This window comes from Anarhichas minor, unplaced genomic scaffold (genome assembly GCF_050575085.1).
Source record: "Anarhichas minor isolate MPS153535 unplaced genomic scaffold, ASM5057508v1 ptg000007l, whole genome shotgun sequence".
NCBI lineage: Eukaryota > Metazoa > Chordata > Actinopteri > Perciformes > Anarhichadidae > Anarhichas > Anarhichas minor.
The window spans coordinates 3,453,762-3,507,300 of NW_027466453.1; the positions used below are offsets into that span (position 1 = coordinate 3,453,762).

Below are 53,539 nucleotides of genomic sequence, written 5' to 3' on the forward strand. Positions count from 1 at the left end.
GGAGCCAATGGAACCCCATCATCTGCAAAAGACTGGGATGCAATTCTGAGGTCCCCAAACCGGACAGCCTCTCTGGTCCTAAGGTTGCCACCACGACAGCCACCAATGACCCTCCAACCACAGCTCCTAGCATCCTAACATGGCCCACTTGGATTGCATGTCCCCAGCCTCCCCCGGGATTCACGAGAAATTCCTCCGGAGGTGGTGCCTCAGCCAGACGTTCCCAATTCACCCTCACGTGCTTGGGTTTACCTGGTCTGTTGGGCAGCCTCCCCACTATCTGATCCAATTCACCACCAGGTGATGATCAGTGGACAGCTTTGCTCCTCTCTTCACCCAAGTGTCCAAGGCATGGGCCTGCAGTTCTGACAATTCCACTACAAAGTTGATCATTGATCTTTGGCCGAGGGTGTTCTGGTACCAAGTACACTTATAAACCACCCAGACATGGTGTTTGTTATGGTCTATCCATGACTAGCACATTAATCCGTCAACATAGCACCACTGGGGTTCAGATCAGGCAGGCATTCCTCCCAATTATCCTCCTCCAGGTTTCTCCATTGTTACTCATGTGAGCATTGAAGTCCTCTAGCAGAGCTACAGAGTCTGCAGTTGGCACCGTTTCCAGAATGCCACCCAGAGTCTCCAAGAAGGTTGAATACTCCAAACTTCTAACTGTTGTTCGTGCATAAGCAAACAACATCGTCCTGTCAATTTAAACCTTCTTATAGTCTATGACTTAAACACGGATTGGTTGTTTACAATGTAACATTATCAGAGATCGGCGACTAGAAAAGCATAAATGATGTCCTGATCGCATATTTTACTGAACATTGGCGGATATCAATCGTCAGTAAAACTTTATTTCACACTGTGCAATTAATCTGCGGTTCACATGCGCGCCGAAACCGCGAGGAGGGATTTGCGAGGATCGATAGTGGTCCGTTACACCACTAGTCAAGACAGTCAGGGACTTAAAGAGGTCTCAGCTTGACCATATTCGTGAAGCAGAAAAGCCCTGAGCATTGATTACACTACATTTTTACACGGAAACCTACCTTCATCTGAAATGCTGTCATGTACGGTCGAGTATAAGTCTAGATTGGCCTCCGTCAGTTCAAGAAGGATGTCTTCATCAAAAGTTCAGCTGCATCAGGAAGCACCAATTTGTTTTAGACTAGGAAGATAAGCATGACAAGAGATAAAAGACACCTGAAGCAGATGTTTAACTGCATATAATGAATGACTGCAGTGGTGTGATGTTGCACTAGGGCCATTACCAACGTTAGAATGTACGAGACAAAACCGTTGCTTTCATAAGCAAGTCGAAGACTAAAAGCAGCAGCAGCCGTCAATTTACCTACTAATGTTTCTAGCTGCAATGGCTGCAAACTGTTTTCCAAGTTTGACAACACTTTCATTTGAAGCCGAACAACCAATTTGGAAACTGTCTCGGTAAAGGCCTTTTTTTTTTTTTTAACAAAATAAAATGCTTTTTTAAGACTTTCCAAGACGGACCATCACGGACCATCACTCTTTAATAGCAGAGAGATATATCAAAGATATATATGTTCATAAACTGTGTTTTCTATAAGCTATGCTTTCTAATACGGAAACTTAAAAGGTCCGGAGTAAGACTGTGGAAGAATAAACACAAAGCATGTGGAAGATGAATAGGAAACGGAGGAGCAAGACTCTTGCGTGAGGAGGAGAAAAAACTTGAAAACTATAAAACTGAAGACTTCACAACTTGCTACTGGGCAGATGACAGCATGTGACCCCCATAGAGTAGAAAGCAAAGAGAGAGAGAGAGATTCATAGAATGAGACATATTGAGAGAGAGAGAGAGAGAGAGAGAGAGAGAGAGAGAGAGAGAGAGAGAGAGAGAGAGAGAGACATGGAGAAAAAAACACATCAATTAAAACAAGTCATAAACAGTTGGGGGTCACTTTATATTTGCTTGTTAAACTTGACCCATGCGGTGCGAAAACACATAGGCGCTTAGTTTCGAAGTGCAACTGAGATACTGCAGACCTTTGTGTGTGTGTGTGTGAGTGTGTGAGTGTGTGTGTGTGTGTGTGTGCGTGTGTGTGTGTGTGTGTGTGTGTGTGTGTGTGTGTGTGTGTGTGCGTGTTGGCATCATCCACTAATGCAACAGAGTCAGACCGATATAGTCTCGTCGTCCGCCGGCAATGTTTGCGAGTCAGGCAAGTGGACGTGTGAGAATATGTGATGTCATTGCTTTACTCCTTTTTTTCATTTGTTGATTTTGATAAATTATTTTATGTATTTTTCAGTGTATTTTTATTATTTCAACAGTTTTTTTTCCCGTTTCATCTATTGTAGTTTTATCATAGTTGTCGTGCTTTGTTCAGCCTCACTGTTGAGCTTTCTGTTTATTATTATCTTGCTTTTGCTGCTTTGTCTGTCAAAGCACTTTGTAAACTCTGTTTTTAAAAGGTGCTGTATAAATAAAGTAGTGCTGGGCAAGTTAATGCGTTAATTTCGCGTTAACGCATTCATTAATTAACGCCGACAATTATTTTATCGCGGTTAACGCATTTTTTAAATTTATTATAATTTTTTTTTTTTTTTATTGAAAGACAAGAGACAATACATATCAATAACAACAATAGGATGATAAGAACAGTGGGATAAAAGCCAGCAAACATCCTATAGTCAGACTGTCTCATGTTTATCGTTTTGTATTGGAGATATGATGTCCCTTCAGGGTTGCCCTAGAGAAAAGGCGACTTCCGCTTCTGGTCGAGGGGGGGGCAGAAATAAAGAGAGAAGCTGCACCAGCTGTTGCTCTCCCTGGAGACTACTGGACATCGCTGCAGTAAAGTCAGCAGACACTCAGATCTCCGTGGTCAACTCAGCAGACACTTACATGTTAGTGCACCTATATGCTGAAATTCACGGTAAACGCATTTAAACGGCACAGATCGGGAGCGAGCGAAGGACTTTGAAAGTTAGCGGAAACATTAACGTGAGACAACATCCGGTTTCTTCAGACGAACATCCGGTTTTCAGAATAAGATGCCAACAAAGTATGAATTATATTCACATGAAGTATAAAACATGCTACCTGCATCTCGTGAACCAAATGTTATTGCCCTTTTGTTCATATAGCAGTACTTTTAAAATAAAAGTGCGCAATGCACTACTTTTGAATTCATTATTGAACTTTGCCATAACAATGCGATTAATCGCAAAAAATCCATGCGATTAATCGCGATTAAATATTTTAATCATTGCCCAGCACTAAAATAAAGTTATTATTATTATTAATATATTGCCTGCTTACTTCTGTTAAAGGATAGGCGTGTAAGATTTAGTGACATGGCCGGAGGCAGCGAGAGGAAAGTAACGTCAGCTCCAACTCTTTCACATTATAAACTTCCCTTCCGCCACTGAGTTCAGCTCATAGCAGCTGATGTCATCACCTCGTCTCACCTCCCCCCCCTCTCCAAGCCTGGCTGTGAATGCCAACGAGACGGAGGTGTAAAGCTGTCACCTCAGCTCACCTTCCGAGTGCTCGGTCCAACTATCCGGGGTGTTATGCAACGATCGGGCACTCGTTTTCTCTATACATGCTTGAGCAGAAGGGGGAAGAAACACAAAATACATAACACATGAAAAGCCACAAATCCACCTGGTTGGTCTTTGGAACTGTATTGCTGTTAGTCACATGAATATAAGGTACTGTTCGTTAAAAACCCAACACAATGGCTTTGGTGAAAACCGTTTCTCTCCCCCCTGAGGAGAACCAGTCAACAAGTCGCTACAAGTCCCTGTTTGCCCTCTCCATCTGTCTCCCTGTGATGTTCAGATACATTCCTCTCTGACACCTGGAAGCTGAGGGCTCAGCACAGGAAGGTAAGGGCCTAAACAAACATGGAAGGTGTCCCGGTGGATCTGTGGCTTAGGGCCCACGCCCTGCACACTTGTGGGTACGGTGGAGCGCGACATGAGAACGTGGACGATCTCCACTGAAAGTCACGATTTTTCTTCAGTCCTGTTTATGGAGAAAAGAACCACACACACACACACACACACCTGGGAGATGACTTTGTATAAAGGGCAGTTGCTCAAACTGCGGCCCGTATGCATTTTGTTGAAACCATCCAAGGTCCATTTCAATACTTCACTCTCAATGGTGTAAAACAACGAGAAGAACTCCCACACAATGTCTTGCTTACTGCAGGAAATACTTAAAGAGCAATTGACGTAATATGTCGCGCGACCATTATAGTGAAATACTTGACATAATAACGCGTATAACCAGCAGGAAAGTGTGGGTGTCAAACGCAGTACTTGAAACATAAGGTTGTTTTCCGTAAGGTTGTTCTCCGTAACGTTGTTTTCCGTAACCTTATTTTCCGTAACTTTGTTTTACGTAACGTTGTTTTACGTAACGTCGTTTTACGTAACGTCGTTCTATGCAGCATTGTTTTCCGTCGCATTGTTTTTACGTAACCTTGTTAAGCTTGTAACATATATTTACATAAGACTACATTGTTAACATTGTTCGCAAGAAGTGTCCTTCTCTATGCTATAATTCCTCATCACGCCCTCTTTTTGTTGGCTAACCTGTGGGTTTGGTTGGTTGAGAGCCTGGAGAGCAGCTTGTTTGTTGCACACACCACACACACACACACACACGTCTCTCCTCCCCTCTCCAACTGTGTGCCACATGAAAGCAGTGTACACCCGTCTCTCTCTGTGTTATTAGTATCCAGAGACTCCAGAGTGTCTGCTCCACTGTCACCTCCCACAACCTCCTTTACACGCACTCTGTATGTGTGTGTGTGTGTGTGTGTGTCTATAATATATAGATGGGTGCAACCTGTATCTATTGTCTGACTCACTCTGACGGGCAGACCAGCAAAGCCCCGTCAGCACACTTTGAACACCTTTGTGTGTGTGTGTGTGTACTGCACACGCAACTACACGCTGAAAATAATACACTAGTAGCTGATTCAAACATAGGCATTTTTATTTTTTAACTGAAAAAAAAGCTCCTAAGGCACAAACTGCTGTGCCAACTTTGCTCTATAGTTGACACTATAAATAAAAAAACCTGAGTACAGCACATGTTTTAAAATAGAAAATAGAAACAACTTGTTTTTTTTATGTTTTAGCACCAACTCGCCGTCGCTTTTGCTCTTGATTGTTTTTTATAAGCGGTCAAAGCCTTCTTAGGGTTTTATCCATGACCATCACTTTACTTATCATGAAGTAGAGCACTGCTCAGCCTGTGAAAACTACTGTATGATGGCCTCTGTGGCTCTGGAGGAGCTTTGTCAAATTACCCTGATGATGTCATAGTGATGTCATCAGGGTCAACTTGGTTGAGGGTTGGAGATTTCAAATCTGAAAACAGAAAGCCTGCGTTTCACAGGACACATGGAGTTTGAAGGATTCGGGCGTTTATCAAGCAAGGGGGGGGGTCTAATGAAAGACGCTACATTACGTTGCATTATGGGAGATGTAGGATGCAGCATTTTCGGAGCTTGACTCATATGAAGGGATAAAGGTCGGGATATCTCGGCCGACGGGGCTTCAGTTTTACTCGTTCTTTTTCAAAATGGGAAATGCAAAGTGAGACACTGAACATAAATCAATCAAACATAAATTACGGGCAGATTCCAATAATCCGCCATGATAAGCTGCACAGGCGGTAGAATTCTCATTCTGTCTTCTGCGTTTGGCTGATATCAATGTTATATTTGAAAAGGTGATCAGCCTTTCAGTGTTGTCCGCCTTCAACATGATCTGTACATGTAAAGCCCAACATATCTTGAAGTTTGCCGTGCTGTTGGGGCGGGCTTTCATTTGCTGCAAAGTCTGGAAGATGTCTGTAGTATTCCGTTTTAGAGGGAGAATTCTATGTCAGAGGTCCCTTTCCAGAAGAGGAAATGAACGAAAGACTTGTTATGGCATAAATATGGTCATATTTAAAATATGAATATTGTATTATCAGCAATTTCAAATAACTAAATCTGTCTCAGCACGGAAAAGGATACAGCAGTCACCCGCTAATCTCCAGAAGTTCATATGAGTTCCTAAACTTCAAAGCTGAGGAAAACAGGGCAACTGAGGCCAACATGTGTGTGACAACACGTGTGTCTGATGATCACTGTCGGATGTTTCTGTTCCCAAAGAGCGCTCCGAATCATCCCCCCCAAAAAAACTAAACCCCACAGGTGTTCGAGCGCAGGGCTCCGGTCAAACTGTGGCGCAGAGCCCGTGTTTCAGCGTCAGTAGACAGCTCCCAGACTCTGTGCGGCCGACGGCGCCGTCGGTGGTGTGTGGTGCGTCGGGCCCGACTGTTGCAGACCTAATTGTGCACCCTGCTGCTGGTACCAGTTCTGGTGCGTGTAGTCTCCCATGCAGGTGGGCGAGGGATCCACGGGAGGCTGATAGGGTCCCTGCCCTCTGGTGGTGGGATCCACCAATGCGCTACTCTTGATGCTGCTGCCGCTGCTTGTGTTGTTGTTGCTGCTGCTGCCGTCGTCGTCGTTGTTGTTGTTGTTGTTGGTATTGCCGTTGTTGTTTTCCCACACAGCTGGCGATGGAGGAGAGTTGCAGGCCATGGAATCGCTGGCATCCGGACTTTGCTCGAGAGGCATTTCCCCGAGCGGAAACTCTCCGTTCTTGTAGAGCTTCTTGAACTTGGAGCGACGGTTCTGGAACCAAATTTTGACCTGGAGGAACGAGCATCAAATAGTGAGACAACTTCAAGCAGTTAAAGAACAAACGCGAAGCAATATTAATTGAAATGCCAATATTTACTGGTGTGTTAGCGCCAGTTTGGTCTCCACCAACTCCTTAAGGTGAAATATCTGCCACTCTAGCGGCTTACTGTCCAACTATGATTCGTTTCTGCTAAAAACAGCTGCCTGTCGAGGCTGGATATGAGATGGTGAAACAGATGAGTCGGAAATGAACGAAAGCAAAAGAGTTGCAAATCATAAAAACAGTTCTCTGTGAGTTGAGCTTTGAAAGCCGCATAGTCATTTGATCCATTTTGAATGGCGAAAAATCGATTAGAGCAGCTTTAAAGCCACATTATCAATATGTTTAGCTTCTCTTTAAGCATCTTTAACTTCTTTTTTGGCTAAGAGCTCATTGCTTTGGTTTCAGCAGGCAGCTGTTTTTAGTGCAAAAGCTCTGGTAAACCCACTGTACTAACCGCCCAGCGCCAAACGGCAGATTGCAGCTAGCTGGTGGCAACATGGCGGAGCATTTATCCGCTAAACTCACAGATATTTATCTCAGGAGGTGGAAGAGCGTGAATAATGGATTTACATTCAGCAGGATGATGTCGATTTAGCTTGTTCCTGTACCACCAAGTACGGCAGCAATCTGTTCTGTTGGCTTGCTTTATTGAATTGATATCCACGACCAGGTGCAATATTAATCCATGTTGTTGCCCTACTTGTTTTCTGATAAGTTCCTTCATTTAAACTGCTTCTCAATTGGATCTACTTAAGAGTTGTTGCCACAAAAATAAACTTCCTTTCAAAAAGGTTTGTTCATAACAATAATAATTAATAATTAATGCTTTTCACTAGTGATAAACCAGCGTTCATGCAACACAAGGCATTATCTAAGAACCGTTTCTTGCCAGCAGAGTTCATGTTAGGCTAGAGTATGACAGCTCCTTTAAATGAGATATCACGGTACGAGAGCTTATGCAATGCTGTCATTTGTATAAATTGTTTATACGAATGACAGCATTACAATAGCTCTCCATGAGGGCAACAGATCCAATGACATGGCAATCTGATGTTTTAAGTTGTGTTGTGTTTTCTTCGAGCTTGTGTCTGCAGCCCGAGCAATAATCCTGAAGAATGATTTACAGCAGCCGTGATAACACAACCCGCACCGCAGGTCTGAGGGATGATTCATGCGGCGGTAAATCATTGAGGCCGCAAAAGTATGACTGCGTAAACAAGACCGACACAACAGAAACAACGCACAAGGCTGCCTCGGATCACTGTCGGACAAATGTATTCATATTTTTTAGATATCATATTAATATTATCTCAATTTCATTCTTTGTTTCATTCATTCGTTTCTTAGTAGCCGGCATTTATTGTATATAAAAAGTAACTGCACACTTAAACGTGTTTTGTTAAGATATAAACTAAATGATATAACTGTACTTTGATGGAACACATCCATGCTGGTGTTAATATTGACATTTTCCACCACATTTATAAAAATCGGCATCTACTTTCAGCCTGTATTTTGCTCGGCCAATTCGGAGTACGAGCTGACCGTTTGACCCCCTCCCTCCCTCCTTACTTTTTCAGTAACCACAGTACAATCATAGCATTACAATCGCACACCTGTTCTCTCCTCTCTGTGAGCCTGCCGGCTAGAAGCTAACGGTGCAAACATCGGCAACAGTGCTGACAAAGCTAACGGCGTTAACCTCGGGAGGAACCGGGTAGGACGGGTAGGTGCTACGCTTCCGCACTGACACCGTCGATCGGGGCAGCGTTGTCAGCTGTAACCGCCGCACCAACGCAGTGCAGAGCGGTGGTCGTGAGCTAGCCAGCGGCGCACACTGTCGCGCACTAACATGTACTAGCGGCCGGCCCGGCTTTGTAAACGGAGCTACATCTTCACATAAAATAATTGTTATTTGATGCTGTATTGATGCTCTGAATAGCGTAAAGAGAATCTTTAAGTATGTTCCATTATTCTGCAGTCAAACTCGATCTTGAAAATGATATCTTAGCATAAGCTATAGCTTGTAAGATACTGCATTGCTCATAATCTTGGGACCTTTCCACCGCGTCTTCAACCTTCTTTATACATTCACCAAGAAACCGTTCACAGTGCACAGACTTCAACTATGTCAGCCACTTCAACTTCAACTAAACTTTCTGTTTTCAACTATTTCTTACTTTCACTTACTCACTTTGACTTACTTCACTTTTTAGCTGTCAACATTTCAAGTGCTATCAATCCTTACAGATCACCTGACGACTATTCTCAATGCACGTAAACTACGGCTTCAACTTCAACAGGAATTTGAAATTGCTTCGAGTTGATAAGTTCAACTGACATTTAATTTGCTTTCATCTTTCACGCTTCTAGTGACGGTTCAGCTACTTTCATTGCTTACTAGCGATCTGACAACTAAACTTGAAATTGAAACTGCTTTCGGCTCACACACTTTTGAGGGCTTCAACTTACTCCACAACTAACATTCGAAATCTCACATGCAAAAAAACTCATTTGAACTTGTTTGCAGTGTTGACGCCTGTGAGATATCACGCTTTCTTTTTCTCTTGGGGGCCTCACCTGTGTCTGTGTGAGGCCCATCTGTGCGGCCAGCTCGGCCCGCTCCGGCAGGGCCAGGTACTGAGCCGTCTGGAATCTCCTCTGCAGCACTGCCAGCTGGTAGCTTGAGTAGATGGTCCGGGGCTTGCGCACCTTTTTGGGCTTCCCGTTGACCATCCGAACCTCCACGTCGGGTTCCTCTTTCACTGTGGAAAGGAAACAGTAAGAAGCCGTGTAAAACTCGTGCGACTACCCTGCAGGGAGCTTTCCGTGCGTTTGTGGAATCTTAACATCAAAACATCACGATGCTGTCAACTTCCTCTGTAACAACCTGCAAGAGAAGTCCTTTTCTCCAAACAATGAAATGAACTCGCATGGCAGTTTATGTAGAAGAAGTTGTAGCACAAAAATAGCCACGGCCTCTGCAACCCCGAAATTTCAAAGAAATTCCGGCAGCCCTCTGAACTTGTAATTTTGGTCTGAGTGTCTCCCACAGCCGGGGAGGGAGACAGAGATTTATAGGTGCTTTTATGTAGCCCGGAGGCAATGCTTGTATACATCTCTCCCCGTTTCTGCTGTTATTCTCGTAACCAACTTCTCTTTTTTTCCCCTCTTGTAGATTTACAGACAACCTTACTCAAAAAAAACATTTGTTTGCATTTGATCGACACGTTTATTTTTTTATCAACTTAAAATGAGAAACAACACTTTTTTTTTAATCTGTATTCAACATTTTTGAATCGGTTTTGTTTCACAATCCTCTCCAGGGTGCGGTTATCCCTATTGCTTGTACACTTTTTTCTACCACATCTTTTCCTTCCCTTCGCCTCTCTATTAATGTGCTTTTACAATGACCTTTTGTGTCTTGCCCTCCTTGTGCAAGGTGTCAATGGTCGTCTTTTGGACAACTGTCAAGTCAGCAGTCTTCCCCATGATTGTGTAGCCTACAGAACTAGACTGAGAGACCATTTAAAGGCCTTTGCAGGTGTTTAGTTAATTAGCTGATTAGAGTGTGGCACCAGGTCTCTTCAATATTGAACCTTTTCACAATATTCAAATTTTCTGAGATACTGAATTTGGGATTTTCCTTAGTTGTCAGTTATAATCATCAAAATTAAAAGAAATAAACATTTGAAATATATCAGTCTGTGTGTAATGAATGAATATAATAGACAAGTTTCACTTTTTGAATGGAATTATTGAAATAAATCAACTTTTTGATGATATTCTAATTATATGACCAGCACCTGTAATACTATGACATTTTTCTGATATACTATACTCTGATTTTCTTTAATTTTTCTCGACATACTATACTTTATATACTCTACAAAACCTTTTTATGACTCTTTTCAACATACTATACCATAACTTTTTTCCGTTATACTATACTTTGACATTGTTTAGGATACTACACTGTGTCTTTCTTCCACATACCATACCATACTTTGACATGGTATAGTGTGCCAGTATTTATTACTAATGACCATACATGTATTCATATTCAGTAGAGATTTTTCTTTATTGTATTAGTTAAGGTTACCATTCTGGATACTGAGGTAATGTATTCATGGTCTCGCTGGATTTTAGCAACCTTAAGGCGATTAACAAACATACTTATAATTGGTGTTTTAATGGCTGATTCCAGTGTTTTTACACTAAATATATTTAAATTGGAATGCTATTGGACCAAAATAATTCATAAAGGAATTCATATCCAGGAATTTGAGGATTTCAGAAAGTATCGTTACTAGAGTAATGAATGTATCATTTGAGGGGGCTTTGACCTCAGTATTCTGAGGTCTGGCTACACCCCTGTGCTATTTATTGTATTCATAGTTTTTTCTCCCATCTATTTATCATCATTTATTAATTTACTCACATTTAACCAATTCTCTTCTTTGGAACAAGTATTTATCGGGGCTTTTTTGTTGTTGTTGTTGATCAATCGGGAATTTCTGTTTATCTACGAATTGAATTTGTCACTTTTTCTTTTTTGGTGTATTTGTTTGTTACGTATTTGCGTGGGCGTGGCCACAGCCAATGGCACGATAAGGAGCCTGCGCTTGTCGGATGATTCAAAGGCCAAGGCTGACTGACATGCCGTGACACCTGAGGTGCGTGGCTGAGGGCCAAAGTCCCCTGGGGCCGTTTCCAGGAGTCAACTCCCAACTGGAATGTCAAAAAAACAGCACACCAGCCCGTCGAGTTAGTTTTCCCCATCTGTGGTTCTTCCCCGGCTTTGAAGTTCAAACTGTTCCTCTTTAGTGCTGTTGTGATATTAGTTTATTTATGCGAGCGTAAACTGTTTAGGTTACCTATTGAGGGCACAATGTGTTAATTAATCTCTTCTTCATTCTGAATGTGGAGGTGTGGTTGGGAAAAGTCCCCGGCTAGAACTAGGCCATGGCTTCCATCCAAAGACCCTTTGGCTGATCTTCCTATCCAAACTCTAAATCTGAAGGAAGTTCAAAGAGCAGATGAGCTTAGATTGACTGTGAATGATAATGAGACACAAAACAAGTCCAACTCAGAGCTCTGTTCTTTTTTTTTTACCTCCATACAAACATAAAATCCTCCTGAAGGCTGAACCATTATCTCGGCAGAAATTATCTCCCGTTTCCTTTTTTCACCCATGGGCCACTTTCTTCTGTAATTTACTCTGAAACTGTGAGCCACACATGTAATATATGTATATATATATATATATATATATATATATATATACATATATATATATACATATATATATATGTATATATATACATGGCAAACTTGAGTGCAATGGCGAGGTTTAAGGGGGAACCATCCGGGGTAAATAAAACCAGAAGCTGCTCCTCTTAATGTATGAGTTCTTCCTCCAGCCTAATGAAAATAAAGGCTCTACTTTGAACCTGGTGGCAGTAAGAACTACATCTAATACCCACAGATGTAGTGTTTGTGGAACCCTAAGTACCATTTATTTTGAAATGATTTGACATATAGTTCTGAAAAAATACAATATAGCTGAAAAAAAATACAACTTCTTATAAGATATATGTAACATATATGTATTTTTTTTTAAAGGAAAACACTGACATTGTGTATGTCCCCGGTCTCCCATATTTACATAATAACAGAAGCACACTGTAATTCTGACTCCACTGATCATTTTATGGAGATCTAGAGGCTCAAGATTAAGACAGCATATTCCCAATGCTCCAAAAATATATATAAAAAGCAATGAAGATGGTTTAAGTCACAGTGGAAACCTTTTCTCCGTGCGTCAAGACTCGTGCGTAATTATTGGGTTTATGTTGGCTAGACGTGAGCTCTTGCCATGCATCAGCCTCAGGGGGGAAGGGGGGGGGGGGGGGGGGGGTTGACGTTTTTTGGACAAAGATGGAGATGGTGTTCTTTGAATCGACCCGGCGTTAACAGCCAACACAGCGATCCGTTTGGTTTGTTGTTGTTTGTTTTTAACTCACCGTCCTGCAGCGCTGCCTGCGCCTCCCTGCTGAACGCGCCGTGCTCTCTGTACGCCGAATGGAGGTACGGGTATTCTGCCTTGCCGACCGGGTAGGCGCCGCCGGCAGCCACCCCGTGTAAGTTGTAGTGGTGGTGGTGGTGGTGGTACGCGTACGGGTTCACGTGTTGCGCCGGGTACGGCTGCTGCTGCTGCTGCTGCTGCGCCGGGTAGAAATCCTGCGCGCCGTGGAGCACGCTCTGGCCGCTGTAGAAGCCCATGTCCGTGGATGAGGACTCCGGCAGGGTCGGGGAATCCTTGGTGGCCGAGATTGAGCTCCCAGCTATGATGGGGAGGGACGGCTTCTTCTCCTCGAAGACAGGTGAGGATTGCCCGTTCATTTTTATTTATTTATTTTATTTTATTATAAATGCGCGTGAGTTGTCGCTCTCTTAAATAAAGGAGCGCTCAGATGTCCTCTCAGTCCGGAGCTGGCGTTTCCCAAACTCCCCTTGACGCAGCAGCCCGGGCTGTCCACCGTGGCGGCGCCCAACCCAACTAGAGCTCCTAATTACAGGGCGCGCCGAGCCGAGCCGAGCAGGACAGAGAGGGGGGGTGTGGATGTTTCCTTCTCATTGGCTCTCGCCCGCCCTCTGCCTCGAGGGCCAAAGACGGCGCAGACTGTCGCCTGTCTGGCTACGGATCTTTCTCCCCGCAGAAACCTCCAGCAAAGCGCTCTCTCTCTCTCTCTCTCTCTCTCTCTCTCTCTCTCTGCATGTCCTGGAAGCTACCTCGAGGACTTTTAACAGCGACAGTCAGCAGCAGAGCAGTTAAAAGAGTTAACCAAAAGCGCGCGTAATGGTGTTGCGATAAGTAGTGTTTACGCATCAGCTTTGCGGCGCTGCCTCCCATTCACATGCAGATACAGAGACAAGTGCTGCTGTCGACCCACGTTGGGAGTTGTTTACAGTTAATCAAGACTTACTTAAAAAAAACGTCTTTGCACGTGTTGACTCAGGCCCCCGGGGAAAACAAACAGTCGCCATGAAAACAGCCTACAATAAACTGTAGGTGCATATCAGGACACCGCAGCACGGAATGGTGACTACGCTACGGTCGTGAATGTCAAAGTAGAAATGAGTCATTTTCATGTTTCATCTAAATTTGCACTTTTCAATGATCTATTTGATAAGAGACACATTGTTGTTGCACACTAGAAATAATAACTGCAACAAGTGGTTAAAGGTCCCTGAAGTTAGTTTCCTTCAGTAAAGTGACATGTTCTTATCTCTCCACCAGATGTCGCCGTTGAGGCTTTAAATGAGGTGCATTAAAGGGGCTGATATCAAAAAGGAATTTGAAAATATATCTAATCGAAATAAAAAAACTAAAGAATAAGTCTTCCACTGTGTTTTTGTTATGCATTCATTATTTTGTCCAAAGCAGTGGTGCCCCAAATGTGTTCATTTCTAAAGTAGATGAAAAAAACAACTGATTATGTAAAAGAAGATATTGTTTCAAAAAAGAAATCATATACTTGAGGAGCGGCAGATGGATTAAATTAAGAATTCCAATACGTTGTTTCCGTGGCCGAGGAAAGTTCAGTCAGAATCTGTGAACATGAGCTGCTCTCAAAGCCAGAAACCAGAGAGGGAAGTCTGGAACTTGTGATGTCATCGGGTATAAAGTGTGGAGCTGCTCCAAAGACAAAGAATGATGAAAGATGTTGAATTTTTTTTTTTTTCTTAATTCTATTGTAGCGTTCTCAGTTGAGAAACAAAAAATGTTCCCCTGGGTGCTCTCAGCGTCACCTGTAATATGGATATCATATATTATACTATATTTATGGAGCTCCGCACTTTATACTCGATGACATCACATGTTTGAGTTTCAGCACTGTTGCCTTTGGAAGAGTTGAAGTAAAATTTGTGTTTGGACTGTTTTATTGTATTGGAACATGCAGAAATTCAGAAAATTGGACATAGTTCCCCTTTAAATAATTATTTTTCCATCACTTTTAGGGAACTATTGAGACTCGTTTGCTTGCTAACTATTTCCCATGCGCTCTCTATCACACCGTACTGATCAGGTGATGCAGACTCACTATGGAGATTATTTGTTTTCTTTTTCAAATCAAATTGTTATTGAAGTTTTTCCTGAATTAGTCGTGCTGCTCCACAATCTTCTGTTTTGAAACCGCTGGTTTAAAGTGTCGTATAGCTGGAAATACATCTGAAGCACATTGCTTCAGGGAAAACACCTGAAAGCATTTTCATTTCCAGGAACATAAAAACTCGCAGGTTTACATTTTTTATTGTTATTAGCATTTGTCTTTCTCATGTCACATATGGTAAACCCTCGAGTCCTTGCAAAAATGAAGTTCCCAGAAAAAGCTTGATTTTCTTCAGCGAAACCCACTTCTTCTTCTTCTTCTTCTTCTTCTGAAAGGACCGACGTCGCGTCTGAGAACGCAGAGTTCCCTCTCCGGTCGCATCAAAAGCACTTTGTGTGACGGGCCGAGCTCTCAGTATTCTGTTCTTACGCATTGTAAAAATTAAAAAAAAAACAGAGGACATGTGTGACTTTATCAGGCCTTGGATGAACAGAGGTGCTTGGCAATGTTATCTACAAACAGGAAGTGGGCGAGTGCAGGAGGCGGAGGGGGAAAAGGGGGGAGACCCCGCTGTGTCGATGAATGTCCTCTCCTTTGTGGCGTGGTCCCGTGTGGACGGGAGAGAAAATTCCCTGTGGGGTCCACGAATCCCAGAATGCCTCATGAGTGGGTGGTGGTGGTGGTGGGCGGGGCAAAGGTCATCGTACATAGGACTGGGGGGGAGGGGGGGGTTCTGATGGCCACTGGTTTTTCAAAACCGTTCTCCAGGTGAGCTGTGGGCCGTCAGCGAAGTTCAAACATTCAGTTCCAGGGCCAAGCAACCCTAACCCCGGTTACACTCTCTTCATATATAATACATGCGTGTACAAGTACTGTATGTTTATTGTTATTTTACAAGATTCCCTGATGGCCAGCGCAGAGAGGAACAAAAAATAAAAATAAAATACAAATAAGGGGAGGGGGGGGGCAAATTTGTCATACAGTAGCAGCCGGAGGTGGGAGAAGAGCAGAGAGCGGCACAGTGCCTGAATTTGTCCACGTCGGGTCGGATCAACCCCGGTCTGATTGGAAGGGAAGAGAGACAGGAGACGGGGGGGGGGGGGGGCAGAGAGGCGAGGGGTTCATCAGGGGGGGGGGGGGGTCGTCTTCGGTTTGGTCGGCTGGTTTCATTTGAAGTGTTCGTACTCTCCTCGTCCTCTCCGTCCCTCATCCCTCCCGGGCCGCCGTGAGCGAGCAACCGGAGGTCCTGATTGGCCCGCGCCGCTCCTGACGGGAGGACCGGCGGTTTCGCTCTCAGATCTGCACAATAATATGAAAATAATCTTCAGACGTCCTGGTAGGGGGATTTTATTTTCATTATCAAAACATTAGTACTCAAACTGTGTTCTAGATAAATAACAAGGTTGAAACTGAGAAGTTTGGACTTACTTCTCTTTTACTTTAAAAAGAAGAGTGAAGTGCTGAATTCCACTTGGATTTCATTTTATTCCATTGAAGTTTAATTTTTGCTGGTTTTACTAGTATTGTTAATAAAACCAGTTCACACAGATGTGGTTTAAGTGAGAACGAATTGTATTGGTAATTTTCATGGAAATTGTTGACAATAAGAAGAAACATCACCAGCCGTATCCATTGAATTCATTTTTTTTTTTTAACAAGAAACTAAATTAATATTTTGATAGTTTTGGCAAATACACCCAAATGTTAGTATATCTTGTTCTAATGATTAAATTAAAGAGAAACCGCAAATAAGTCTCATCTTACTGAAAAATAAATCACCTCACTATGTAATCCATTACGTTGCACATCACGCATCCCCCCCCCCCACGTCATCAGTGCTACTGGCGCTGACCTTATGTTAGCTTCTTGGCTTTGTTGTAGAGCGAGTCCACCACTTTGCTCATGTTCTGGATGGTCTCCAGGGCCGCCTCGTACGTCTTGTCCACCGCTGGCTCGTCGAACACGATCAGCACACCTTCGCCTTGGTCCAAAATACCTTGTCAGGTGAGGGTGGTGGTGGGGGGGGGGGGGGGTAACAGAAAGAGAATGACAGTAAAAACACTGGCCGTCGATTACAGGCGCACTCACTGATTTAGTTCAGTTGATTTGAGCAGGTAAAAAAAAAAAAAAAGCATTGTGAACCAACACGCAGTAGCTGCAACATAAAGATGCAGGAAACAACAGCAAAAACCCGACGAGGAAATATGAACTCATATTTAGCTACCGAGCGTGTGGTGCATACATGGAAGAGCTGCAGACACATACCGTGAAACTTCTCATCCAGGATCATCTGTGATAGTTTCCTCTCCACGTCTCCCTGCAAAGAAAACACGCAATCCCACTGTGGGTATTTTTTATTGTCAAAAAACCCAAAGGAGCACTTACAACAGCCAACTGTTGAACTATAATAACATATATATAATATAATAATAAGTCTACAAAGGAAACATTGATGAAGATGAGCGAAAACCGTACATTGGATAGTTTGACGAGGGAGGAAATGTGTGCCATCTGTCGGAGAAAAGAAGCATAATGAATAAAGACACTCAAATTAGTGTACTGAAAGTATATTCATATTATTAGTGTGCTTAATATTTACTGAGTATATTTAGTCTGAATGAACCATTGTGGAATATTATGCGAGTTTCACTACCAACACCAACACGTTGATTATTTCTTGGCCTGTCACAATAATTACTGTATTGACTTATCATACGATATATGGACATGACCTCAATAATTTTTACGTTACCTACTTATCGTACGATATATGGACATGACCTCGATAATTTTTACGTTACCTACTTATCGTACGATATATGGACATGACCGCGATCTTTTTTACGTTACCTACTTATCGTACGATATATGGACATGACCTCGATCTTTTTTACGTTACCTACTTATCGTACGATATATGGACATGACCGCGATCTTTTTTACGTTACCTACTTATCGTACGATATATGGACATGACCGCGATCTTTTTTACGTTACCTATCTTATCGTACGATATATGGACATGACCGCGATAATTTTTACGTTACCTACTTATCGTACGACATATGGACATGACCTCGATCATTTTTACTTTGCCTACTTATCGTACGATATATGGACATGACCTCGATCATTTTTACGTTGCCTACTTATCGTACGATATATGGACATGACCTCGATCATTTTTACTTTGCCTACTTATCGTACGATATATGGACATGACCTCGATCATTTTTACTTTGCCTACTTATCGTACGATATATGGACATGACCTCGATCATTTTTACATTACCTAACCAACATGATGATTTTTGTTAACAGTGAACTTTTATTTATTGTTTTGGAGGTGTGGTTTAGTTTTATTTATTTAGGATATTTAAATAGTCTTCACACTCAATTTACAATGTCTGAATATCTTTAAGAATTAAAAGTTCACTACTCTTTGAAAGGGTGTACTTGTATTATTATGCTATTAAATTATCATCAGTGGCATAAACAATAATATTGTCTATTGCAATTATTTCTGGGGCAATATATCGTCCATCTAAAGTAGATATTGTGACAGGCCTAATTATTTCTTACGATTCCTAACTTTGTCCAGTCATTCCCGTTTTTCTACAAAAACATTTTCTTTATTTAATAATTTTATTCAGATTGAATTCTAGGGCACTGAACAAATGCTCCATATATCCTGGATACGGTTCTGTATCTGCCTGAACTAGCTGCGGTTGAACAAGGACAGATGTTGAGAGGATTACCTGGACCCTGGAGAAAGGTTCGATGACCCTGATGAGGTTCTGCTCCAGCAGGTTGTCGTACAGCGTGGTCAGATGGGTGCTGATGATGGGGTCATCCCTCAGCTCCACTTTGTACTCTGTTAGTGCCTTGGAGAAAGTGGGATAAATGGACAGTTGAATCACGAAAAAGGCCAAACATGCAGAAAGGCAGACAGTACAAACAGCAGTCTCATTAATAATGTTGTTATGGAAGATATAAATAGTTAACAGCTGCAAAAAAAGTCTGCATACAGCATGAAAACTCGAGACACAAACCTTTTCAAAGTCTGCCAGCGACCGGTTCTTGCTGGCTTGTGCCACACATTTCAGCGAGTCTGTCTGTAGAAACAGAATACAAACAAAAGGTTATAGGCACAAACATTATAAATATGTAAATACAGTATATCCAGCAACGGCCATCCATCTAATCTAGTTAAATCTAACTTTCAATGACTGTTTCACTAAGCCCTGCCCCCTTTAGTCACTGTTGCTACACCTGTAGAGCTTTCTGTTCTCTGATGACTCAGTATGCAGTTAACACAGTTCACGATTTGAGTCATTTTGGAAACGTACATGGGTTTAGACAAAGGTAGACAAGGCAGCATCTCATTTCTAGAGGGCAACCATTGATTTTGCCCGCTGAAACTATAATTGTGCCTGGCAGATGTCCTCAGCTGTAGCCAGTTAGCTAATTAAGTTGTTAGCCCGCTGGTTCAAAACACCATCTCCGGCTTTTTAGTATTTCCAGTAGACTCGTTTTAAAACCCTAACCCTGTAAATAAAAGGGCGTCGATATTGTGATATTGTGCAAAAAGGATAAAACTGCATGTCCCAGCAGGCTTTTTTTCCCCCTCTAACAAACTGTAACACCACACATTAACATATTTTATTAATGACGTGGTACTGGCCTTGGACATAACGTCTGGTTAAGCTGAAGCTAGTTAGTGCTAACACGCTAACGTTTGCGGCTCACTTTAGAGCAGACAATAATACTGTTATTTATTTAGCTAGGAAGGTGTCAAGATCTCTTCTTCCAGAGAGTCAAGCAGCAAGCAAGTTTTACATAAAATAATATTTCACATGCTTGGACAATTTTGATACATAAAAGCGGCACAAAGGAAACAGTAAAGGAAGCGAGTCGTACCGGCGACATCCATAACACACATTCCGCCTGAGTCGGCGGTTATGTAAATCAGCAACATGTTTGCCTCAGGGCAGTTTGCAAATGACCTTTAAAAAGGCATTCAAAGAAGGGAGCACCTCTAGGGTTAGGATATGTAGCAGCTCATCCCATTCACAGGGTGCAGTGAAAGAGAAAGCAGCTTTAACAAGCTCTGAATGCACCCTGGGGACATTCAAAAGAATCCCATCTGAAGAGCAATCTAGTGCTATAGTTGCTGGTAAAACCGGACAAAAAGCCGGAGATTTAAGTGGTAAGTTCGCCAAACAATGTCTTGGCAATAGCACATTCGCGCCTGTGTTTGATTTCGGTTTTGGAAAGACACCACCCTCCACACGTTGGGCAACTGTCTTTCAGGGGAGGTTTTTTTTTTTTTTATTATTACAAATGGTTTGAGTTAGAATTGAAGTTCTTAGGAATGTTAAAATGCTACCTGTCTGCCAGCGTGCCGCAGAGCTAGCTTGCCACTGATGAGGGACTGGACATCCTCTGGCCTGAAACAGAAACAATACGCATCAGACCTGAGAGCCATTCTGGGTTATTAACACGTAGAGTCACACGTCTTACATTGAATCTTTTACACGCCGACATTCTATGAATAACGGCTGCAAACTGCTTGGATGTGACCCCGATAGTGAGAGTTGATCAGTGTGCCACTTACAAGTTGAGCATGATTTTGCAGAGCAGCATGTATTTGAGGGCTGTGATGGCTCGGGGGCTGTCGATGGAGTCGTAGCCCTCGAAGGCCTCGTAGAAGTAGGAGTAAGCCGTCTTCCAGTCCTTCTCCTCGGCTGCGTGAATGATCCCTGGAAACATCCAAACACACACATGTCACACGTCAGGTTAGGTGCAACAGCAATGTTTTCAGAAATACATCCAGAGCTGCCTGCAGCCGAGCAAACAGATCCCTCACAGCGGTGTCAGTCCTGCCTTGTACCTGACTGCATGTCTAAAGCCGCTTGCAGCTTCGGCGGGCAGTAGATGGCGTTGGCGGTCGTCCTGGCGGAGGTGAGGGCGGCGCGGGCCTTGGGCAGGTTGCTCAGCCCGTGGTACGTCTTGCTCTCCAGCAGCTGCACCTCCACCAGCAGGGCCTTATCGTCCATCTTCTTCAGCTCCTGCAGCAGCTGGGTGCCTGCGGACGGCAAGTTAGGAGTCAACGCGATGCTTTTCAGTGCGTTCACTTCGTTTTTGGTTTCCAAAAGTGACAGATTTTCCCCCTGAAATGATGAGAACTAAAAAGCATGTCAAGCAAACATCCTCCAATCCCCTTTTTCTAATAAGTTTCATACGCAAGGTTTCTGTTAATTCTCAAGAAACTGAAAAACAATAACTGCAGGAGACTCGACACTCACCAAGTTGTAGTGCCTCCTGGTAGCACTTTGTGTCGAAGTAGAGTGAGATGAGACGAGCCTGAGGAGAGACAAAAAAATATAAAATGTCAGGGCCCGGTTGGACAACTTGTCTGTTTATGGGTCAGCCCATAAATAACAAATGCATGAAAAGAAATATGCAGCACAACGCTATACGTGCTATATGTTGTTGACCTGAAAACGAACGTTGCACACGCAGGTAGGGTTGTTATGTTTCAAGGAACTGTTAAAAAATTGCCAAAGCGACACATTTTATTAACATAGAGTTCGGCCTTCATTCAAAAACTGCAGTGCTCGTACTCATCTTTGTCACTATACAACCGATAGCTGATAGTTTAAAATAGCAAACATAGCAAATAATGCTTCAAGACTTCCTTTAGGACATAAGTGAGATAACATTAAACATGTTGGCTCGCACTTAGATAGTCTGGATCGCTTTTTTCGTGAATCTACATGTTTGGGGTAACCGATTACACCCGCTGAGGTGGCAACAGTATCCCAAATACTGTCGTGTCAGATAAAGCAACCGAGGGATTCTTCCAACATTTCCCTCTGACCAGACGATTGGATACAGAGAAGGTGGGAACGTCCATTGGAAAGTTCACGGCTTTTGTTTTGGTGATGTTGGAAAGTACCGCTTGTCTCCGATGTTCTGCCAGTTTGGCATCAGCATCTGGCTCTGGACAGCTAGCTAAACCCAAACACTGCATAACCGACCTCTTCGCTAGGCCACACCGTCACTAACTGCACTGCTTGAAGAAATAATCACATTTTAGGAATAAACTAAAAGGTGATTTCAGAGAGAAGCAAACAGAAGGGTCGACAATCTGTGTTTTAAGGGTATATCCAGGATGTTAAGCAACAAAAACAGGTTAAAAAGATAAAGATAGAAGCTAAAGCTACAGATCACAGTATAAAAGTCAACCGCCACATCACCTGGTGATCGAGACAGAAGACAATGAAATGTAGGAACAACAATGTTCCTGTAAAGCTGGTAGGTCTTTATCCACTGTTACAATCACTTAAAAGCTAAAGCAGCATGTGTAGAGATTCCGTCTTCAGTAGCTAGCGTAGCATAGAAGTGCTAATTAATGCAGTGTTTCCCCCACCATTGTATTAGGTTTACACAACGTTTAACCAGGACGAGCTCTAAATCCACTAAATCAGATCGAACATCAAGAATATCTGAAACACTGCATGAGAGTCTATGGAGCAGAGCCAGATAGTTGGAGGAACCCTGGTCGGAGCTGGCCGATGCTACACTATGATTGGCCAGTCTGCGTTCCAGGGGCGGGACTTGGTGAAGGGCCAATTGGAGAGATAAAGAAGAGTCTTCCAGTTACTCAGCTAGTGTTTATGAGTTGTTGTTTTCTTACATAGATAACTAAACCAGACAGCCGCCAAACAAGTCGATCATAATCTTGAGCCTGTCTGTTTGGGTTGCCGGACAAAAGGGGCGACAATGCAACCACAGACCCACAAATCCGGGCATCTTGTCGCAGCTATCTGGAGCCATATCTTGCGTAAGAAAGGCTTGTTTTCTCTCGCCCAAACCAAAGCAGAGCTCGAGAGGCTGAGCAAACCGCTGGGTGTGAACAAGCCCCGCGACACCATCACCACCACCAAAAGTCTCACCTCCAGCGCCTGTCTGAGGAAGGTCCTCTTCTCCACCTTGGCCCACTCTATGCACTCCAGGCAGAGCTCGACCTCCTGGCCCGTGGCGGCCTCCATGTCCAGGAACAGGTCCAGCAGGGAGCGGACCAGCCGGGCTGCCTTGGCCTTGGAGATGGAGTTGAGGAAGGGGCGCACATATTTCAGCAGACCCCCAAGCTCTGAGCGAGAGAGAGTGGGAGGAAAAGAAAGAGCATGAATGAATAGAAAATGGTCCATCAGGGATTGTATCTAACCCTAGACTTAACGTATTCCTCACATATATCGTCGTATTTCTGCACACAGAACGGACAAATAGCCTACCACGAGGAGACATTTGCTGAATTTGACAAAGTGTGCATTTGATAAGAATCGCTGACTGCACCTTTTAAGTGTCTTGCTGCTCAGCATCATCAGATCAAAGACAACAAACACAAGTCACAAATTGCTAAAATGTCAAGTGATGCTTGACACATTTTGTCAGTCTTTTCTTGACAGCCAATGAATCAAAATATCAAGATGTGTTTGTAAATCCATCCAATTTGGACCAAAAAAATATCAACACCTCAACAACTTTAGAGTCAGGAGTCTCACCCATGTGGTAGGAAGACTGTAGTGCTTACAGCACGACATAACTAAAGCTGTGTGTGTGTGTGCCCACATCAGGCAGATCATGAGCGTCATGTTCCCTTACCTGCAGCCTGTCCCGTCTTGGCCAGCAGGCCGCCCAGCTCCAGGATGCTCTGCTCTTTAACGCGCACCGCCTCCTCATCGCTCTCCTGGATGTCCCGCTTCACTACAAAACACACACACACGTACGATTACGATGATGATGATGTAATCGGATACGTATTGACATGAATCACAGTGATCTATGAGTCTCTAGAGACAAGCTTTGAGTCATTTTACATCATGGATAAGTTGAGTGGCAGCCAGCCAAGTGGCTAGCGAAGCTGTTAAATATTAGAGCTGTCATACTAAACAAACGATAATGACAGCTACATAACTAGGCTTTAATAGTCAACATATAGCATCACACGGTACATAAGCACACACTAAAGTCTGTGACAGAGTAGGCGGTGTTAACAGAGTCAACTCAGCTCCACATCAATTCCCATGTCGGCCTGACATCTGACAAGACGAGTAACAGCTGCTAACGACGCTGGCTGCATGCCAACGTCCGCGAGCCCGCTGTCAATAGTGAATGTCAAATGAATGAGTCGGGGCAGCTAGCGTTAGCTCGTCAGATAAGCTAGGCGGTGTGTCGCTAGCCAGCTGCTGCTGCTGACTCACTGTGCAAGCAACGAGAGAAAGGAGGCGGCCACCGCTGGGCTAGCTAACTAGGCGTAGCTTAGCTGCTAGCCGGCTAACAGCAAAAAGCTGACTAACTCAGCTGCTCCACGCGTGATGGATGGGTGTATAGCGTCCGTGTTTTAGCGTGTGCTTATGTCCTTCCTGGTGTCGCGTGGTGCCAATTATATTTACCTATAGAATGTAAGATATCGATAGAGGCATTCCGGTCTGTTCCAAGAAGAGACTGTGCTCTCTGAAACTCAGCCACTGCCGCGGCTGCCATCTTTCCTCTGCCTGCCTGCCTTAGCTCCGAGGTGGGCTCTGCCTAGCTGTTTTCCGGTCAGGACCGTTCACACGGTCGGGACAATGCCGCCCTCTAGCGGTGATGGAGGAGTTCTGCATGCCAAGAAATGCGGGCACTTCCAAAGAAAAGCTATTGAGACTACTGAACTGTCTGGTTTACCAGTGATGATACATTACTGTATATGTCATTTATAGCTTATATGTAAAATAAATGTTTTATTGGACGTTACTGAATCGATCAGTGAGGAATTTGAAGGGTTTCCACGATTAATCCGGCAGTTATTTCCACTCAGGTTGTAACCGTGCAAAGATTTTCACCGTCCAATAACTGCCTGAGAAAATACCACGGTTCCACGGTATTTTTAATAACATTTGAATGACTAAAAATTGAATTTCAAACCCGATTTGAAAAATAGCATGTAACAATGATGTTAGCAAACAGTGATGTAACCCTTGTCCTCAATATGAGTTGCATTTCAGACAATTACAGCCTACTATGCTTGATATTGACATGCAGAGTATCAAATCAAGCCCAAGTAGCCATAAACATGTGCTGGTAACACCATTTGATCCAACAGAAAGTGTGGATGCATTATTGATGGTGGATTTTGTAGCTGCAGATGACTGTACCTCCAATCCCCTAGTATTTGTGTAAATTTCACTCAGTTGAGCCAAAGTAAATACAGGGAAATGTTACACCAAACTGATATAAATACATATGTTTGGTTTTTTTTGTCTCTATTTTAGTGTGCACTGCAATAAAGGCTTTGTTTTGGAGCTGGACAGTTGAATCACGGTCACATTGGTGGTTACTGTGACTAGGAGACAAACTGAAAATGGTGGAGTCACAGGCCAGACTCCAGAAAATGGGCAGGATACAGTAAGACAGAACATAAACACATTAAATATAAAAATAGTCTTTATTTCACAAAACAGAGAGAGAACAAAACGATAAAAAAAAAATCAAATATCATGAGTTAAGTCACTCATAACAGCTTTCACAGGACGATGGAGAGGTAGTCACAAACCTGAAAGCAGAGAAAATGACAGTTAAGTTGTGACTGAAAAGAATCCATCGGACACAAGTGATACTGCTCTTATTGTTGTTATTTTACCATGAGGGGAAACTGGGTCAGTCATGTAGCAGAGAACATATGAGGACAACATGCCAGTATACACGCAATAATAAAAAGGAAACAAAAACAGTTGTTTTTTTGGTGTTCACTTCCTGAAACTTAAGACTGTGTCCTACCTTGCAGCTGATCATCAGGTTGGGAGAGCAGTCCGTGTCCAGAGCTCCAGAGAAAACCGGGTTGTGGAGACAGTCCTCCATGTGCTCCGACACCCTGGACTCCAGGAGACTCCTCAGGACGTCGGGGGTGACGTTCTCTTTCTGAAGGCGTAGAACGTTAAAAGCAAAGCCGTTACTTAAGTCACTCGAACCCCGAGCTTTCTCTTCCTTTCTTTACAGGCTCTTAGCAAAGTCGCCACATCTCGAGCCAGGCATCAAATTATATTTTGCCAATATGTTGGTGCTACTCAAAAAAACACAACACTTTTTTTGCGTCTTCAGATGTTCGATACAAATATCTGCGCGTGACTGAATATAGAATCACGTTTATGGGACTTTTTGACTTAGTAATGTTATCGTACTCCTGTTTGGAGGATGAACCTGCTTTAAGCTTTAAAACCACTGATGTAATTGCAAAAGTGTAATGTTTATGAATTAAAAGTATGCCGAATTAGCTATTAGCAGCTCCTTTCTGCGCCGCATCCATGGATGTACAGACAGCCGTCACTGGATTACTTTTATAACGAAGGAAACTAGCCGATTCTTGGGCAACTTCTGTCATATATATACTGTATGTCTGTGTGTGTGTTCTGATTTGGCCGAGTTGTGCAACAAACAGACCGTAGTGTTAATGTACAGTCCACAGGGGCAGGAGATGAAATGGCTGTTGATGTTCAAGTTGTTCCTGTAAGACAAAAGAAACATGCAACTCATAAAATATGTCTCGTTATCAACCGACTCATGGTATAAGCCAGCAGTGACAGATTCCGATATGTTTGCCTGTACAACTTATGGAATAACTTAGTGCATCTGAAAATAGATTTTTTTTAAATAATCAAGACATGCTGTCTGTGACTGGTTTAAATTGTGTTTGTGCAACTTGAGATTTGTAGTTGAAAACGAGGAGAAACCCCATTTCTAAGACTCACGTGTGACATATGGGGCAAATAATATACGCGTCCTCCATCCCCTCCACAACAGACGATATGTACTGCTGCTCAAACTGCAGGTTCCTCTCGTACTCTTCAATAATAGACATTTCTGGGGCACAAAGAAAAGAACACGCAGAGTCAACAGCTTCTCTCTTTTTACAGTGCGTCGGCAGAAATATCTCAACCCAGCCACCAGTGTGTTGTCACTTTGATCTGTGGGATTTCCATCTGTTTGAATATCTACAGTCAGGTAAAAAAATAAATAAATACATGTATTACCATGAGACACCAGCTCCTGTTGGATTTCTTCCAGTACTGCCAGTTCATCGTACTCCTTCATGACACTAAACATCTGCTCGTAAAAGAAAAGACAGCAGACTTCCACTTGATGATCAAACTTGATGAATTCATGTGAAGAGAGACTTATTATGAAATGTTATTTTTATTAAAAGGGTGCAGTGCAGTCTACAAAGGGTAGAGGTTAGCCCTCTCTGGACAGCTAAGAGTAACACAGGAGTATAGTACACCTCGTTAGGGAGAGGAAAAGACTAACCGACCTCTGCCATGCCCTCTGGCCCCCACAGCGAGGGCAGTCTCCGGTCCTCGGACTGCAGGGCGGTCCACTCCTCCTCCATCACCTCCTGGACGATGATGGAGGCCCCGGAGCCGCTCCGCTGCGGGCCGTCTCCCGTCTGGCGATATCTCTCCAGCAGCCTCGACCGGCTGTTCTTTAGCCTGTCTACACAGCGCTGCGAAACACGTAATAAGAAGAAAACAGAAGGGTGTTAAACTGACAAGAACCAGCGGCGCCCCAACATGCTAGCTGGCTAGCTAACTGTCAAGTTAGCATTAGCTTGCTGTATTTCTCACCTTGCGGTACGTTTCCTTCCATGGCGAAGTAGTTCCTTTATAAAGTGAGCGGTGTCTGTGTAAAGCGTCCATCTTTACTGCTACTGGCGAGTGTAAAGTGACATAAATAAATAAAAATACTTGTTGCAAATAAACTGGCTAAAACTGAGGGACACTTCTAAACCAAAACATCTCAGCTTTTTAACCACGTGACCCGGAACATGACATGCGCTGCCTCGGCTTGCATGATGGGTCTTGTAGTTCTATGCTGTTGAAAAATAGTTCCCACCAAAGTAGGAAGGAGTTAGAGACAGTTCAGGATTTCAGAAAATCTCCCCTGCCTTAAACGTGAAAATAGTCTTTTGCTTTTTCTGTGTAAATTTCATTTCTTCAAATGATGTAAATGATGTTTCAAAGCCTTATAGTGTAGAAATAATTAATAATAATCCTAATAAACTCTTTATTTTTGTGTTGGCCTAAAAGTGGTCAAACATCGAGTCTAAAACTAATGGAATCAGTGTGTAGATAATAATTAATCAAATGTAAAATCGTCTCTCTGCGTGAAATAATGTAGCTGAGTGGTGATGTTAAAGACAGTAGAGGTGTTAACAGTACTGTATATATCTGACAAAATGTATATATATATATATATATGCACCAACACCACTACCTCTGCCAACATTGCATCCATGCAACTATTGGTTTAATACAAAAATTTGGGACATACTAAACAAATCTCACTATCTCACAGGCCTACTATTTTTAGCGTACCAAATAGCATGTTGTATTTTTTTTCAGACGCAGCTCCACACTTTATACTTCATGACATCACGAGTTCCAGACTTCCTTCTCTGGTTTCTAGGCTTTGAGAGAGAGTAGCTCGTGTTCACAGTTACTGACTAAACTTTCCTCGGTCCCGGAAATAACATTGGAATTCTTCACGTAGGAGTTTAACCGGTTGACACGACCACTGAAAACAGGGAGCCGCTCGCTCGCACCTGACGCTGCTGCTCCAGGCCGTCTTGATGTGTGCGTGCAGCGACGTCACACGGAGGAGGAGTCAGACGCGCCTCAACTGTGCGCTCGCTCGGGATCCTCGCAGACGAGCGCGTGCCATCACCTCGGAGCACATGACGGGACTTTAAACCAACGGAAAAAAGGCTCGAAAGCTCGGTCCCCCAGATGTTCTGAAGCGGTGAATGCATGTTGATATTCCTGCGAGGGACCCGCTGAGCTGCTAACAGGTGTCGGTGCGCGCGCGCGAACCGCACGAGGAGAGATAGAGAGCGAACATGTCCAATGGGAAAGACGCAAATGCTGCAGAAAAGTGAGTACGGGCAACTGACACGGTGAAAAAAAGTTACTCTTTCTCTAAAATATTTCATATCTTTAACCTTTTCTTCGCCACCAGGTTGGAATTCTGTGGAAAAAGAAAAAAGAAAATAAACCTGCGCAGGAAATAATCGACTGTAATATTAAATTCACCAGGAAACGCTAAATTTAGTCGTCGTTTCCGTGTCTTCTTCTGACGTAATGTTGTCACGAAATAGTCCCAACTCAAGACCGAGTAAACAACTCTTGGTAAACAGAACAGCTGACTGAAGACACTTCATTTGGGCCAGAATATTTAATATTATATTAATGAGAATATTTAGGGCATGCCACAGGTGCTGCAGTGTGATGATGCTCATATTGCTTCATGTGTTTTGTGGAAAAAACCTAACTTAAACTTTGAATGCGTTTTGCACACACACAGCTACGTTCCCATGTTTGTGTTTTGTGCTGCAGCTCCTCGCAGATGACTCTGAAAGAGTGCCTGGATGAGTGCATGGAGGCCCTGGACCTCTTCCTCAACAACCACTTCAATGAGAGCCTGGAGATGCTGCGGCCGAGGTAACAGAATTTACCCACGAGTCACGTTTGGCTCCACTGGAGGGCTTTGAACCGCGCTGTCTTGAGGTTCCTGTATACTGTTGTTTTGGGGGGGGTTAGCACATTCACGGTGGCCCGTTTCAGTATGATGTCAGCAGTATTTGGGCTCGGTACTGAGGAAGCTCTCGTAGCCTGCGCTTCCTGTCAGCCGAGACGCACAAGGGTGGCCCCCGTTCAGGCCTCTTCGGTTCTCCAGGATATGAGATGTTTGCTGAAGCTGACGCCCAAAGGTCTAACTGATCCGACAGCCAACAGAACGGCAAAAATAAACAGTGTGCACAAGATGTGACTGGGAATGGCAGCAGAGGGGAGATAGGAAGCATAAAGAGTGGCGCGTATATTTCCTCTTATCTTTTTCTTAACAGGAAAATACAGAAGGTCGCTCAGGAGCCGGCCTCTCGCCTCTTGTTTGCTTACAGTGTGATGTGTATTGATTACTGCCACTCCGTCTCCCCCTGTGTAGGGTGAAGGAGAGCATGTACCACGCTCTGATCTACGCCACGGTGCTGGAAATGCAGGCCATGATGACTTTCCAGCCTGATGACATCACCAATGCGGGAAATACCATGAAGAGTGCCCAGGAGGTCTGCCAGAGGTCAGGACGGTCACGTGGATGTGTTTTGACGGAGTATCATTTTATGCTCTAAAAGTGCTGCTACCTTTTGTCATCCCTCAGTCTGTGAGCCATAAGAGGCAAATTTAACACCAAAGTTCATTTACATGGCCCGATTTGACTGCGTTTGCATGAGAGGAGCCATTATAGCCTAGCGGCTGCTAAGATAGCAGAGCTCGACACATGTTGTGATTAGCGGATGATCGCTGTCAGCAGATATGTGGTTCGTGGGAAATAGCAACACAATTCATTTTTTTGTTTATGCTGAAGTATTGTTTGGTGTTTCAGGTTTCGAAGGAAGTCCCCGGTTTTGTCTAGCAAGTCAGTCGGGGCATCGCTCACTGAAGGTAAAAAATCCACCCAAAAAAACAGGAAATGAAAAGAAAAAGTGTAATTTACGTAGATTTTTTTTTTTTCCTTATTTCAATGGCGATAACATGTCCAGTTGTCATATATCCAGTTTGTTTTCAACAGGGTTTGATTGCTAATTTGTTGAACCTGCGGTATCTAAAAAAAAAGGTCCATGCTAATTAGCTCTGTGTTGTCAACTTCTCCGTATCAGCAGTCCTTTTTTCTGTTCTTTTTCTTGCAATTTTCCACATCAATCAAGAAAAGTGCTCTGTGAAGCTGAACTGAGGCGCAGTGACCCTTTAAAGCCAAAAGCTAGCATTAGCATGCTACAGGGCTGTGACAGTAACAGTTGCCAGGTTGCCAATGGCAACACATTTTTGGCCTTTTTTGGTGCAGTAGTGTCTCGGCATCTTTGAGCTGGACAGCAACATTCTACATTAAAGCATGTATAACATACACATGACATGTGCACATGTCACACTTTCATTATTTAGCTGACGAATAACTGCAGAGTATCTTAATCACTCGAAATATAAGCCGACTAAATATGACGCCCTTATTTCTCAGTTCCAGCAACCTAAAGCGGATGCCTGGTTGCCTGGCAGCCACTTTTACAAGTTAGCGTTGAGCCTTGTGCTAAAATTGTCACAATGACAATGCTAACAGAGGGTTAGCATGCTAACATTGGAAAATTAGCGATTGACTCGAAAAAAAAGACCGCTGAGGCTGATGGGAATGTCGCGAGCGTTTGCAAATATTTAAAGTGATTATGTCGCTAAATAGAAGGACAGAGGATCACCAAATTATTACAATTTATCCTGCAAGGGGGACATGAATGTCTGCAAAAAAATGTTTTTGTTGCCCTATAGCGGTTGAGATATTTCAGTCTCGGCCAAAGTGGTGGACAAACAGACTAACAGAGCAGCATTGCTAACCCTAGAGCTATGCAGACAGTAACATCCGGGGCTGGGTCTGATGCTTTATTGCTTTTTGACTACGGTCATTTTATGTAATTTATTACTGTGTGTGTGTGTGTGTGTGTGTGTGTTTACGGGTGTGTTTTTGCAGTGCAGCTTCATGCTGAGGTGTGTTACGCCGAGTGCCAACTCCAAAGAGCTGCTCTCACCTTCTTACAGGTAGTAGTACAGCAGGCTAATCTGCTATTTCAAACTCATACCTGAACTGCATGTCCTTTTTATATACACATCTATATCTGTATATCCTACAGCACACCAAAAGTTCCCACATTATCCAGGTTTTCAAGACAGGTTTTGTGTATAATTCTTAAAGTGTCCCAGTGAATACGTGGCATGAAAATTCTACGAGTGTCATCTTCTATTTGTGGAGTGAAATCTAATCCAAGCACCTTCTTTCAAAATCCTTCGCGCCCTCTTATTTATTCATGTCTTTCATTTTAGCAGGACGAGAACATGGTGAGTTTCATCAAAGGAGGGATCAAAGTACGAAACAGTTACCTAATATACAAGTAAGTAACGAGGTATTTTGGTGAATGTCGGTGGTGTGTTAATGTGCATCAAGACTTTCCAAAAGTATTTAATACGGTTATTATTTAAGGGACACCACCAATTCTGCCTTTCATAGTTTTGGAGGAAACCTTTTAAACAGTAATTATTTCATTGTTTCATCTTTGTGTTTTATAAAAGAAAAAATTCCTACCTTTTTTTTCTTGCCAATTAACTACTTACATTTTTTTCTCTGAATATTACCTCAAATCTTAGCTACGTAATGTTTAAAAAAAGTGAATTAAGCCTTCGTACAGAGTATCGGGTAGGGAGGTTATTAAAAAGAGATGCTGTTGAGTTGCATTATGGGAAATTAAGGATAAAGTGTGGGACTAAAAGTCAGGCACAGGGTTAAAAAAAATTGCCAAAGTACACTTTTACCATTTTCTTTTCTCGCTGAGTCACATTTCATAGACAGTATTTGATTATAATGCTGAGCTGCGTTTTTAAACAACTGACATGGATGCCTTTTTTTTTTTTTTTTTTCATCCAGAGAACTGCATTCCTTCATAAAATCTCACCGCTTTCTCAAAGGACCCAGCCACGTACACTTAGAGGGAGGAATATCATTTGGAATAGGGGCGTTTAACCTGGTACGTCAGCAGAGCAAAGTGTCCTAATCACCATCGGTTGACTGTGTGTTGTGTGTGATCGTGTTGTCCTCTTCATTCACAGTCACTCTCTCTATTTCCTCCACGGCTACTCAAAGTTTTGGAGTTTGCGGGATTCTCCGGAGACAAGGTGCGACGCGTGCATTTCCTCAATTATTTCACTCATTCACTCGCGCTCACACTCATGGATTTATTTTTTCTACATGTGTGGTGCCGTTTTAGGAGTACGGTCTGTCTCTGCTGCACGACGGTGTGACGGGGATGAATCTGCGCTCCATGCTGTGCGCTCTGCTGCTGCTCTGCTACTACACCTTTATCATGTTCATCCTAGGTAGTGCCGGACCTCGTCCCCATCGCAGATTCAGATCGTTCAGATAACCCGTGCGCTAACCTGCACGACGTAACGACGTATCGTAACTCTGTTTCTGTCCTCTCAGGAACGGGCGAGGGAGAGGTGACTGAAGCCGAGATGCTGCTGAAGCCTTTCCGTCTCCGCTACCCAAGGGTGAGTGTCAATGAGGATTGATATTAACTATCTATATATATCGCTTTCTCTGAAAAAAAAATATCAAAGGTGCTCTATAACAAAGATGACTCATTACAAGCTACGCTAATGCTTTAGCTGTGGTAGAGCGGGGTCGTCAATCAGAGGGTCAGTGGTACGATCCCCGGCTCCGCTAATCTGTGTCGATGTGTCCTTGGGCAAGACACCCCAAATTGCTCCCGCAGGCTGTTTCCTGCGGTATATGGTAGCCCCCTGCCATTAGTGTATGAAAGGGTGAATGATGACATGTAGTGTTAAAGCGCTTTGAGTGGTCGGAAGACTAGAAAAGCGCTGTACAAGTACGGTCCATTTACCATTTCAAATCAGGTGGCAACCTTCGGTTCTGCCGACTGAAGCCGATGCAGGAGGGTCTTAAAATTTGTAATCTCTCTACTGACCAGCAGGGGGCGACTCCTCCGGTTGCAAAAATAATCAATATTGTATAGAAGTCTATGAGAAAATGACTCTACTTCTCTCTTGATTTATTACCTCAGTAAATATTGTAAACATGAGTTTATGGTCTCAATCTCTAGTTTCAAGTCTTCTTCAATACAGCATGAAGTTCATTGAGTAAATGATGGTCCATTTAGAGTCAAATAGACTCTAAATATAAAGCAGGGTATGCTTCAGGGCGTGGCCACCTTGTGATTGACAGGTCGCTGCTGCTACCAGAGCTGTAGACAGCGTCTCTACGTCACTCCTCTGCCGTCCAAATATGTTCACTGCTTGCAAAAAAGACGGTGTTAGGTTTTTAAGAACAAAGGATGAAGGAGCTTGCAGGCCGCAGGTACTCTTCTTTTACGAGCTTCTTACTGCGCACGCGCATCAGAAGAATGAGCTGGACCCGGTCCAAAATTAAAACAATATTTAATGTACTACACAAAGTTCACTTACAAACTGAATTAACTATCAATAGTAATGTTCTCGAGAGCAGAGACCACATACACGCATCTCCTCACAGTCCGGCGCGGCCAGTTAGCTGAAAATGAGAGCTGCAGTGACCTGAGGTAAACTCCCTAAAACATTCTCTTTTGTATCCCCTGAGAGTCGGAAAGTGTCCGACACTGTCATAAAACGTGTGAATGACCCTCCATGGCGATTAGTGATTGGCTTCATTTGAATTCTGCCCCCTCCCATTATCGATCCCTTAGCAAAACATCTTGGCTCCTCGCAAAACATCTTGAACTCCTCCTCTCTGTCCTGCTGGTCAGCTTGGCATTTGACCGTCCCACTGGCCCCATCCTCCATCGATGAGGTCGCCTCCATTTGCTGCTGCATGTCTGACACCTCACTCCGAATCCCTATCTGACCCTCAAGACTATTCTTAGTGTTTTAATACCTACAGTGACTATACTTCTGTGATTTAATACATTCAATGAGTTAATATACTGTAACATATAATATCCTCTATAAGAAAGAATATTGTAAACCTATAATACATTCCATATGGAAACATATTGTGACTAACATATTTATTATTGTGACACTTCTACTCACCACTAGGGGTGTTATTAAATCTTACTAATAATGCGTTTAATACTGAAATTCTCCACAAATCCCCCCTAACACACTATTCATAGTGTGTTCATAAATTTCCAGGAAAAACAATCCCTCTCTAATGGTCCTTTATGGGCCGAGGGTGAATTTCCTCAATTAAACAGTAGCTAACAGTTCAAGTTCATAAACATCCTCTACACCTAACTGATTGCCCTATGCTTGTAGAAGTTCACTAATGCAAGGGATGCAGCAGCGAACGCAGAGGACCAGGTGGTGGAGGTGGGGGAGGTCCTGCGTCGAGTTCTGGATCCATCCTACGAAATGAGGGATAGAGAAGAATTCTGAGAAGCCTTGTCTGCTCCTGTTTCACTTGACAAAAATTATATTTCCTAATACAATGCACCTCTAAATCCCAAATTGACCCTATAAAACAAAAAACAAACAAAACAATCTCTCAGAGTCAATTTTCCAAATTGTCAGTATCTCACCGGATGTTTTCAGAAGTCCATCTGGACTCAATCAGGTCCTTCAATCAGCATCCCAGCGAAGATGATCAGGAGCTGCTCGTGAAGTCCTTCTTTGTCATCACGAGTGAAGTTTACAAAACGCTGTTGGTTATAATATATGCAATTAATCCAATCGACATTTTTATTGATTGACTCCCACCAGAAAATTCTGATTTCTGGCACTAAATTAATTAAGTAAGCACCCCCCTTGGTACTCCTATGGCATCTATGTAAACTTGGCCATCAAAATGAACCTCCCATGGTCCACCTTGTTGGTCAGCGCCACTTACACCTTTGGACCTCATTCACAGTCAGCTACCTGGTGATACAATAGGAGACTGCTTTCTCCTGTCTGCGGATGCCTCTGTGTTCTCCACCTGTGAAAACAAAACTTAACTCATGTTAGTTAGCACCCTAGTATATCTTATTTGTCAGCACCGCCCCATGGTCTTGCTGGGAGCATGGGCATCTGTTGCTGTGGGAGGTAGAGGTGGTCCTGGTCTTGGGTACTGCTGATGTTGTGGTGAGAATGGAGCCGATTGTGGTGGTGCATTGGACTGTCTTCCTCTTCTTTTATGTGGGCAGCCTCTTGCCAAATGACCTTCTTTTCCGCATATGTAGCAATTCCATTTACGTACAGTTCTTCCACACCCCCCTTGCTGGTATCCTCTCCCTCTGCTGTGTCCACGTCCTCTGCCTCTGTACTGTGGTGGGGGTTGGTAGTACACCACTGTGGGGGGCGGGAATGCTGGACACAGTTGATATGGGGTCGGGGGTGCAGCTGGATATTGGGGCTGTTGAGGGGCCTGAGCCTCAGCTACTAACATCTGTTTAATGGCTTGATGCTTCCTATTTAATTCTCTGTCCGCCTCCGCTATTTGAAGTTTCAGCAGCCACTGCATCATTCTATTCAGATCTTCTTCACTTTTTCTTTGTCTTTCTCGTTCTCGCAGATCTGCTCTGACGTGTTCCCATTCTCTTAATATGGCCTCTTCGTTCGCATCTTTTCCTTGTCTTTCTTGCTCACCTGGTGTGTAGACAGGGGTGTTAGGTCTGGGAGTGGTGGTGGTTTTGAAGTCTGTCTCTTTCAGGACCTCAGGTAGTCCCACAGCATCTGGAGGGGTGGTCAGGTCGACAGCCTTCCAGTAACCGAGCAGACGCTTGGTAACTGAGCACCTCTTTTCTTCCATGTTGAGGGCCCTTTTCCTACCGAATTTGTTCAAGCGACTGGCTCCTACATGATCTGCAACGGCATTGTTTTTAGCCTCTTCAGCTTCTCTCCACACTCTGCATCTGTGTTCAGCAGTGGGGGCTGTCACAGTTGGAAACCTCCCGTTCCTTTGCCATCTCCCCAGATATTTCTTCATCTTTTTCCACTCCTTTGGCCTCCCTTTAGGCTCAGTCAGATCCTCCATTCTTTCTTTGGCTCTTCCCAGCATTTCCTGAGTGCTTAGTGTGACCATCATGCAGCCTAGGAGTGTTCACTTACCTCTCAACTCTGTCTATCCTACTGGGCTCTAATCTAACAGTAGCTCTGACTGTGTGAAAAATTAGTTTTTTATCACAATTAAAATTGCAAAATTAAAAATTATGGAAATTAAATTCTGAATTAAAATCAATATTTAATTAAAATTCTGAATTAAATTCAAAAAATTACAAATGTCAGATACAAAATCAACTATGCAAGCTAAAATATTGAATCAAAATGAACTATTTTAGGATAAAAATGTAATTGAAACGGAGTTAGAATATTGGATTAAAACTAAATTCACCAACTGAAGTTGAAATGTTAAATCACAATTAAAACCATCAATGAAAGTTGAATTACTGAATCAAACTAAAATTACCAATGAAAGAAGTACAATTAATATAATCAACAGTAGTATAAAATGCTAAATTAAAACTAAGATAAACAATCAAAGTCAAAATACAAGTCAAAAGCTTAGAGTCAAAAACAAGGAATATTACAAGTTTATCACCAGAACTCAAAGTATTGTAATGTATCTTCTAATCCACAGATGACTGAGTATCTTGTAATTCTAAGACAATTTCACCTCTAGGTTGTCTGGGTAATGGAGTTTTCTGTAATTATCAAGCAATTACTCCTCCAACCGATAGGTGGCGAAGTTGTCTCTTCTTCTTCTATGGTGTTTTTTTTTCAAAAAACCCCGCGAAAACGGACAATGGGCTAATACTAATGCTTATTAACGGCTATCGCTACAAGCTAAACTAACCGGCGAAACCGTGTCTTCAGCACACAGACAAAGCACCGTAGTTTAAACTCTTACACCATGCCGCATTCACACACACTTTATGCTAGACCGTGCTTGGCTTCTCCATATGCACCGGTTATTTTATAATCCTTTTATCTAGTTATCTAGGTGAGCACAAAGCAGGCTTTGGCTCCGCTAGCATTCACTCCTTACTACAACAACAAAAAACAATCTCTCACAACGTTTTTGTCATCACTGCATCCATCATTCATACCAAAATACACCGTGATTACAATGTATGAATACCCACTCATTACCTATTACCCACCCCGGATTATATTCCCTAGAACTCAAGTTAAATCCAGCGCTTTGTAGCAGTCAGCCTCTGTGCCCGCAGAGCGCTCGACTCTGTAGCGTAACTGTTCTGTTGGCTTTCTAAGCTCATCAATATGTCCCGTCGGGCAGAGTTCTCACAAGGCCCACCTAGTAGGCCAGCCCAGCTGGTCAACTACACAGAGTGGTAACAGCGCGAACTCTGGCAAAACCCTCTGGAACTATTCAATTTATTCCCTCCCGTTAAGAGTCATTGGTTCGCCAGATCCAAACCTGCCAAACAGGACCCGGGGGGGCCGTCGCCTTTACCCCACGCTACCCCGCCACCAGATTCAGTTAGCCTGGTTCCCCGGACTCTCGAAGCTGCTTAAGCTTTTGAGCGCTTAGCTCTGAGCCCCAGGCTCTGCATAGCTTGATCAGGGCCAACGTAGAAGACGTACCGTTCCTCGACGGACCTTACCGGTAGGATTTAGCAAAAAAGAACAGCGTGTAGGCAAAATACACGTGTTCCTAATCCAGCTTGCAAGTGTGCTTCATACAGTAATCCAGCTACTTCAAATTTCAAATCAATATACTTTACCGGCTTGCTGCGGCCTGCTCCTTTGTTCGGCTCTCGGAGGGGTTGACCAAGATACCGTCTCTAAGTTTTCCTATACTACCTATACAGATTTTATCAAAAAGGTTCTGTTTACCCGTTTGTCTTTGGCGCCAGAAGGTATCTTAGTCAGCTCCTCGTCCAGTCCGTTTTCCAGCAATCATCACGTCGGGGTCACCATTTTGTTAGGTTTTTAAGAACAAAGGATGAAGGAGCTTGCAGGCCGCAGGTACTCTTCTTTTACGAGCTTCTTACTGCGCACGCACATCAGAAGAATGAGCTGGACCCGGTCCAAAATTAAAACAATATTTAATGTACTACACAAAGTTCACTTACAAACTGAATTAACTATCAATAGTAATGTTCTCGAGAGCAGAGACCACATACACGCATCTCCTCACAGTCCGGCGCGGCCAGTTAGCTGAAAATGAGAGCTGCAGTGACCTGAGGTAAACTCCCTAAAACATTCTCTTTTGTATCCCCTGAGAGTCGGAAAGTGTCCGACACTGTCATAAAATGTGTGAATGACCCTCCATGGCGATTAGTGATTGGCTTCATTTGAATTCTGCCCCCTCCCATTATCGATCCCTTAGCAAAACATCTTGGCTCCTCGCAAAACATCTTGAACTCCTCCTCTCTGTCCTGCTGGTCAGCTTGGCATTTGACCGTCCCACTGGCCCCATCCTCCATCGATGAGGTCGCCTCCATTTGCTGCTGCATGTCTGACACCTCACTCCGAATCCCTATCTGACCCTCAAGACTATTCTTAGTGTTTTAATACCTACAGTGACTATACTTCTGTGATTTAATACATTCAATGAGTTAATATACTGTAACATATAATATCCTCTATAAGAAAGAATATTGTAAACCTATAATACATTCCATATGGAAACATATTGTGACTAACATATTTATTATTGTGACACTTCTACTCACCACTAGGGGTGTTATTAAATCTTACTAATAATGCGTTTAATACTGAAATTCTCCACAACGGCGACGCCCAAAATGCCAAACTCGAGGATTCAAAACCGCCGACTACAAACCAATGGGTGACGTTACGACAGTTACATCCACTTCTTATAGACAGTCTATGGTTTGGAAGTGTTGTGAATGTCTAGTGGCTGGATGAAAGCAGATCGGGTTATATTTGCATAGTGTATATGTGTTTAGTGTATATATTTTTTTTGCTAACGTTAGATATACACACAGCTAACATTGGTTGCCAGATCACGCTAAAGTTCGGATTTGTCCGTCTGAAAAATGCCATTTTAGTGTCAAAATGTTCGGAAGATATTTGGCTTGTGAAAAATGGGTCCAATGTTTTCTTTGGTGACTATGGAGCGAAAGAATCGGTCATAATCCATTGGAGTAAATAGACCCGGGACCTGCTGCTAGTCTCCCAAGGTGCCAGGCAGTAGTGAAACCCACCTGACACGGAAACAGGAAGCTAACTCTCATTGGGGTGTTTCCTCTCTGAACCATCGCTGGTGCTATTCAGCTTCAAATGTGGCCTCACAGACCGACGTCATGAGAGCAGCTACCCATTATCTCTAACGAATGTATTCTTCAGAGGAGTTAGCCATCACAAGAAAGTATATTTAGCTTTGAATGTTAGCATTTTGGGTTTGGGTGATACGTTTTTAACAATGAAGAGCCAGAGACGGACGGAGGAAGCTACCGTAGCTTCCTAGCTGTATGCCGACAACCAGTTTGATTTGACCGTCCTCTGCGTTAGGAGACCGGAGTATCTGGTATATTGATGTATTTTAAATAAACTGTAATAACTTGTTATCTGTTAATACATTTATTAAATGGGAAAATGTATAATCAACAAAATCCCAGATGGGAGTAAACCGACCAGTACAGAGGAAATGGACTATGCTAGCTTGTTCGCAGCTGGCTATTGCGTTAGCTGTTAGCTCGCAATGCTACACCGACTAGCTTCTAATCTAGAACCATTGGGACTCTATATCAGTGGTGGGCCGTCAGGGCCAGCAAAGCCTTCTCTGCTGGCCTAAACAGAATCACAAAGTTAAAGCTATTGTATAATTTAATCATTTTTCACAAATACACTACACGTATTCAAATTTTTTTTCCCATTATCTTATTTTCTCATTGCACAGCTACTGTCTTCCTCAGTTGCTCTGCTTCCAGTGCAGCTTGTTTTAAGTAGAGCTTTTATCCAATCAGATTTCACCTCTGTGTCTCTAGGTAAGAAGAGAGGCCCGAGGCCTGCAGACTCACAAGTGCATCCCTTTGCAGTTTAAGTGAATGGGGACGATATTGTTGATTGTCATAGTGTTCAACCAATCAGATCTTTAGTTTGACATGTTGGGCGTATTCTCTGGCGTGCCAGAGCCTGCTAGCTGGCCTACAAGTACGTCAGCATTAACGTGCAGCTCAGTTTTCAGGTGCAGCTCTGCAGTGAGGTGCAGCGTGCGCTGTGATTGGTCAGTGGGCGAGCACGTGACTATTGGAAAAAGAAACTTACGGTAGCCATCAGAGGCTTAGTCGGAGTAGTAAGAGTTCAAATTGAAAGATATGGAAGAAATTATGACATATTTCGCATTTTTGCCCGGTGTCTCCTACGTGAGCGCAGTCCACCGAAAACATTATATTTCCCACAATTTAAGCTTCTGCATTTTCCAAATGCACTAGTATTATTCAACGGTATTGTTCGGTTCGTAAGCCTCGTACCGAACGGTTTAATACGAATACGTGTATTGTTACACCCCTAGCAACAAATAATAACCCGTAGCTGTGCCGTCACAATGAGGTTATTAGGAGGTGGTTTAACTGTAGTAGGACAGCACTGAAGGCGCGGGTATAAAATGCACGGCCCGCCACTGCTGTATATTGTCTGGCAAACAGTATACAGTAAACTCAGCCGGTCTGAAGACTCCTCCTACCTCACTGAATAAAGTATGTAAATAAAGTTTTTTGAGGCTGCAGGGGTTGTGCAATAGATACATGACATGGTGAGAAGGCTTGTGTAATAATAATATTACTGGTTGTGTAATACGTGCGATTTAGTGGTTATGATGTGCTTCAGTACACGTTGCTTTGTTTACATGTTCGTTTTCTTTATTAGTACTTGTGAGGAAGCTACATAAGACGATATGTCACGTGTGCAGCATTTGAGTGCAAGACGAATTTCTCTACGGGGACATTAAAGTGTATTGTAGGGCTGGAGGATATGGCCCAAAATATAATCACGATATGTCGTTTTTTATATTGATTGATGTCAATATTTATCAGGATATATATTTGAGAATAATAATGCTCAATTTACATCTTTAAGATTATTCTCCTTAGAACCGATCCTTAAAGAAACCAGATGATGTGTTGTGGTTTATAATATGCTGCAACAAGTCGGCTGCAGCAGAGGCTACGACTTATCGGATGTTCGTTTATTTTTTTGTAAAAAAATAATATCAAGATGGCCCAGTCCTATACGTATCATAACCAAACATTTTGCTGGCTTGACCAGGCTTTTAAAGGGAACTGCGATTATTTTACACTTAAAGATTAGATTACTGGTCACGAGTAATGGCTCCAACGAAAAAATTGCTAACGAGTTGCATTATGGGAAATGCAGGATCCAGTGTTTTTGGAGCTTCGCCCATACTAGGGAGTAAAAGTCGGTTGTTGTTATTTAAGTTAGACTTATTTTCATCTCATTTTTGTAGTTTGGACCCTCATTTTTGCCAATTAATGACAATGCATTGATTGTACTCACCTATGTAATGGCCGAGATTTCGGTACACGGCAGCATTGCAAAGTCAGACTGGGCAACTTCCTGGGACAACTTTGACCCACCGTACGTGCCATTTTTATGCTCGCTTACTTCTTGTGCAATGAGGGAAAGTGGTTCAGATGATCTGGATAAACACCATCGCTTTCTTTCCCCGTCATACTTTGTTTTTCCTACATCTGCGTGGTTAAAGTCAGTACAGAGTTATCATAAATGTTTTAAAAAGATCCTTATTGCCAGTAGTTTGTACTGTTTGTATTACATTTATTGTGTTCTCTTTTCTCTGGGTGCCACCTCGTTCCTGTAATCGTTCTATTTTTACACCTTCATTGTGTCTCACTGTATGTCGGCTCTTTCTTACGGATCCCTCCTTCCACTCACATTGTTTCTCTTTTCTTTCCATCGTCCAGTCATCGTCCCAACCCTGTTTACTTTTGTCCGACGCTCGCTCCACCTTCCCCTCACGCAGTCCCTTGTGCACCCTGCAGTCCTTAACACCGTGTATCCTTCATTTACACACCATCACTCCTGCCATTCCACCTGACTCACATTCTTGTAAAATCACAATCCCTGTTCACACTCCACCTTTTACCTACATGCCTGCCCATCCCAGAGAACAAACTCAGTGCTCTGACACAATGTGTACCAAACCCCAATGGAAATGTCGTGGTTAAACACTGCCGAGAGTAATTGCAATACAACAGGTCTGCCTGCAGATAGGTGGTTATTTAACACACAGATGATTGACATGTAACACTGGAGCCTCCAAAACATATATTTATTTCTTTAATTTCTTTTATTTAATTTCCTCCTTTTTTTTTCTTCTGTCCAGGGAGCAATATTCCTTTTCTTTGCAGGCAGGACTGAAGAGATCAAGGGGAACATCGATGAGGTGTGTTTCATAAAATGTCTCAAATGTTTCTAATGGGAAGCATTAATGACAAAACATGTTTCCATACAAACAAACATTATGTCAAATACATTGGAAAAATACTATTAAAAAATTAATGAATTAATTGATACAAAAATATATGTATACTGTGTGTGTGTGTGTGTGTATGGATGTGTATATATATATGTGTATATATATACACACACACACACACACACACACACACACAGCAATGCAGTCATTGTTGCATATCCTTATTAAAGGTATGCCTCACCCCCAAAATGACCATTTTGTATATCAATTACTGACCGCATGTCACCTTGAAAAGAGTACTTTTTCTCACATGCCTCCGCAGTGAATAAAAAATAAAAAAAGGATACATTTTAATTATTTTTATTTCTCATATCATGCCCCTCCTGGTCCCTGCCACCAGTGATACATAAATACAACTCAAGGGTGTGGCTCACTACGTCCCAAACACATGCATCGCTGAAACCTTACTATGTAAAACACTGTGGACTCGTCCAAACTGTTTGAGACTGTTTACGCAGAAGTGTTCAATTCATCAGGACTTTTTCTACATTTTCAAGAATTTAAGGTAAAACAGGGTGAGTGAACTGGTACACAAAGGGTAATTTTAGGGGGGCGAAGTATTCCTTTAATGTGCCGTGTGATGAATGCTGACGCTGTGCTGCCAGGCGGTGGCACTCTTTGAGGACGGCTGCAAGGCCCAGCAGGCGTGGAAGCAGTTCCACCACATGTGCTACTGGGAGCTGATGTGGTGCTTCACCTACAAGCGCGCGTGGAAGATGGCGTACTTCTACGCAGACCTGCTGAGCAAGGAGAGCCGCTGGTCCAAGGTACAGAACCCGGAGCGGGAGTGAATACAAACCTGAGCGTCGAAAAACATCTTGAGAGACAAAAATGAGTGACTCCTGTCTTTGTGTTTTCTCCCTGCTAGGCCATGTATGTTTACATGAAAGCTGCCTACCTCAGCATGCTGCGTGAAGACGAGGCCAGGCCTTTTGGGGAGGACGAGGTTGAGCTCTTTAGGTAAACACACACACACACACACACACACACTGTAACTGTTGCATGGCATATCTCAGGAACACACTGCTGTTGTCCTGAGGCTCATGACATTCTTACAATTTTACCAAAGTGAGGCTTGTTCACGTACCTGTCTGTGTACTTTGTGTGCACCTGGAGGATTAAAGAGTGTATTTGCTGGTGGGAAGCTGAAAAAAAGCTCCGTAGCGTGGCAATATTTCTTAAGCGATAAAGACTGTTTTAACTGTGCTGTTAATGTATGATAAACCCACTGGACACGAACTGTCAGCACCAAACAGCACTGACGAAGTTAAAGCAAGTTACCAGTGAACATAGTGGAGCATCGATATTTCCCTGAGGAGCTGGTGGAGACCAAAAAAGTTGGACTTAAATTCATCAGGCGGACAGACACGCGACTCCAAATGAAAGCTGATGTTGCTCTGTGTCTGCTGGATGTGTAAACTGTTAGCCTACATGTTTGGTGTAAGGTGTTAATATGTCACTTTTGTGTTGACACCATCCAAGTACCAAGTAGCCCAAATACTTTTTTTTGTTTTTTAAATGCCAAAGATGAAATAAACGAATTCAGTGTTTCTTAAATGTGGGTACTAGTGACCCAAGGGCTACTTTAGAGCAGCGGTCCCCAACCTTTTTTCCGCCATGTACCGGTTTCATGTAAGACAATATTTTCACGGACCGGCCTTCAAGGTGTGGCGACCGGCATAATAAAAAATACAACTCACCATAATGCTGAATCGGTGCAATGAAGCTCTCCAAAGACATTCGTTTTTTACTCATTTTCGCCAGCTTGTGGGCTTAATTTTTGAGGTAACGCATCACGTGACCGAGACAAACGTCTTGACATATGTCAAGACGCACAGGCGGATGTAATTGGGAGAGAATCAAAATAAAACATCTTTCAGACTCTGATAATCAATAAAATGGAAATAATATAAGTTATTTATTCTTTCTGTGCGGCCCAGGGGTTGGGGGGCCACTGCTTTAGAGTACTGCGGGGTATGTGAGATCTTTTTTATATGAAATTTAAATGCAATATTCCTTAAATAATTCTACTATAATAACTGCAATTAAAATAAGTACATATAAATTCGATTACCACCATTTTTTATTCTTATTTTTTAAACCGCTTCAGATGCAATCACATTCACAATTACATTTGTTTAGTTATTTTTTGTGCTGGTCAAAGGGGCACATCATTGAAAAAAACTGCACTAACTCGTGCCACGCCAAATCCCACGCGTTCTTCTCAAATCTGTCTTTCTTATTTTCCTGTCTCTTTTAGACTGGTGCCCACCTTCAAGCAGAAGATAGCAGGGAAGTCCCCCCCGACCGAGAAGTTTGCCATCCGCAAAGCCAAGCGCTACAAGGTCCGCTGCCCGATCAGGCTGCCGGTGCCGGTGTTGGTAAAAGCTTCGCACAAACACTCAAAATGTGCGTTGTGTTTTACTCCTCTGACGCGCGTCCAACAGCATTCACCGTTTCATTACAGGAGATGATGTACATGTGGAACGGTTTCAGTATGATCAGCAAGCGACCAGAGCTGACCGAAGGCATGATGCAGACTTTGGTGGAGGCGGAGCGCACCCTGCTGGAGTTTCCCAGTAATCCAACTTCTGTTTGCCTAGAAATGTAACCGTAGACAAAGTGAGATCACTTGACACGTCTGGGTGTCCGCTGCGCTGATGACGTCCGCTTCCTCCTCTACAGACAACGAGTATTCGGTGGACGACCGCAGTTTGATCCACCTGCTGAAGGGTCTGTGTTTGAAGAACCAGGGTCTCCTCCAGCCTGCAGAGGAAAGCTTCGGCAAAGTGTTGTCCAGGTGAGCTCCGGTGGATTCACTTCAAAAACACTCGAGCTGTTCCCCTGCATGCAACGCGAAAAACGGTTTATCTTCTGTGAACAGACAAAACATCACTTTGTGCACTGCAGGTAAAAAACCTGGATTCAGCACACTGACCATATGTCCTGAAGTCACTTAACTGTCAAATGAAACCCATAAATGGGTCCAAAGTCATCTATAAAAGGTCTTTAAAGGTCGACTCCATCTGCTTTTCTGCTGTTAGCTAAAAGCAGCGACATAGGTTAGCAAAGTAAGCTATTATTGTCAATGGAGTCTCGTAGCTTTCTGACAAACCTTTCTGACGGGGAGCCAATGCCGTTCTATTGCTTTCTTCAAAGCCACGAGGCTCCATTGACAAAAGAATACAGAAATACCTTGCAGAACCTAAGCAGCATGTTTTTGGACTGTGGGAGGAAGCTGGATAGAACCCACGCTGACTTGCCAACTCCACATCAAAGGCCCGTCCAACCCGGGAACCGAACCCAGGTCCCTTTTTGATGTGTGGTTACAGTGCTAGCCACCACACCACCGTGCAACTTAGGATAATTGATGACTCTAAATTGCCAGTTGGTGTGGATGTGCGCGTGAATGGTTGTCTGTCTCTACACGTCAGCCCTGAGATAAGTCTGGCGACCTGTCCAGGGTGTACCATGCATTCGCCCAATGTCCGCTGCGATCGGCTCCAGCCCGCCCAACTCCCAAACTCTCATACGGCATTACAGGATATCGACTTCATCCCTTTGTAAAATGTAACCGTATGTGTCGGTCACCGTTAATGCACCTTCTTCCTCGTGTTTGCTCAGTGAAAAGAAGATCCGGTTCGACCACTATCTTGTGCCTAACTGCCTGATGGAGCTCGGTCTGCTCTACATGGACCAAGGCAGGAGGGACGAGGCTATTAAGATACTGCACAAGGCCAAGTATGTAACTCCCTCACAGCAGCTACTAGTGAGATGACCGAGTGGAATGTCATTTGTCATTCTTGTGCGCATATAATATGCATTCAATACAGAAATGCAGTACTTTAGTTAGTTGTAAAGGTGCCAGTACTTTAAACCAGCAGTTTATTTTGTAATATTAAACCAACAGGATGGAGAGAGACTTAATTCCTTTGCTCAGGTAGACATTACTCCACTATCTCTTAGCATAGCCAGTAGTTGTTTGCTGCTATATTAATGCTCTGATTTTGAATTTAGCACATTTTGGAATACACACGTATTTGCTTTCTTGCAAATAGTTACTTGAAAACATTAATAACGCACTAAGGTCTGTGCGGTAAATGCAAAGCAGCAGCTGGTTAGCTTAGCTTAGCTTAGCATAAAGACTGGAAACGGCTAGCCTACCTCAGCATGCTGCGTGAAGACAAGGCCAGGCCTTTTGGGGAGGACGAGGTTGAGCTCTTTAGGTAAACACACACACACACACACAAACACACACACACTGTAACTGTTGCATGGCATATCTCAGGAACACACTGCTGTTGTCCTGAGGCTCATGACATTCTTACAATTTTACCAAAGTGAGGCTTGTTCACGTACCTGTCTGTGTACTTTGTGTGCACCTGGAGGATTAAAGAGTGTATTTGCTGGTGGGAAGCTGCATCATCTCTGGCCAATACTGCAATGTCTTCTACCAATTCTAAAATGAACTGGAAGCCAAAGTAACGACGTCATTACAGGTGTTACACGGCTGTATGTAGTTTTGTGAGCAGTACGTTACCACTTTTTCAGCATCCTGGGAAGAAAAAAAAGCTCCGTAGCGTGGCAATATTTCTTAAGCGATAAAGACTGTTTTAACTGTGCTGTTAATGTATGATAAACCCACTGGATACTAACTGTCAGCACCAAACAGCACTGACAAAGTTAAAGCAACTTACTGGTGAACATAGTGTAGCATCAATATTTCCCTGAGGAGCTGGTGGAGACCAAAAAAGTTGGACTTAAATTCATCAGGCGGACAGACACGCGACTCCAAATGAAAGCTGATGTTGCTTTTATGCACATTTTGGAATACACACGTATTTGCTTTCTTGCAAATAGTTACTTGAAAACATTAATAACACACTAAGGTCTGTGCGGTAAATGCAAAGCAGCAGCTGGTTAGCTTAGCTTAGCATAAAGACTGGAAACGGCTAGCCTGGCTCTGGTAAGAAAATCCGCCAACCACAGCCATGAAATAGTTTTTCACAATAACCCCCCTGAAAGAGAGTGACTTGTTGTCATTACACGTTCGTTCTTGTACGTACCACAAACTAAATACGTGCTAAATAGTGAGCTTTTGAGGTGTTTGTAGGTTGATGTTAGCTTTGGCCACAGCTAAAACTAGCCATTTCCCCATGTGTCCAGTCTTTATGCTAAGCTAACCGGCTGCTGGCTGTAGCTTCATAACACATCACAGACATGAGGGGTATCAATCTTCTCACCTGACGCTTGGCAAATAAGTATATTACCCAAATTGCTGAATTATTGCTATAAAATGTTCTTTATAAAATATAATTATCCCCATATTATTACCTATTATATTTATTCATTGCAATTAGAATTATTTCACCATCAAAGTTTTTATTTCAGGACTGCTTGGACAGGATAGTACTACAACGTACAGGGAGTGCCGTCTCCTCCTCGGTGTATAGCCAGTACAGGAACACTAGAGGTCGCTCTCTGCCTAATGAATCTACATCTGAGAGGCCATCCACACAATGGGGGGGGGGGGGAGAGAATAGTGAATCAACCCTCTGCTCCTATTGGATGAAAGGAAACTTATTCAGCAGATTGCTACTTTAAGTTGAGACTTCACATAAGCACACCTTCTGTCACGCTTTAACCTCCTCCACTGTTTCTGACCTGTAGACTCAACTACAAAGAATACTCGATGGAGTCCCGCACACAGTTCAGGATCCACGCCGCTCTGGCCAAACTGAAGGCCGACCCCGGTGAGGACACTCGCATGTAGGACGACTGGAAAAGGCTCTTCACACTCTGGACTCTCCATTTCCCATCATGGTTATGGCTGCTCCAGTTATACCCAGGTGTTGATTTTTAACCTATATTCAACAAGTGCATGCTAGGTATTTTATCACTGTGTTCAGGCTTAGCATTTTAGTTCTACACTAATATCACAGGACAAAGGTATAACCTGTTTAATCCCAGACAAGAGCTTAAAAGTGGGAGTGTGTATATACAGTAGTTTATTTTATTTACAATATTTTTATGGTTTACATTGGAAATTTAAACTCAATTTGAATCAGTTGATTGAAAGACTATAAATATGTAATGTAAGAGATGTTATTTAATCAAGTGTATAGTAACAGCTGTATTTTACTGTATTAAAAGAGCTCCGATTACATAATGAAGTAACTTCAGCTGGCTGGGAATGATTTATGGTTTCAACTGCAAAAACACATTCAATACAAACTGTTTTTGAATCCAGAAGTTTAGAAAATAGTTACCTGGCTTGATGATATGACAGGTAACTAGTCAGCAGCCAGTACTCTATGCACCGTCATTCATTTCTCAGTCTGTATGCAATGGAAATGCAAATTACTGACGGACATACTCGCGCCCTCTTGGTGTGTATTTATCAAAATTTGTACTTTAGGTATTTATGAAACAGTGCATGCACTTTCCAAAAATTTCAGAATGTATACAACATATTTTTGCATAAATGAATTCATATAAATTGTCTGTTTTGTCGTAAATGCCAAAAGTACCAGCATTCTGTAGTTTGGGATATTTATCTTCCATAAAGAAAATATTTTTAGACAACATGCAGTCTGTACAGAAATTCATTTATTTCAGTGAAGGCTAAATACATAGAGAAATGAACAAAAAAGTGTTTTCTTTTATCCAGGTCATTCCAGATGCCATCAGGTAAAACAAGGACCAAGCTGTTATACTCTTTAACAAATGTCCCTCAGAGCGCAGCATGCCTTCCATCTTCATTAAATACAGTTAGTTATGTGGGAAACGGCTCAGTCCAAGACTACGAGGAGGCAGCAGGAGGTGTGATGGGGGCCGCCGCCTGCTCCTCTTTCAGTCTGCGCTTCATTAGCTTCTTCTTCTTCTTATCCTCCGTTTCTAACTCGGCGACCATCTCCAAGAACTTGGGGCTGCGGGGGTCCACGGCATAGCCAAAGCGCTGTCTGGCCTCGGCCAGCAGCTTTGCGCGGCGAGTCTTCTCCTCCTTCAGCTTGCTCTTGGTGTCGCGCTTCTCCCGGCGCCAGTCGGCAATCATCTTGGGCATTTTGGCCATGTTGGCTGCGATAAGTTTCTCTCTGCGATGGGAGAGGGCAAAGATTAGCATAACAGATGTTAATGTGGCACGTGATGTCTCCACAGCTATGAGGTGGACTGCTATGAAATGTGGCACTGTTCTTGGTCCTCGCAGGATGAACCGTTATAAGCAAGAGGAAGAATCAGGCAATCAAAGTTATGAGTATATTTGGGTCTCTTGTTGCCCAGTCCATATTATAATCACAATAAAAACAGTCAGAAATAATACATAGCACACAAACATACATGATTATAAATACCTGTATACGCAAAGATATTTATTTGGGACAATGCACATTAATAAACATCAACTGAACACTTATTTTTTACTTAATCGCAAGGAAACAAATGTGTTTGTAAGAGATTTTAAGAGACTTATCAATACCTGAAAATAAAAGGATAACTGATGTCTGACAGTCCCCAGCTATGTGGAAGTGAGTACCGCTACACGTTTCTTTCCCCTTTAAACAACATGTCCTCAACGGTACCTAGCTCCAACTTATATTTCTAATCATTGTTTAGCAGCAGGTGTATAAAATATCACGATAAATAATCTAAAATAAGCTCTGACGTTCTGTGACTTTATGCTGGTTGAAATTAGCTCTCCTCCGTCAGGGGGTGTCAATGTTGTGGACAAATCCTCGACCTCTATTGGGTGCTGGTTTATCTTTCGCCGTATGCCCCAGTTTGTGCCTCCCATATATTTACCGTTAAATAACGAGAGGTGACTTTATTACGTACACCCTGCCCGGTAATAATCGTGCTAGCACAGAACTGTAGCGAGAGAAAAACGAACCAGTTTGACGGTCTGTCCGATAATTGACACATTAGCTACAGTACCTTTAGCATTACTTACTTTGCCAACCGCTTTTCGGATTCCACCTTCTCCTTGGCCTCGATCTTCTTCAGCATTACCTCCAATGGAGGGTGCCACTCGTTTTCCTCTGCGATAAGCTTGTCCAGCTGCTCGTGGCTGGGCCACAACGAGGCAGGGTCGATACCCGACGCTGAACCGTACCGGCCGAATAGCTTCCTGTCATACCGGCCCGTCTTCTGCCACTCGGGCGTCTTCTCGCTGTCCTTGTCGGGAATGTACGGCTCGCGGAGGTTCAGCTTTAAAGGTTTGGGGTTGTAGGACGCTGTCTGCAATAGAAGCCCGCTTTGAGAGTCCGCGAAAAGTACAGTTTTTGAACATGAAAGTCCCTTTAAAGTCCTGCATAACATTGCCGTCCTCCTGCACAGCATGGACGCCGCCATTTTTGTTCCTCCACAAGAAGGACCCGGCGGATACACAGAGGTGTCTACCGCAGTGCCTGTTCATCACGGTCGGTGAGTCCTCCTATGTTTGTATAGCTTTCAATTATTAAATTTTGTCTTATTGGTAAAGTTAAAGAGGTTTACTTTAAAATATTGCATCGAATATAACCAGCAAAAAAATACATTAGGAGATTTAGAATTGATATTGAGTGTTCTTGCACTTTGTCAAGATGGCACCAAGATAAGAAGGCAATTTAATGTCTTATGTACCGACGAGACATTATTTAGAATTCCAATTTGTATTACTTTTTGTTTCTATATAATATATATAAGTACTTTTTATATGCACCCATAAAAGAGATTACATTAGACAAATCTGCATATGACATTAAAATAAAAAAGGAGGAAAGTTGTGCTGAAACCATTCATCAATTAGTCTAGTTGATCGACAGAAAATGATTCAACAATAACATATATATACCAATTCTAATTTAATGTTTTAGGACTGTTCAAAGAAACAAGCAATTTCAGAACCTTGGTGTTTGGGGAATTGTGATGGACAATTTTCATAGTTTTCTGACATTTATTAATAATAATAATAATAATAATATAACTAATAATAATGATGCATTTTGTTTATAGGCGCCTTTCAAAGCCCTCAAGGGCGCCTCACAGGCTAAATCCATCTTGAACATAACTGACAGATTAATGTGATGATAAATTATTGTTGTAGCTCCAGATTAAAGGAATGAGATGAACACATCAATAAAGGAGACTGCATGCTTCAAGTGCAAGATGGGGAGCGATAGTGTTTGTGTCAAAGTAGATGGAGAACTAAAGTTTTGTAACTTATAAGGTGGTCAAATATGGGGCAGATCTTACCCTGTGTCTTCTCTAGGTTTGTTCCAGATCATAGAGGCAGTATTATTATTTTTTTTTAAAGAAGCTCTTTATTTAACGTATTTCATTAGAAATAATTTTTCTTAAGTTTGGTAGCACTGGGGAACCGTGCTGGCCAAATGTGGAAAAAGTCCATAGCTGGTAAAATAATCGCTTTCAGAGGCACTCTCAGTGACTTCCAGGAGCTCAGATCAGTGATGGGGGGGGGGACGCGTTTTTCACGAAACGTCGACTTGGAGGTAGCTGTGAGCAGGTGGGCTGAAGCTGGAGCACCAGAGCGATAAGGGGAGCTAAGCCCCTTTTTAACACCTTCTTTGAACCTTTAAGGACCACAGGGCAGGGAAGTAAACCGTCTTTGAAAAGAGAGGATCTTTTGTGTTTAACGTCCTCGGCTTCACCTCCTCCCTTCCTCTTTTTCGCAGCCTCAGCCCTCCCTCAACTTTTATATTTGATTTCTTTTCAAGAAGCGGAGATGGAACAAATGGGGTTGCTCTGGAGTGCAGCACTTACACAGACAGATGTCATCGCTTTTGTGTCGTGGGTGCGCGCGGAGCTCTCCATCGTCATTAAAGATTTAGGGTTCCCATGGCAGGGGTAGCACTAGACTGAAGGTGGGGGGTGGGGGGGGGGGCATGACAGAAGCTTAATTTGGCTTAGGAGCGTTCTGGTGCCAAGCCCGGGGCTTTAGGGATCACATCAACGTCAGTCACAGGCAAATAGGCTTGTTAGCAGTTAGACGATAAGGGCATGGTGGCAAGATGACAGGTCTATTTCTGAGTGAGCATGCGAGTAGGAGGGCCGGGTGGTGCATTAATACATGTTTAGGGAAGTTATGTGGAACATGCCCACCTGAATTATGACCTTCTTTAAATCGCATCTGCTTTTACAGATGTGTTTGGTTTGTACAGAGGCGTACGTTTGTATTGGATGCGATGAGTAGTTGCAGCGGTGCAGAGTGCCTACAGAGAGATTTTTGATGTTCTCCATGTGGAGCAAGCACAGCGCAACACTTTGGCCTTCACTGTTGGTGCAAGACCACATCTGGGCACTTAAAGACGGATCTCTCAGAAGACGTTAGTCAGGGTTGTGTGGCTTAAATACAAGAGCACATGTTGGCAAACAGACTCTATCCTTGGAGGATAGAGTCTCCTTACAAGTACAACTCAGCATGGTAGTATCTCTAAGACCACCATCGTAATGCTCATCAGACTGGAGCCACTGTTGCCAAATTGGGCTTGCTGAGGTTTAATTCCTTTAGGGTCTGTGATGCCAGAAATTTGAATGAGTTACCGTTGAACATTAAAATAAGAAAGGGATAT

The 53,539-nt window shown here is 43.0% G+C and overlaps 5 protein-coding genes across 8 annotated transcripts; 1 reads left to right on the top strand and 4 right to left on the bottom strand.

Annotated features, from left to right (window-relative positions):
• Positions 1-5,033: 5,033 nt before the first annotated feature.
• Positions 5,034-15,978, bottom strand: LOC142939849 (homeobox protein Dlx3b-like). Its single transcript, XM_076082885.1, has 3 exons — positions 12,774-15,978; positions 9,328-9,512; positions 5,034-6,713 (listed from the first exon to the last, which is right to left on the bottom strand). The coding sequence occupies exons 1-3, from the start codon at positions 13,150-13,152 to the stop codon at positions 6,267-6,269; spliced, it is 1,011 nt and encodes a 336-aa protein (XP_075939000.1). The 5' UTR covers positions 13,153-15,978; the 3' UTR covers positions 5,034-6,266.
• A 25-nt stretch (positions 15,979-16,003) lies between these two features.
• Positions 16,004-24,468, bottom strand: LOC142939911 (26S proteasome non-ATPase regulatory subunit 11A). Its single transcript, XM_076082890.1, has 13 exons — positions 24,326-24,468; positions 23,535-23,636; positions 22,826-23,022; positions 21,173-21,230; positions 20,758-20,952; positions 20,482-20,626; positions 20,254-20,314; positions 18,917-18,979; positions 18,623-18,748; positions 17,340-17,375; positions 17,130-17,181; positions 16,717-16,860; positions 16,004-16,163 (listed from the first exon to the last, which is right to left on the bottom strand). The coding sequence occupies exons 1-12, from the start codon at positions 24,414-24,416 to the stop codon at positions 16,718-16,720; spliced, it is 1,269 nt and encodes a 422-aa protein (XP_075939005.1). The 5' UTR covers positions 24,417-24,468; the 3' UTR covers positions 16,004-16,163; position 16,717.
• Positions 24,469-25,337: 869 nt separating this feature from the next.
• rpain (RPA interacting protein) lies at positions 25,338-27,952 on the bottom strand. Its single transcript, XM_076082892.1, has 7 exons — positions 27,530-27,952; positions 27,217-27,408; positions 26,939-27,011; positions 26,657-26,768; positions 26,349-26,412; positions 25,689-25,829; positions 25,338-25,464 (listed from the first exon to the last, which is right to left on the bottom strand). Exons 1-7 carry the CDS (start codon positions 27,599-27,601, stop codon positions 25,435-25,437), a joined length of 684 nt encoding a protein of 227 aa, XP_075939007.1. The 5' UTR covers positions 27,602-27,952; the 3' UTR covers positions 25,338-25,434.
• Positions 27,953-28,587: 635 nt separating this feature from the next.
• On the top strand, positions 28,588-49,556 carry LOC142939865 (tetratricopeptide repeat protein 39A). Of its 4 annotated transcripts, none has more exons than XM_076082886.1 (18): positions 28,588-28,835; positions 29,297-29,401; positions 29,904-30,035; positions 30,342-30,400; positions 31,473-31,543; positions 31,823-31,890; positions 32,421-32,520; positions 32,603-32,668; positions 32,761-32,869; positions 32,976-33,043; positions 42,819-42,878; positions 43,577-43,738; positions 43,840-43,931; positions 45,232-45,352; positions 45,439-45,550; positions 45,657-45,771; positions 46,596-46,712; positions 48,642-49,556. In XM_076082886.1, the coding sequence occupies exons 1-18, from the start codon at positions 28,801-28,803 to the stop codon at positions 48,742-48,744; spliced, it is 1,695 nt and encodes a 564-aa protein (XP_075939001.1). In that variant the 5' UTR covers positions 28,588-28,800; the 3' UTR covers positions 48,745-49,556. The 4 variants fall into 4 exon arrangements, with proteins under 4 accessions (XP_075939001.1, XP_075939003.1, XP_075939002.1 ...); XM_076082888.1 differs by having other exon boundaries at positions 31,473-31,540; positions 31,826-31,890; XM_076082887.1 differs by having other exon boundaries at positions 28,589-28,835; positions 31,473-31,540.
• A 2-nt stretch (positions 49,557-49,558) lies between these two features.
• On the bottom strand, positions 49,559-51,349 carry gadd45gip1 (growth arrest and DNA-damage-inducible, gamma interacting protein 1). Its single transcript, XM_076082891.1, has 2 exons — positions 50,920-51,349; positions 49,559-50,065 (listed from the first exon to the last, which is right to left on the bottom strand). The coding sequence occupies exons 1-2, from the start codon at positions 51,318-51,320 to the stop codon at positions 49,774-49,776; spliced, it is 693 nt and encodes a 230-aa protein (XP_075939006.1). The 5' UTR covers positions 51,321-51,349; the 3' UTR covers positions 49,559-49,773.
• Between the last annotated feature and the right edge of the window lie 2,190 nt (positions 51,350-53,539).

Bases quoted from the DNA above. Each gene is read 5' to 3' on its own strand.
- rpain (XM_076082892.1), bottom strand. From the start codon at position 27,601: ATGGACGCTTTACACAGACACCGCTCACTTTATAAAGGAACTACTTCG. The intron at 27,409-27,529 runs GTGAGAAATACA...CGTGTTTCGCAG, and splicing joins GGAAGGAAACGTACCGCAAG to CGCTGTGTAGACAGGCTAAA. The intron at 27,012-27,216 runs GTCGGTTAGTCT...TTTTACGAGCAG, and splicing joins GGCCAGAGGGCATGGCAGAG to ATGTTTAGTGTCATGAAGGA.
- gadd45gip1 (XM_076082891.1), bottom strand. From the start codon at position 51,320: ATGGCGGCGTCCATGCTGTGCAGGAGGACGGCAATGTTATGCAGGACT. The intron at 50,066-50,919 runs GTAAGTAATGCT...CTCCCATCGCAG, and splicing joins TCCGAAAAGCGGTTGGCAAA to AGAGAAACTTATCGCAGCCA.
- LOC142939911 (XM_076082890.1), bottom strand. From the start codon at position 24,416: ATGGCAGCCGCGGCAGTGGCTGAGTTTCAGAGAGCACAGTCTCTTCTT. The intron at 21,231-22,825 runs GTGAGACTTTTG...GTCTCTCCTCAG, and splicing joins TCCTCAGACAGGCGCTGGAG to GCTCGTCTCATCTCACTCTA. The intron at 18,980-20,253 runs GTAGCATTTTAA...CTGTTTCTACAG, and splicing joins TGCGGCACGCTGGCAGACAG to ACAGACTCGCTGAAATGTGT.
- LOC142939849 (XM_076082885.1), bottom strand. From the start codon at position 13,152: ATGAACGGGCAATCCTCACCTGTCTTCGAGGAGAAGAAGCCGTCCCTC. The intron at 9,513-12,773 runs GTGAGTTAAAAA...TCCTTTCCACAG, and splicing joins GCAGGCAGCGCTGCAGGACG to TGAAAGAGGAACCCGACGTG. The intron at 6,714-9,327 runs GTGAGGCCCCCA...TCGTTCCTCCAG, and splicing joins TGGGCCTCACACAGACACAG to GTCAAAATTTGGTTCCAGAA.
- LOC142939865 (XM_076082886.1), top strand. From the start codon at position 28,801: ATGTCCAATGGGAAAGACGCAAATGCTGCAGAAAA. The intron at 29,402-29,903 runs GTAACAGAATTT...CCCCCTGTGTAG, and splicing joins CTGGAGATGCTGCGGCCGAG to GGTGAAGGAGAGCATGTACC. The intron at 45,772-46,595 runs GTGAGCTCCGGT...GTGTTTGCTCAG, and splicing joins TTCGGCAAAGTGTTGTCCAG to TGAAAAGAAGATCCGGTTCG.